Source organism: Callorhinus ursinus, unplaced genomic scaffold (assembly GCF_003265705.2).
Source record: "Callorhinus ursinus isolate GAN/ISIS: 27379988/994484 unplaced genomic scaffold, GSC_fseal_2.0 scaffold29, whole genome shotgun sequence".
NCBI classification, from domain to species: Eukaryota; Metazoa; Chordata; class Mammalia; order Carnivora; family Otariidae; genus Callorhinus; species Callorhinus ursinus.
In genome coordinates this window covers 5,215,437-5,287,525 of record NW_027397091.1, presented here as the reverse complement: position 1 = coordinate 5,287,525, position 72,089 = coordinate 5,215,437, and the positions used below count along the sequence as shown (strand labels likewise).

The following is a 72,089-nucleotide window of genomic DNA, read 5'->3' as shown; positions in this document are numbered from 1 at the left end:
AGTTAGCTGATTCTCAGAACCAGCCCTTCCAAGTCCCCTGGAATAAATAGACAAACTATTAATGACCCTGGATTAGGTATCTAATTAAATTTTTGGCAGTCAGCAAAAGAAAATCAAATCAGGTTGTTGCTATGAAGGGGCACAACAATGTTTACTCTTTGATTTTTCCCATTTTAAGAAAAGTTAAGAAAAGAATTATGACTCTTAAGAAGGAAGCTATTTTCTGTTCTATTTTGTTGTAAATATAATACAGCTGTATTTATTAGATGGGAAGAGGAACTTAAATTTTCCTAAAATTGTCTTGTTTTAATTTTCATCAGGCCATCTTTTCCAGCTACCGCTAAATGCTAATGATTTCCAAACACATTTCCCTGTGGTTCAGAATCGTATTAACTCTCTCATGTTCAACATCATCAGAAACCAGTGAACAGTTCCCACAGGCCCTCCCTCTCCTCCCTCTGTGCTCCTTTTGATAACACCAGTAGCCTCACAGCCCAAGAAAGTTTAGAGAGCCCACAGATTCCTTCCTGCTTCCTAAAACCGATTTCTAAAATCTCAGTGAGGGCGCTTTTTTGTTTGTTGTTTTTAACATTCATTTTTTAATTGTAAGAGAGACATAACAAAAGTTCCCCTTTTGAATCATTTTAAGATGCATGACTCAGTGGCCTTAATTACACCCACACGGCTGTGCAACCATCACCATTATCTTTAGCCAAAATTTTTCTGTCATCCCCAACCAGAAACTCTACACATTAAATAATAATATCCATCCCCATCCCACCCTCCCCAGGCCCTGGTAAATCTCTAATCCATTTTCTGTCCCTACAGATTTGCCTCTTGTCCATATTTCATAAAAGTGGGATCTTAGAATATTTGTCCTTTTGTGTCTGGCTTATTTTACTTAGGTTAATGTTTTTAAGGTTCATCTACGTTGTTCTATGTATCAGAACTTCATTCCTTTTATGGCTGAATAATAAATGTGGAGGTACCACATTGGACTTATCCATTCATCTGTTGATGGAGAGTTGGGTTGTTTCCACCTTTTTGGCTATTTGAATCAAGTTTTTGTGAACATTCACATACAAGTATCTGTTTTAGCCCCTGTTTTAAATTCTTTTGGGTATATACCCATGAGTGTAATTGCTGGGTCATATGAGTATATATATATATGTATATATGTAATATACACATATACATATATATATATAATATACACAAACACACATACATATAACACACATATTATATAATATATATTTTACACACATATTATATATAATATAATATATATTATACACACACAGAGAAAACATTTTCAGTATTCTAATGGGATGAATATATTTTACAGAAATAAGGAAAATGTGTAGTTATCTGCAAATATATCAAAGCATTTATGAATTTCTGGGAATTATTATTTTTAAATAATTTTAATATTTAAAAATTAACCATAGCAGACTTTTCTTGTCCTTCAGAGATAATTAAGTTAATAGAGGAATAATTGAAAGAACTACATCAAAGACTCATGAAAAAATTTGGAAGACATTTTCATTATTAATTTGATAGCTTATTGTTTTTATAGAATACAGCTGTGATGGGGAAATGGATGGATATTGGCCACAATTACGATGGTAAAACTATAGAGGGGTTTCTTGGTACAATCAAATAATATTTTATAAAAGATTGAATTCCATATCTTATCTAACTCAGTGCCCCAAGATTGAGCATACATATCTCCAATAAAAATAAATTGTGATAAAAAAATATGTGTGTGTTCTTTGGTGATTCCCAAGATAGTTCATCATATAGGAGTATGTGAATTTTAATTTGAGTACCTTGAAGACCAAAGCCCCTTTAAGACCAAACAAGTGAGTAATGTTAGAATTTCAGGCACTTGTTAGGTTAAAACACCTTGTTTAATGTCCCTACATGGTACCACATGGGTCGTTGTCTGCTCTGCCTGTGCAAGAATAAAAGAACCCTGTTGTCAGCACAAAACAGATGTATGAGCTTCACCTCCAGAAATCTCAGGCACCTTCCATGCCATCCAAGTCTGCTCCAGTTCATGCCCCTTTCCTGGGGCCGACAGTCACTTGTCCCAAGAATGCTGAAACCTTCCTCATGGCCACCATAAAGCAGCCAGGCAGGCTCATCAGGAGTTCTGACTCCTGCAGCCACCTGAAGATTTCAATAAAACATCACACCACAGGACTTGAATTATGGCATCCCAAGAGGCAGCTGAAAGAGCCAAATGATGCCACTTGGCAGCATGGGGGGTTATATTCCATTGAGGCAAACTTTAACAGTGGGGAAGAGATGTGTGAAGCCCTGCCTATGTATTCTCTTTTTTTCCTCCCTCTGAGGGACTGGTCTGAGGCATGGAATATCTTTTCTTTGGCAGTCCAGGATATCCCATGCCAGGTAGACACATCTGCTGATTACCGTGGTTCTGTACCTCCTTGTACCTCATGTCCCTTCTTTCCCTTACCCTTACTGCTCTAGATTTTCACTACCCCCAAATTAAGTATCATTGCTTTCATCCTGCCCTCAGGCTCTGTTTTCTAGGGAATCTGGGCTGAAATGGTTGGCATTGATATTCCCATTTTACAAATGAGGATAATATTAGTAAAACTCAGGGAAGTGGAACAACTTTGAAGTCACATAAATAGCAAGTGGCAGGCCAAGTCCAGCCCAAATGCTAGGTCTATAACATACTACATCTGCATCGAAGACAAATTAGTTACGTCTTGCAAAGGCAGTAAATTGACAAAGACAGGCCTAGTATGATAATGTCCTGAAACCTAGCCATCTCCAGAAAGCACAGTAAAATACAATGGTTGAACTTAAAAATGGAAATGTCATTAATACATTCCGAAAGAACATAAAACCTACTAATACATCTCAGAAGGAAAAAGAAAATAGGCTGTTATTAGGCAGAACTCCAAAACCAAACACAAGGATCTGTACTGTTCCTAGCCAAAGGATTTTAATCTTGTTACACTCTCTCGCTGGCTCCCAATCTTCCCTGTGCCAAATGGTCCATTACCAAAATTAAACTGGCAATGTTTAAGTATAGCATAAAAGCATTTTTCTATGAATGTGGACAAAATAAGAATCCAGATATATTATATTGTACTAGTTATAAACTGCAACTTCTCATTTATCACTTTTGCTATTTGTGTTTATATAATTGTTTTTAATGGGTGATACATTCATATGGGCCAAAAGGACATTCAGTTTAAAATCTCCATCTTACTCCATTCCAAGCTATCTAACTTCCCGAAGACACTGTAGTGGGTCCTTCTGGGAGGAAGAAGTTAAATTAACTGCTCAAAATCTGCTTAGTCCCTTACAGAGGACATGGAAAAGGCAGGGGACTTGGTGGACCTGCAAGTAAATAGACCCACTGATATCTTCAGGAGGAAGAGGCATTGTCTAGAAAAGGTTCTTAGCATCTAGTCCCTGGCTAAGGACAGCCTATGGGAAGCAGAGCCCTGAGTCCCTGAGGTGGCTCTCCTGGGAGAATGTCGGGTAAGCTATACCTGGGTATAAAGTAGAGATGTTTCATAATGAAATGCTCCCACTGTGGGAGGTGATTCTGTGAACCACACATAGAGAGAGCATTTCTAGATAATGGGTGTCAGCCTCCATGACTTCACACACCTCTATCTGCTTCATCTGAGCATTTTGATTGTGTGGGCCCTTTTTTTTTTAAAAAAAATTATTTTTTATTTTAGAGAAAGAGAAAGAGAGAGAGAGAGCACATGTTGGGGGGGCGTGCAGAGGGAGAGAGAGAATTCCAAGCAGATTCCTCAGTGGGTGCGGAGGCCGACTCAGGGCTGGGTCCCACGACCTGAGCTGAAATTGAGAGTCAGATGCTTAACTGGCTGAGCCATCCAGACACTTCCCGCCCCCTGCCATTCTTAATAAAGCTTGATGCTGAGAAATATCTCTGTGATTCATGGCCATCTATGGGTTACCTCACCTTCTAAAGAACTTCTATGCATACATATAATACACACTTCTATTCTTTTTTTTAAATTTTATTATGTTATATTAGTCACCATATAATACATCATTAGTTTTTGATGTGGTGATCCACGATCCATTGTTTTCGTGTAACACCCAGTGCTCCACGCAGAATGTGCCCTCCTTAATACCCATCACCGGGCTAACCCATCCCCCCACCCCCTCCCCTCTAGAACCCTCAGTTTGTTTCTCAGAGTCCATAGTCTCTCATGGTTCATCTCCCCCTCCGATTCCCCCCCGCTTCATTTTTCCCTTCCTTCTCCTAATGTCCTCCATACTATTCCTTATGTTCCACAAATAAGTGAAACCATATGATAATTGACTTTCTCTGCTTGACTTATTTCACTTAGCATAATCTCCTCCAGTCCCATCCATGTTGATGCAAAAGTTGGGTATTCATCCTTTCTGATGGCTGAGTAATAGTCCATTGTAGATATGGACCACGTCTTCTTTATCCATTCATCTGTTGAAGGGCATCTCAGCTCTTTCCACAGTTTGGCTGTTGCGGACATTGCTGCTATGAACATTGGGGTGCATATGGCCCTTCTTTTCACTACATCTGTGTCTTTGGGGTAAGTACCCAGAAGTGCAATTGCTGGGTCATAGGGTAGCTCTATTTTTAAATTTTTGAGGAACCTCCACACTTCTATTCTAACATTTTTTTTACTTCATTGGTAGTATAGGATACATACTGTTCTGTAACTTGATGTTTTTCTGTTCATTTGAAAATTCCCCCCCCCCCCGCAAAGGAAAGCAAGCAACAGACAAACAAGAAACCAAAAACAATGACAAAAGGGGAGGGGATCACTTATAATAGCAGCGAAATCTGTTTGTTGTGTGGTTTTTACATTTTCTGCATTAAGCAAGTCTTGGGGAAGAGAGTGGAGTAAACACAAGCTGTGTTGACAGGAGTGGGTGGAAACAGGTGTTTTCATACATCACTTAGGGGAGCATAAGCTGAGACAATCTCTGTGAACGACCTTCGGGCCACGGCTGTCAAAGTCACAGACACATATTCCCTTTAAGTCAGCATTTCTGCTCCTAGCGAACTACCCTACAGATGTACTTGCATATATGCAGTACATTATGGGTACAAGATTATTCATGGCAACACAGTTTAAGAAAGTAAGTTTAGAAACAATCTAAATGCCATCAACAGAAAACTGATTAAATTTGCATAATACTGAAGCTGTAAAAAAAAAGATGAGGAAGCTCTTTATACGCTGCTATAGTGTTATCTATAAACTATATTTGTGACAGCCACAGACAGCAACATTTCTTTATTGACTGCTAGGAAATTGTTGTATATATATTTCAAGGGGTTTTTGTATGTGTGCATGACCACACACGTATTTTTCTAAAATGATATCCTACTATGTGTGCTATTTTATAACCTACCTTATTTATTACATTTTCTAATATGATCAGCATTAATTTATCTTAAATAAATTTCAGGAATAAGGCATTTTCAAGTGCTTTATTTCAAGTAACATACACATATGGAAAAGCCTACAAACTGCGAGTGCATGGCTCAATGAGTTATCCCCAAATGAACAAACCCACTTCTGAACACCTACATCTCTACTTATACTCTCCTGACTTGTTCATGAATTCATAGCCTTTTTGGAATAAAATCCCATTTTAACAAATGGACGTGTTATCTGTATATTACAAACTTTGTATTTCAGAGATCGCAAAATAGTTTCCATTAGAAATATAGGGCCAGCTATGACTTTACTTTCTGACAATGAATCAACTGAAACACATTTTACAGTGGCCTTCTTACTAAAACATCACTAGATCATTTACAAATCTGAGCATGTGAAGGGTCTATGATGGGATGATACATCTGATGCTGAAACTATTTATATAAACTCACAAGGCTACAAGTGATAAAGGTTTTTAAGGAATTAAGGATCGTGATTTCCGAATATCTTTTCTATGGTTATGCTGAGCTATTATCTACCAAATTTATCATTAAATAGGCTTTCCACAAGGACATATGCAAAGATGGCAATGTGAAAGAAATGAATAAGGAAGACATTTAAATACTAAACAATGCCTTAAAAACCGGTGGTGAAAATTGTATTTCTTAAAAATTTAGTATTCTATAAATATATAAGTGTATTATTGGAAGAAAAAATCGAACATAGGAAAATTTTTTCCTGGAAGATCTCCTCAAATATAAGTAATTATATTCACAAATGTAAGTGATAATTACAAATATGTACATGGAAGTGCTCTTGTTAGCATGTTGTAATTGAAGTTTATGACTGGTGTGTTTGTCAGTGTATAGGAGAAAGCCCACAGAGTCCTTGGCTTGTCAGTGAGGTTCCAGCCCTCTCCTCGCCTGCTGAGGTGAAGTTGGACTTGTCTCCCCCAGTCTTGTTTTCTCTCCCATCCTGGAGTGAGTCTGTAATTTTACCAGCACTTGTGAAGGAAGAGAGGAGTAAGGGGCTGAATCTAGGAAAGGAAGTTATGTCTTCCAGGTACGTGTGTGCCAGAGAAAGACTTGGGAGCGACTTTGATGTATGAGGAATTGGGTGGGAGGAGAAATTAAATTTTATTTTTATTTTTATTTTTATGTTTTTAAGAAGCATTATGTGTCTTAAGTTTCCCTTTCATAAGACTTGAGAAGTACGAACAGGGTTATTTTGACATTACTTTTGGGCATGGCAGTGTGCTCTTGCTTCATACCTGAACCATGTGGTTTATAACTTTATGCAAATCATGAATGCAAAAGCTGAGATTTACTATATATGTAGCATTAACTAACAACTTTTTGCCAATTAATATTTAAATTCAGCTTATGTTTGTCATATCATCCAAGATATAGTGTATATGAAACACTATACTGTATTAATTCTTTCTCTTGGATCTTGACTGAAAGTTTGTTTGTTTAAAGATTTTATTTATTGGAGAGAGAGAGCATGAGCAGGAGGGGGCGAGGGGCATAGGGGAGAGGAAGAAGCAAACTCCCCACTGATCAGGGAGCCCAACGTGGGGCTCGATCCCAGAACCCTGAGATCATGACCTGAGCCCAAGGCAGACGCTTAACCAACTGAGCCACCCAGGGGCCCCTGACAGTTTTAAATCAACAAAATATACTCTCTTTCACAAATGAAGTTTGAAGAAGATACTGGTAATGTTCCATTTCTTCACCTTCATATGTGTGTAAATGTTTGGGTATAGTGAAAGGCTTCTATGACATTTTGGGGCTTCATTGTGGGAGGCTGTCCTGTGCATTGTAGAATATTTAGCAGCACTCCAGGTCTTTGCCCACTAGGTAGGTACCAGTAACATCCCCCCCCCCCACCAAGTGGTGACAACCGGAGTGTTTCCTGACACTGCCTACTGCCCTCTCGGGGACAAAATCACCTCCATTCTCCATTGACAACCACTATCCTAGTAATTTTCTTTCTTTTTTTTTTATATCCTAGTAATTTTCTTTTAAAAATCTCCACTACCAGAAGAGTGCTTGTTTATTCCTTCATAATAACCCACACAATTTTTACTTGAACCAGCCCCCTTTCAACCTAAGTGAAAAGTGGTGGGGTGTTTGTTGCACCTTCTCCTAGGAGGAGTGTTTTCTGTCATCCTTCCAAATCCTGGATTTGAGGTTGCTTTTATTTCTTTGTTTCTTTATTCCTTAGTTCATAGAATAGGACTTTTTATTTATTTTATTTTTTTTAATTCCAGTATAGTTAACACACAGTGTTACACTAGTTTCAGATCTGCAATATAGTGATTCAACAGTTCCATACACTACCCTGTGCTCATCGTGACAACTGCACTCCATAATCCCCATCACATGTTTAACACATCCCCTCCTCCCCTTTGGTAACCATCAGTTTGTTCTCTATAGCCAAGAGTATGATTCTTGGTTCTTTGCTCTGTTTTTCCCTTTGCTTATTTGTTTCTTAAATTCCACATATGAATGAAATCATATGGTATTTGTCTTTCTCTGACAGACTTATTTCACTTAGCACTATACTTTAGCTCCATCCATGTTGTTGCAAATGGCAAGATTTCATTCTTTTTTGTGGTTGAATAATATTCCAGTGTAAATATACCACATCTTCTTTACCCATTCATCAATGGATGGACACTTGAGCTGCTTCCATAGTTTGGCTATGGTAAATAATGCTGCTATAAATATAAGGATGCATGTATCCTTCTGAATTAGTGTTTTCATATTTTTTCTTAGTAAATACCCAGTAGAGCGACTATTAGATTATAGGTTAGTTCTATTTTTAACTTTTTGAGGAGCCTCCATACAGTTTTCCACAGGGGTTGTATCAATTTACATTCTGAAGAGGACTTTTAATCACCTTCAATGGCGTGATTGAATTCTCTCTTTTGTGTTACATAGAATAAGATCAATGGAGGAAGTCTTATACTTTCCAATTAAGCATCCAAAAATAAAACTAATTTACTATTTCAGGCCTGTTAGTATGGGAAAAACAAGCAATTTTAAGTGTTACTTAGATTTATTTCCAATTTTTATTGGTAAAAAAAGGTGAAAAAAGAAGCTGAAAACTTGACAACAGTGCATGTTTTGTATTAAATGTTTTCAAGTACATGTTGTCTTTTATATAAGTGCATTTTGAGAAAAAAAATTAATGTTGTAATTTACTAGGGTTTAGGCAGTGTCATAAATCTGTCATGGAACATATGAAAAATGTCATTTACTTATGTTGGAAAGAGGATTGTTGCCACAGCCCAGCCACCTGTACTAAATCCACACATTTAAAAACTCAAGGGTGTGCGTGAGTGCGTGGGCATGCAGCAACAGGAGCAAACAGTAACTCAACACCAGTTACACTTATATGTAACAATTCACTTAAAAGCGTATATGTCCTTTGGTTATATTTAAAACAAAAACAAAAACAAAAACAAAAACCTTTAAACAAAAGAAATTTAGTAAGTGCCTAAAAGCACAGAATTAAATCAAGTGTAGTATTTTAAGTTCATAAATATGCAAAACACATACACAGGCACTTATAATCATATATTTTAAAGTATATTAGAGTTTTTAAATTTGTGTCTTTAGTATTTAGAATATTGTTAAGGGGACACATTTTATTAAGTGGTAGGACAGTATTATTTATCAGTGTTTGCAGGGGGGGTCCAGGAGTCATCTTGTATCAGATTTTACAAGCCAAATAATAATTTTTCAGAAATTTTACCAGCTGGTGGACATCAACTTGGTAATCTGAATTCAGCCATGGTGGCAGAACGTAGAACACAGAAATTAGCAAACTCAACAAATCAGGGCTTCCCAGCCTCAGGGAGGTGGATTCTTAAACATCTACCACCACACCACTGAGCTTAGCCTAAAAGGATGTTACATAGACTCAATCTTACTATATTTATAATTTTGAAGTATTCTGTTTATTTGTTAGTAGTAAATTGTATTAGTGATGTTGTGAAATATAGACTTTTGTTTTAGTTACATTTTAATTACGTTTTCTCTTACAGAACAGACCTTGACTATTTTCTCCAGTTCCTATCAGGAACATAAAAATCACTGCCTAACAATTATTCCAAAGCACTTTATTAGGTAAGATGTAAGATATTGAATTCTTTGCCTGAGTTATCTAGTATTATAATGCTTACCTGTCTACTTTTGGATTTCAAAATTTTATATGATGACAAAGGAAGAGGAGCTTGAAATAGGGACAAAGATTAAACATTAGGAGTATAAAATTAAATTTATTAATGATGAACAGTTGTTTTCCACCTTCACCGAAATGTAAACAAAACAAAAATTTTTTTAAAAAATCATGATTGAAGTACCATGGGAAATATTTGGTTCACATATCAAGAAATATTTACTAAAATGAGATCTGTAAAGTGAATTCTTGTATGGACACACAAGAGCTAACAGGTTAGTTAACATGTTTTGCTGCCTTAGAGCAGAGCGATAAACTCAATGGACATCTTTGTTCCTTTCAGTTTCTTCTCTACAATAAAAATAAACCCTGACTTAATGTGTCAAGCACACAAATGCAGTTCCTGATTTCCCAACTTTCAAATGCCAAAAGATAACAGATACTTGTTCATAAGAACCATGGTTTGGATTTATTTTTTAAGGTTGAGAGTTGAACTTTGAGGTTCTTAGACTTTCAGGTTGTCATTTTCTCCATCTGCCCCTCTTTGTCATCTTTTCTATTCCTATGTCCATTTCAGAGGAGCATTAAAGCTCATTGTCTTCCTTGGTGTATTCTCAGCCTTCCTAGTCTGAAATACTCTAGAGCGTCCAATGATTAGTATTTTCTGAACATTATTTAAATTTTATTATTCAATGTGTTACCAGCCAATGCCTTGCACATTAAAAACAGAGACTCCTGCCTCTCTTGCTCTCACAGAATCTAGCACAAGGCATGCACACAATATCCGCTCCATGGAATTTGTTGAATGAAACGAAGACACCAGCTGCTATGCTTCAATCTCCAGGGCCTGGCGATTATTAGAGATCACCAAGCATTACAGGTTAATTTTTATACTTGGATTCATTAAGGTTTTTTCCCCGCTTTGTGTATGATTTGCTAGATTTGTGGCACACAATTGCTATAGAATAAAATTTATGCCTCCCTCTTTCCCAGTTTTCATTTAATCCTACTTTAAAATTTTCACACATATGCCAGGTTCCTGAATATCCTCTAATCAGAGAGGTATAATCAAAAAGTGAGGAGAGCAAGTAGTTACAGAAGGAAAGCTATTGTATTTAGTATCCAGTGAGGATTTTATGAAATTGGGGTAGCTCATCCTAATCACAGTTGGTTGAACCCAAAGGGGAATCATAGGGAATCATCACATAAACTGTATTAGTAACTATCAAATATACTTTCCTGATCAGTGTTATACTCAAGCAAATTTCCATTTTCACCCGCCATTTGTATTTCTTCTTCTATGGATATTTATAATCTTTTCTATTTTCCTTTTGGATTGTATGTCTTTTTCTTAATTATTAGTAGAACTTGAATTTTACGGATATGAAAACTTTGTGCATTATGTAAATTTCAGGTCATTTTGCCCGGTTTGGCTTAATTTTATTTTCACTGTGTGGCAACCTTACCAGAATCCTTTTATGGCCTCAGTGTTTCATGTGTTACTTAAAAAAGCTTTGCCCACCAGAAGATTATAAAAGTATTCTCCCAAAACTTTTTAAAGAACATTTGTTATTTTGTGCTTTTTTCATTTGAAATCTATTTGGTGTATAGATTAAGGTAGAGATATATATATTTTTCTTGATGAAGAGGAAATTGTCCTAACACTACTGGGCATTATAAGTGTACATCAATCTTCAATTCCTAAGGACAACCACCATTCCTAGAAATTGGGCTGTCTTAAGACTCCTTCTGGCCAATGGACTATGAGCTGAACTGGTATGTGTTACTACTGGACTAAGGAAGCCAAAAAAGCTCCTTCTTCTTTTTTTTTTTTTCTATTAAGATTTTATTTTCAATGGGCCCCTGGGTGGTTCAGATGGTTAGCAACTGCCTTTGGCTCAGGTCATGATCCCAGGGCACTGGGATCAAGCCCCACATCGGGCTCCCAGTTCAGCGGGAGTCTGCTTCTCCCTCTCCCTCTGCCGCTCCCCCTGCTCAGGCTCTCTCTTTCTCTCTCTCTCTCTCTGTATCTCTCTATCTCAAATGAATAAATAAAATAAAACAAAAAGATTTTATTCTCAAGTAATCTCTACAACCAACTCAGGGCTTAAACTTAAAACTCCGAGGTCAAGAACCGCATGCTCTACCAACAAAACCAGCCAGGAGCCCCAGGAAGCCAAAAAAGCTCTTGAAGCCTTTTGTTTTTCTCTTTCTCTGCTATGATCATGGAGGAGGCCTCATGTTGAGATGGAAGAGCTGTAAGATTGAAGCAGCCTATATTGTGTAGACCCTGCCCAGGCTTCAGCTTCTTTAGAGTCTCCTAGATCCAAGATGGAATTTGCATGGTAGAGACATGAGCTTTCTGAGTTAAGCCTTTGATATTTGCGGGGTTGTTTGTTACTGCAGCCTAAGTCTACCTTTTCCTGACTAATATACCACCTTTCACATACATATCCATAAACATGTAGCTTTGTTTCTTGAGTCATCACTCTGATTCATTTACCTATTTGCTTCTCCTTATACTAATTCTTCAATTTTATTGTCACTTTGCAGCATATATATATATATATATACACACACACACATATATATATTTTTACTTTATATCATATTTTAATGACTGAGGGGGCAAGATTTACATCATTGAGACTTTTAAAAAATCCTTGCCTAGTCATAAGCATTAACTTTTTAAGACAGATTTTTAGAACTCTGTATAAAAGATCTTGGCTGTACTTTGCATCATATTCCATTCGATTTACAGATTAATTTGGGAAAATTGACATCTCCACCATATGAGGCCATCCTGCTTTATACATATGTCTTGCATGTTTTTTCTTCAGCTTTTTTTTTCTGATAGTTTTTTTGCTCTTCAATAAGATCTTTGTCCATATTACATTTTAAAATTATTCTTACTGGTGTATAGGAAGAGAATTGGTGTGTGTATATTTCTCTCTTATGTAGCCTTCCTGAGATCCCTAGTTTTGAAAATAATTGGTTGATTCTCTTTCCCCTAAAGGGGGTCCTGGGATTGCTATTTCTTAGAGACTTAATCCTTCTTCTGAATTTGTTTCTAGTCACTAGCCTGGGAAAATTCAGTGTATTTCCATTCTTCATGGTTTCTCCTACCATCTGTTCTAGGAAGTGTCCTATTTAAATTCTCCCTCCACCTCTTGTTCCTGTAAGGCATTTAGCAAATCTGTTTGTGTAATTAAATTCCTGTACTATTATTACTCTATGGACTAATTTTACAGCACTACCTAGCTTATTTAATATTTCTGTATTGGTTTCACCATCCTCAATAGGAAAACTATTACATATTGTTTATTTACTTTCTTACTACATTTTTTGTAATCTGAATATAATCTCTTTACCTCTCCTTGATTATCCTTTTAATATCAAGTCCTGAGTTATCAATTTTAGCAAGGTCTTTGCTTGTTACTATGTGTTAAAAGTTTCTAAATTTATAGAGTATATGGATTGGAATATATGTTGTTATCTCACTTGGTAAATTGTTTTCTTAAATTGATTATTCAATGTGTAAAAAGCGTTCAGAGTACAAAAGATATCTTACTCATATGAGTATGTTTATATAAATCTTACCACATTTTTTTGAGTCTTTTTGGAATAAGTTTAACAAAAATCCTGTGAAGTCCCATGAGTACTTAAATACTATGGCATCAAAGCGTGTAGCTTCCCAAAGGTTTTAAAACCATTTTTCCCAATACTTTTTGCCCAAACAAGTACCTAATAGGGCAAGTCTACTCACAAAAGGTAAAAGGGGAGAGGTAGTTCCCATGCTGCTTTCTGGAAATGTCACCGCAAAATAACACCTAAGCTATTCTTCACAAAGTCATAAAAAGAAAATACTGGGTTAATCAGAATGGGTTAGATGATCCTTCAGTGACAAACAATTCCAAATTTTCAGGGTGACTTTTTGATAGATGAAAGATGGCCACAATTTATTTTGGCTGTTTCTTGTTAAGGGGTAAAGTCTAATTCCTCTTCTCTTTAATCTGGGCTGGCCTTTAGTGATCTGTTTAACCAGTAGAATGTAGTGGATGTGACAAGTGTCTTCTACCATATGCAGGAATCCAAGCAAAAACAGCCCAGCCAAACCCCTCAGCCCCCAGAACCATGAGACTTGATATTGTGGTAGTTATGTAGTAATAGCTAACCTGAATAGGTTTATCATAATGAAAATGTATTTCTTGCCTAAGTAAAATCCCCTGAGAATCCAGGGGACCATCTAGAGCAACTGTTCTCCAGGAAGCATCTTAGCAACTTAAGCTTCTTTGTGGTCTTGTGTAATTCTAGATCATGTCTTTTCTCCAAGAGTTTCATCATAGGAGCTTCCTGCTTCCTGCTTCCACTGGAGGGTCTCACATCAGTGATTAAATGTTCCAATCTTCAAGTGGTATATACACATCCTTTCTACTTGCAGACCTTTTACACTGTTGGCCTAACTTCATAGGGGATGTAGAAGTGTACTCCTTTGTGGGCTGGGAAAGAGAAGGGCGCTGGGTATACATCTACCGCATGTGATGTATCAGTGAGAAACATGCAGATCTGGGGATAGAGGAAAAACGGCATTTGGCTTTTAACTCCCTCTTCAACCCGAGAGGGAAAGGGGAAGCAGGGCTAGACCTATTGTCAACCTGACCTTAAGTCACACTCTCAAAGACTTCACCAGGGTTCCTAATGTACTTGAGGAACGGGAGTAGAGTTACTGGAGTATAGGGGATTGTGGAAATGGCAGCGTGGAAAGCTGGCAAAACTGAAGCAGTATTGTGAAGGATTTTGCGTACCAAGAAAAGCAACTTTGACTTTAATCTAGGAAAATTAGAGAATCTTAGAAGCAATATAGCATGTTGTTGCCTCCAGATAATAAGACATAAGATTTTTAATCATACCATGTGTAAGGCATTATATTTACCCCATTTAATCTTCACAGCCCTCTTATGCAGTTGGTTCTATTATTACCTGCATTTAAACAGAACCTTGGTGTGAACTAGTTTTAGCCCCACGTCACATAGGTAAGAAGTGTCAGGGCTCAGATACTGATCATTGGACAGCAATTGCCCCCTTACCTGGCTCTGTGCCATCATGCTACTCATTTGCTCCCATACATTCTTGCTATGGTCCTTCCTACTGACCTTACTCTGAAGGCCAGGAAATGTAATCCTTGAACACACGTTTTGTGTTAGAAAGAGGAAGAGCTTCAGCAATGAGTTTCCGTTGTGGCTCAGATACTCTCTCTTTTTAACTCTTCATTTTGCAAATTTTCCAGCATACACAAAAGTAGAAAAAAGCAAAAATGAACTTAGCTTCAGCACTGCTTGACGTTGTGTCACTTACGTTTATCCATCCTCTCTGCACTCCCTAAATTTTATTTCTGGAGTATTATCAAGTGAATTCTAGACACCATATTATTTCACACATAAATATTTTACTATCTGTAACCAATAAAGACTTTTTAAAAATATAGTTATAAGACCATTATCACACCCCCAACAAAATTCGTAGTTATTTCTTAATAGCAGAATCTGTTTTAAAGAATTGTTTTCTACCAATCACATATCATGTACAAAAGCTGCACCAAAAAGAATGATAGAATTCCTGTGTATGATATTTCTTTTTATAAGCAAAATAAAGTGTTTTCTATTGAGTTTATAGGATTGATTTGTATGCAGTAACAGTGATTCTTAGTAACACTTATTGCAAGGACATTTTCCAAATTTACAATAATCTGTAAATGTGAGTCTTATATTTTTATAAGGGCTGGCTCCACATAGCATGGAGCTACTACTAATTAACACCCAACTCAAGTAAGATCTTCTCTGGAGGCAAAATTAATCTTTCTCTCCTACAGGATTAGAGATTGATCTCATGTGCCCAGCAATACTGTTAGGTTTATAGCTGTCTTTGTTTTAAGCCCCGGACAGAAATCACACTTTTTCATCATGTATTTACCATATTACCTAGTCTTATGCTTTGCACAGCTAACAAATTTTTATAAAGCACACTTTGAAAAAGCTCAGTCACCTTCTAATTGTATTTCAGCCATACAAACTCAGGGTGTGGTTATCTCAAGGTACAGAAGCATCTAATGTGTATCTGGAGAGAGATTTGGAAATCATTTAGGCTACTTTCATTTTAGATCTGACACACTGTAGCCAAGAGAAGTGCGAGATCCATTTAATTGCAACTGCCAATATTCTTTTATTCACTGACTCGTTTGTTAGTACTCATGTTTTAGAAGTTCTTTATAAAATTACAATTATTAAAAAATACAACTGCAGAATCTAGTTTCACTATTATCTCCAATTAGGCAGTGATACTTCAATATACACACGCAGAGAGTATTTAAATTTTCCTCTCCCTTTCAGGAAGAGATGGCCAAGCATCCTTCTGTTTTCTCATTGTAAATAGGTTCACTCTGCAGTCCGTTTTACTTTCACTACCATTGAATAGGGGATGAATTTTTAAATTAGTGGCCGTGTTTCTCTTTAGAAATTCCCACGCGCGCCAACCCCCGTACTGGAGCCTGGGCACACGAGGTACCAGTTCTAACTTAAGAAACATTGGGTCATCTGTTTATTTTCGGGAGGGGGGAAGGGGAGGAAGGGCGTCAGAAAGAAAGGGCGGCCGTTGCCCAGGCAACCGACACCCCGGGCAACGGCGAGGCGAGGCGGGAGGGGGCGTGGCTTCGGCGAGCCCGGGCGGATAAGAGGCGGCGCTGGCCACCCGCCTCCGAAGCTGGGACTGTTCGTGCGGCCGGCCGGAGGCGGGGCGGCCCGGCACCACCTCCGACTACCTGGGAAGGCCTGGGCTGGCGGGCTAGCGAGGCCCCGGGCCCGCCGCTTCCCGTCCCCACACCCCCTGCCGAGGAGCCTCCCTCCGCGCCCCAACATGGCGGGCGGGCACTGGGGTCCGCTGCTGACGGCGCTCCTGGCCGCCCGAGTCGCGGCGGCGGCGGAGGGCGGCCCCGAGCAGGCCGCGCTACCGGAGGAGCGGAGCTGGGTGCGGCCCATGACCGCCTCCAACTGGACGCTGGTGATGGAGGGCGAGTGGATGCTGAAATTGTGAGTGTGCCCGCCCGCCCCGCACGCCACACAGCCCTTGTGGGCGCCGCCCTCCCAGAGCCGCGCGGGCGTGTGTGGGTCCTGCACTGCCCGTTGGGCTCGACCAGTGCTCGCTGGGCGACCTGAGGCGCCGGGGCCGGGCTGCTCACGCTGCGCATGCGCGCCAGGCCCTCCGCGGTGACAGCTGCGGGTGCCGAGCATCGCTCTCCCCCCCCCACCCCAGCCCCCTGCCTTGTTAGCCCCCTGCTTTGGGGAAAGAGTTTTAGGCGTGGGGTGAGCAGCTTACCAAGGGAAGGAGGGGTAAATGGAGAAAATCTGTGAAAAAATCGCGTGCTTTTGGTATAGGCGTATACGTAGAGAAGGGCTGCCATTGAATGACATTTACGTATAGTACAAATACGTAACACGGGCTAGGTAAGGTATTTGTTGAATGAGTAATTCCAGCACGGTGAAGGGCAGACCAGTTTGTGCAAAGTAGTTTGGTTTTCATTTTGAAGACCCCGGGATGTCATTGTGAAAAATAAAACAGGAAGATGGGAGTGTTTTTGAAGTTTTAGAACAAGATTGCAAACAAATGTTGATATTTGTTATCATTTTTAGAGGTAGAGATTTCTGGATAGATATCTTAATGTGCTAGTGTAATAAAGAAAAGGACATACCTAGATTGCCCCTTTTGAACAACAGAAGGTAATTGTGCGTGGTGCCTTTGCTTGAAGGAGAGGGAACAATATAGTTTTGAGTTAGGAACAGAGAAGTAGCTTAAAATAACTTCTAGGAAGAAAGTGATCATTTGGAAAAAAGCCTTGAGGTAGACAATGGGCAGATGTCTGAACAGGCTTCAGAGACCATCATGGTGGGCTTGCCGGGGGAAAATGAAGAACCTCTGGAAAAATGATCACTGAGACCTTATCTCTTTAGACTGCAGTTTCAGGTCATATACATACTTGATCACTACTATTTGCTGATTAATCTTACCTTGAGGACACAGACACAGAATTGGATCTTTCCTTTCTTTGTCCAAGACCAAATTTTGATTCTTTCAGTTTAGATCGCAAATTGCAGATGCCTATGCAGTGAAAACCTCACTTGTGAGATCAGGGCCAAAAGTGACAACTCTCTTAGCAGATTACATTGTTCAGAAAATCATTACCCCTTCAAACATGCATATACCTTTTGGTCACAAAGAAGGGGATTTTTTAGACCTCTAGGTAAAATGCCTTTGGTATCATAATGAGCAAATGAAATGATTAAAGAAATCTGTAGACATGAAAGACTTATTAAACTACTAAACCACTTTGGATGATGATGAGGAGGTCATTTTCCATTTAAGAGAGAAACTTTTAAGTAAGTGGAGACTTATTCAGGACTGTCATGTTTGTAATAATTGTAGGAATTTTAGACTGCATTTTGTCAGCTAGTACTACAGAAAGTTCTTTTTTAAAATAGATGCTTACGCAGTGGACCTTCCTAGATGTCAATTTTCTGAATAAATCTGACTTTGTGTATGTACATGATGAAGGTCAAGGCAGAAGGCCTCAACACCTTTATAGCTCCTTTTTGGAATAGCTTTTTTTTTTTTTTTTTTTTTTTAAGTAAAAGCTAAGCAAACTAAAGGTGAGCGTAAGCCACATTAAGCTCGTAAACAGCAACAGCCAACGATTCCAGTGTTTGGACATGTCGACTGTTCAAATTATACTCCTCATGAATGTACAAGTCCAGACGTGGTAACCAATTGCTTTAAACTTGCCATGCGTCCATTGCATGGAATATGTTTGGGCTGTGATACAAGATGAGATTTGTAACCCAGAAGTAAGCTGCCCTTGAGATCATTTTAGTAGAAGTTCCCTTTCCATCGAGTACACTTCAGAATAGTTCAATATGAAGGGAGGCTGTAAAGGAAAGAAGATTTAAACCATTATATCCAACTTTTTCTATATACCAGAACCGAAGTCCTGAAGAAATATTGTAGCTCTTGTCTGTTTGTAATACTCCGTCTCCTTCCTTTGACAGAAATCCAACACTTAAAAAATATAAAGTTCATTACATTCTCTACCATGATAGGCCTATAAATTTCCGAGAATTCACTCAAATAGCCAATAATTTATCAGATTTTTTTCTTGGTGTATATAACAGAGAAAAGCCAAATGTGTTAATACTCCTACCAGGTCAACCCCTTTTTCAAGTGAACTGATCGTAATGAACAGATTGTTAGGGGTCCACAGATGATGCGTTTAACTTTCCTACAGAAGCAACTTAGGAGGCTTTCTGACGGTATTAAAATTTTGACCATTACTTTGAATGACAGTTCTTTATTAGTTCTTTTGCTTATATGCAACTTCTCTTCAGGGAATTTTTTCTTTCATATCCCACTTCATACAAAGCTCCTATAGTACAATTCCTGGTCATATTGGGATTGATAGTTTAACTTATTTTTAAGGACCTAGCAGTGTTTTCTGCTCCTATTGTAAAACCTAATTTGGTATATTTTCTTTGTCTTTAAAACAGTCAATTTTTTTGGCAACTTGCAATTGAATTTTTAGTTTTTTAAAAAGATTTATTTATTTTAGAGATAGAGAGGGAGAGAGTGTGTGCATGTGGGGGAGGGGCAGAGGGAGAGAATATTTGAGCAGACTCCCCCACTGAGTGTGGAGCCCAATTCCTGGCTTGATCTCAGCACCCTGAGATCATGACCTGAGCCCAAACCAAGAGTCAGTCATTCAACCAACTGAGCCACCGAAGTGCCCCTGAATTTTCAGTTTTAAAAAAGCACTTCTCTGTTAAGGAGAAATATCAGTTAAAAATATATTTGTAGTAATTCACCATTTCAATTCTGAACCTTTTTAAAAATCTGAAAAATTATCCCATTACTATTTACATTTTCATTAATGCTTATTGTATATTCAGTTTTTCTCTTCTTGTTTGCTTTTATACATTTAACATTTATAATTTTATGCCTATTTCTGCCATGTCTCTAAAATTGGCTTACTGTGCTTTTCTCATCTTAACCTCTGATGAAAAGTTTCTCCTTTTTCAGGGTTAGAAAAGATTATATAATCTTTAAAATATCTTCTGATGTTTTCTTTTCTCTATTTTCATTGTTTTGTGCTATCCTTCATTCCATTACTTTGTAACCTTTTGCTATTTTAAACTTTTTTGGTTCCCATTGTATCCGTCCTTGAGAATACTACTTTTGTTCTTTTGACAAACAACAGCATGCATTCTATATACTTTTCTGGTGTTTTTTTTTTTTCCCCCAGAGGAAAAAGTAGCTATCCAAGCAGCTTAATTTTGACCTGCCTACTTTTAAACTGATATCCAGAGGCAAAGTATGTCTTTAGGTTAATTTACCTTTGTAAAGCGTATAGATCTTTGTAAAACACTACCTTTTCTGACTTTGTTCTTGGGCGATCATGTTTCAAAATTGAAAACAGTCACAGTGATAGAGGGAAGTCTCATTTATTTCCCTAGGACCTCTAGGTTTTAGTACTTTTTTCCCCCCAAATCCTTCTTATTCCTGAAGAGAACATCTTCAACATCATCGCCTTAGCTTGTCCCTGTCAAATATCATTTTTTTGCAATTTAACAGATTATTTTGATGTGCTGATGTGCTGATTGAATGTTTAAGAGGTAGTCATTAAATGCTTATTATGTTTCAAGTTTAGAGTTAGGGATCTGGGAAGATGAAAATGAAGGAGCTAAATTCTTTGCTTTCTAGGGACTGTCAGTCTTCTGTGCTCTGAAGGAAATAAGTAGCAGATATAGCATTCATTTATTTAGCAAACGTTTACTGAATGCTTCTTCTCTTTCAGGCATTCAGCAGTGGTTCTCATCAGGCACTACTGGCATCTTGGTTTGGACAGTTCTTTGATATGTGGGGATGGCCTGCCCATTGCTGAACCTTAAGTATTGCTGCCCCTGCCCATTCTAGTATTCATGTGACACCAAAAAAATTTAGCAATCTCCATCCCTTATGCATATTTCCAAATGTGTCTGATTGAAAACCACTGCCCTGGGTACTGTTACGGGTATATAAAAAACATACAAAAGAATAGCTCATAAGTGAACATATAAGTATTTGATTTCAGATTGTTTTCGCAAGGGCTATCCACATCACCTCCATGATCCTCATCATCTCAGTCACAGGAAACCGTTACATTGTTTATATAAAAAGTCCTCTTCTTCATCAGTGCTCTCTTATTTGATCATCCCAGCAATCAGGTGCAGAACTTTCATTCTCATTCTCATTTCCTAGAGGAGATTAAAACTGGAAGAGGTTAAAGCTTTGGCCAAGGCCAGTAGTAAGTGGTTGTCAAGGCCAGAACTAGAATGCAGGTCTGAGCTTTGCAGTTCCTGATGCAAGCCTAGAATTGTTGGGTAGTGGGGGAGCCTGGCTTATTTATGCTTAGGCTGTCAGCTGGCCAGCACCATGAGCCACCTGAAAGAAAGCCTTTTCTTTGAAGCCTGTGGAATTCAGAGGCCCACCCATAGTTTTATCATCTGTAGAATCTCCAAATGAAGAGCATTATTGCTATATCCTCATTCCTGACACTCTTCACTCAAACAGGTGCTCTGCCTTCTATGCACACAAACCACCCAGGAAAATTCTCACTTTGTCTTGTTTGTATCTATCATGGCCCTTATCACAACTTGTAATTATAAATTAATTTTTATGCTTCTACACTAGGTTTTTGTCTAATTCTTCTTCTAGACTATCAGCTTTTCAGTAGAGGATGAAAGTCTTTCTTCTTTCTATTTATCTCCAGAGTCTTGATAACAAGTACTAAGTGTTCAATAAATACTTTGACTAAGTGAATGAATGACCAGTTGTTCCTTTAATGAAGAGCTTCCTCATGTACATCACTGAAGGAAACATCTATCTGTATATATTTTCATAGGTACTAAGGATAGTCACTATCATCTCCCGTTTGTTCATTAATGTAGTAAATATTTACTGTGGCCTAGGACCTGCCAGGCTCTGTTCTAGTTAGGTACAAGTGATGCACTGGTCACTGCCTTCATGGAGTCTTCATTCTAAAGAAAGTAGTGAATTCCATTTTCTCTAGCAGGTATCATGGTTTTTGTGGAGTTATCAAGTTTTATTTTTCCTTTACATTTTTTTAAAGATTTTATTTATTTATTTGAGAGAGAATGAGAGATAGCACGAGAGGGAAGAGGGTCAGAGGGAGAAGCAGACTCCCTGCTGAGCGGGGAGCCCGATGTGGGACTCGATCCCGGGACTCCAGGATCATGACCTGAGCCCAAGGCAGTCGCTTAACCAACTGAGCCACCCAGGCGCCCCTTTCCTCTACATTTTATGACAATGTCCTAGACGTGATCTTCTAAAGAAATAAAATCAAACATAAGCCTTCCAACTCTTGGATCATTAAGAGTTTTTCCTTATTTTCCAGAGAGAGGAATAGCACTTGATGTAGATCATCTGTTGACCTTTTGATTTAGTTTCATGTATTAAGTCATAGAAAGGTGATACCTCTTTCATCCTCATTGTCACATATTCTTTTGAGCACTTTGGTCAAAGTAAGTTCTAAGTGAAAATCGACCGTATCAGTCATTGTCCATTTCTGTTCTGCAAGGATAAGAAAAGAGAATGTACAGGAGTGTGCACTCTCCCCTTGAAGAGAGTGTGTGAAATTTGAGCCAAGATAGAAGAAGAAAAATTGTCCATTATTGGGGAATAAAAATGTATTTTTAGTAAAATTTTATTTCTAGGAAATGTTTTTAAGTAACTCCTTTCTTGTACACTTAATGAAATCTCACACCAAATTCAGTTGGTTTATGCAAAGTAATCAAGGGCTTTCAACCACCTTGCATATAGCAGAAGCTAAGTACAAAATATGCATAAATATGGACATGGATGACAAAAAAATGCTTTTGAATTTTGTTTCCCAGAAGTGGTTAAAACATTGGACTGATACCAAGTTGATGTAATTTAACAGTGTTTTAGCTACCTGGAATGTATTTCAAATGTCTTTATGAAGCTTACTAACTTTATATACCACTGCTGCCTGGGAAAAACTTAAATAGAAAAGATACTATTGTATAGTTTCCATGACTATAAAGGTTCTAATTCCTCTTGGAGGCTCTTAAATGAAAGAAGGATTAATTTGAATGTAAAAGACAAAGTTATGGCAGATCAACTCTTTTAGAGTTCTTAGAAGACTGACATTATGAACTAGTCTTAAATAATATAAATGAAGATCATATTCAGTCCTTCCCGCTGATTTTTGTCATGAATGCGTGCATAAAAATTATATCTACATACATACACAGAGAGAGAGAGACAGAGTGTGTATGAGTACATGAAAGTTATGGGTTTCCTTGTTTGTATTCCTTTAGCCCCTGAAGGTATTTTCCTTTAGTAGGTTCTAAATTACTGTCTAAATCACAGTCATTTGGGTCTAAAAGAATACTAATAATTTAAAAAACTGAAACAACAGTGGACCATTTCCCACACCAGAGACTCAGAGCTGACTTCTTTCTACCACCAAAAGAACACCCTAAGTTAGTGAATGATGTTTCACTCCAACACAAATAGCTCTGAATAAATCTCAGAAATGATAGCATTCATAGTCTCCACTGGGTGGCAGCTACATAAAAAAAATGGAATATCTAAAGTGACCTCAGTGGCATTTTTATATCTTGAGATCAATGTCACCAAAATCCCAATTTATATAATAGCCTGTCTAGAGATTAGGGACTGGGATTTAAAAAAATAAAAGATGAAATGTGCATGATTTAATAATTACTGATGTAGTAAATATGTCCCTGAGTTAAATGCAAAGGCCCTGGCCTAGGGAAACAAAGCAAAAAGGATCTAGAATTTGTTTAATTGTACTGCAAGTTTTCATCCTTATTTTTGGTAATTTCTGCCTTCTGTGGTTCTCTCTTTCAGTGTTGGGTCTTACTTTCCTTGGAGGTTTTATCACATGAATACCTCCATCTGGGTTCTTGTGCTGTGTGGTCTTAGGTGACCTTAAGCAAGGTCCTTTAAACCTGCCTTGTCTGTTTGACAGTGAGGTTGTAAGGTTCAGATGAGCTCTAATGCATCATAAAAGTGTTTTGGAAACCAAGCAGTATATTACAAATGTAATTGGTATTGTTCTTAATTTGTGCCTGCTTTATATAAGTCATCTAATCTCCCAATAACCTTCTAAGGTAGCTGCTGTTACTGTCCCATTTTGCAGTTGAGGAAGCTGAGGCATGGAGCGATTACTAACCTGCCCAAAGTCACATGGTTAATTTGTGGTTGGTCTGGTTGAGTTCTTTGGCAGAATTCTTATCTAATACACTGAAATGCCCATTGAAGTACTAAATAATAAAATGTTCTCTTTTTCCCTAAAGTTTACCAACAGCTTGTCCCAGTATCATCTGCCATACGGATATTTGTAAAATATATAAAAAATGACTTTTCTCAAAGACTATAATTTTCTTTAAAGTTTGTTCATTTACTTATTCAGCACATATTTATTGAGCACTTACTGTACCAGGTATATACTTTGCCTTGGAAATGTAGAGATACAGATGTTTAAATCAGCCATGGTCAAAGATGTCAGCAGATTGTTCCTGGTCCATATCTCTGGTGTCTCAGGGATTAGATAGTGAGCTGTAATGAAAAGATTAATGACTTTTTTTAGAATTATCTTGGAATTGGCTATACCAGACCCTTTTAGAGATGGATGAACAATCATTAGGATGAATAAATGTGCTTAAGTCTGGCTGCTACTGGGGCCTGGCTGGAGAGAGAAATGCATGCCTTGCTTTGGGTAGTCCTTTCTCTCCTCGGCTGTGCCCAATCTCAATATTTGTCTCGAAGTACATGCAACCTCCCCATCATGTTGACTTTCTAACCCCCCCATACCCTTTCATAATGTGAAAGATCAAAATATTGCCCTATTTCAGAAATGTTTGTTATTGTTGGCTTTCAGGAAAGTTGGTTTGTATGCATCATTGCCTTGAGTGTTGCATGGCGCTTATACACATGCTTCTGCTCAGGTCAAGATAAAAGGGTTCGTAAGTGACGACCTGACAGCACCTTTGAGCTTTTTCTATTTTCTATAAATCTTTTTATAGAATTCAGTCATTTAACATTTTTCCCCTTTATTTCCTTTCCTAAGACATTTTTTCCTGTGTGTGTTTGTTTTACTCTTTTGGCAGACATTCTTTCCTACCTCTTTTTCTCCCCACCCCTTTCTTCTCTTAATGTAGAAATAATAGATGCCACATTTTGTAAAAATAATTCAGGAATGGAAAAAAAATGGAAAATAAATTGGGGGGAATCAACATTTTCACAGTGCTGAGCCTGCCCATCCAGAACTTGTTGGGTCTTTCCATTTAATCAAATCTTTAAGAAAAACATATTTGGTCATTATGTTGTACCTAAAACTTATGTAATGTTATATGTCAGTTATACCTCAATAAAAAAAAAACTATTCGGAAAATTTCAAACATAAACAAAAATGGTAGTATAATGAACTCCCATCAACAATCGTCCGGATTCAGTAGTTGTATCAACATATTGCCAATCGTGGTTCATCCATGTCTCCTGCCCTCTACCTGTGGGTGGCGTAATTTTCACACTATGAAATTCACCCGTTGTACATAGACCATTCAGTGGTATCAAGTCTTTTAAAAGTATCTATTACATTTATTTCCTCAGCATTTTGACTTGAGTTGAGGGTTTTGTTAAAATATAATTTAAACAGATTTAAGCAGATCTTTAAAATAATCATGTCCAGTTGATGGCATCCCAAAGTATTATTCAAAGTGTCTGGTGATGTTTTTTTCCTGGAGTATCCTATCCTATTTTGTGAGCATTGATTAATTTTATTTACTGCTTTTTTTTCTTCTGGGTATTATTAAGCAAAACAGAATGTCTCTCCATTTGTATTCATGTATTTTTGTGACGTTGTGTAAATGTTAATTTTCCTTTTAATTGTGTCCTCTGTTAGTATTTTAAAATCGATTTCCAGTGTATATTATTGTTTGTTCACAGTATTTGTTATATGTTAAGCATAGTTCTCCATAAGGCATATTTAAGTCTCCATAAGGCATATTTGATCTCAGTTTCTCCCAATTTCAAATGATATCTTCCTTTCTGCCTTCGTTTCCTTGGACTGCTGCAAATTACCACAAACTTAGTAGCTTAAAACAGTGGCAATTTATTCTCTTACAATTCTGGAGACCCAAGTTCCAAAATTACCATGTTGGCAAGGTTGGCTCTCTCTGGAGGCTCTAGGAGCATGTCTGTTCCGTGCCTTTCCAGCAGTTCTTGGCATTCCTTGGCCTGTAGCTACAGACCACCCATCTCTGACTGCATCTTCACATGGCCTTCCTCCTGTGTCTCTGTGTCACACTTTGCTCTTCTTTCTTTTATGAGAACCTACTCTAAATCCAGGATAATCTCACATCAAGATCCTTATTTTAATTATATGTGTAAAGACCCTTATTCCAAATAAGATCATATGCACAGGTATGAGGGGTTAAGACTCTTTGAGAGATGCTGTTCAATCCACTATACTTTCTAAACAGCAGTTTTCTCTGGATTCCTGTTTTAACATCTGCATGTGAAATCCTGGAGCACATTAAAGCTTTATGGCCCATTTATGATGTTTTCTAGCATCATGGGAGGCAAAGTGAGGCCATTAGCGTACTGCCAGGAGGACAGTACAGCCTTTCGGTTTGCTTCCGTCTTATCCTTCCCTGATCCATTATCCACAGAGCTGCCAGATGACTTTTCCAAAAATGTAAATCTGATCATGATTCTTAACTTTTTTTAAGGCATCAGTCATGGAGCTTGGAATAAAGTCCTAACTCCTTATACAACATTTTTAAAGGCTGTGAATGATGTTTCATCCTGTCCTGTCAATACTCTGTCTTCACACTTCCTGTTCTCTCTGCTTGGGTTAGAACATTCCTTGACCCCTCTCTGGCTGTTACTCTTACTTTAGATCTTACCACAGACGCTCCTTTCTCTGTGGGCCCTTCTGAGATCATCCAGCTTCTGAGTGTCCCATAGCATATGTTCCACATTCCCAGTCATGGCATTTGCCACATGGATTGTCATTACCCCCCCGGGCTTACCTCTTTGCATCTGTAGATGATAGAATCAACCAGGAGAACAAGACCATGTCTGTCTTATTCACAGGGGTAGCCTCAGTTTTTAGCATGGTGCTTAGATCATGTTTATTGAATGAAAAAAACAATCTAAAACAGCAGAGTTCTGGTTGAAGGCCCAAGTATTTATTTCTAACCCCTCTTCTATTTAAGTGTCTGTGGAGCAGGCTTAGCCTATAGCTTCTACTTTCTTCAGGTGGGTCAGACCTGCCACATATCTTTGGAAATGACTTGCATTTTGGGGGACCCAATAGCAATACATCTTCTGGTCTCTACCCATCAGATCTCACTTTGATGAATCTGAAACTAGTTTGACTAGTTTAAAGGCACCCTTGTAAAAATCATCCATCTTTCGTGGGACACTCAAAGCCTTTCCACCCTCAAAAATCAAAAGCTATCTGGACAGTAGTAAAATTTGAGCCCATTGTTAGAATAACACTGAAATAAGATACTTTACATATTACAATAATTTGTGAAAATCTTCTTAAACTTTAGCTATTTTTTCCCCAGGGAATTGATATTCATACATTAAATTCTAGGAGGGGGGGAATCTGCTTCTGTTTTTCTATATCAAGCAACTTTGGAAAAGCTTGCTTTTGTTTTTCCCCTTAGTTAAGAATTTATTTTTTAAATTTAAATGCTCTATTTTTCTAGTTTGTTTTATACATTTTTTTCATATGTTTACATTGACTAGCTCTTTTTCTTTTACAGTTACGCTCCTTGGTGTCCATCCTGCCAGCAGACTGACTCAGAATGGGAGACATTTGCAAAGAATGGTGAAATACTTCAGATCAGTGTGGGAAAGGTGGATGTCATTCAAGAACCAGGTACTGTACATGTTGAACATTAAATGCAAAAGTTTGTTACTTTTTATTTTGAGCTTTTTCAAGCATATAGAAAAGTTGAAAGACTAGGATATTGAGTACCCATGAACTGACCACCTAGAATCAACAGATAACATTTTAGCGTATCTGGGAATGTCTATGTATGTTTGTGTTTACATATATATGTGTATATATATTTATGTTGTTATTTTTAATTTGCTGAATCATTTGAAAGTCAGTCATAGACCCCATTATACTTACCCATCAATACTTCAGCATATTAAAATCTTTCTAATTATTTCCCATGTTTTTTATAGTTTTTTGAACCAGGATCTAGTCAAGGTTCACCAACTGAATTTAGTAGTTACAACTTTTAGTTTCCCTCGACCTAGAAGATAGTCCCCCTGTGTTTTTCATGACATTGACACTCCGAAGAGAACAGGCCAGGGATTTGCCTAGATGTTTCTTTATGGTAACATTTAATTTATTCTTGTAACTTGAATTTTGGTCTAGAAGCATGATTCAAGTTAAATGTTTATGGCAAGAGTACTTTATAGGTGATCCTGTGACTTAAATTGTATTCCAACAGAAGACACATATTATCACTATTAATGCTGTTGAGTTTAAGCACTTGGTTAAGGTGATGACGATAAACATCTCTATTTATAAAGAAAAGACCCCATTTGTGATTAGGAGATAATCTGTGGGGTGATATTTTGGGGATTTAAGATCCATGATGATCTTACCTGAATCAAATATTTCATAGTGGTTTCCAAGATGGTGAATTTCTAATTCTGTTGTTCCATCTACATTTATTAGCTGTTAATGATGTAATTTTTCAAAAGAAAGAGGAAAATAAAGGAAACTTTTAAATTCAGAAAAGATACAATTTGTATTTGTAGTTTTAAAATAACTGTGTACTCTGTAGGGATGCCTGGGTGGTTTAGTAGGTTAAGCATCTGCTTTTGGCTCATGATCCCAGCATCCTGGGATCGAGCCCCGCGTCAGGCTCCTTGCTCAGCGGGGAGCCTGCTTCTCTCTCTGCCTGCCGCTCTCCCTGCTTGTGCTTTCTCTCTCTCTCTTTTTCTCTCTCTTTCTAACAAATAAATAAATAAAATCTTAAAAAAAGTAACTGTGTATTATATATAAAATGAGAAGAAAAGTTGGGCTTTTATGATTCAAATTTCAAACTTGACTGTTTTGAAACTTTGTTATTTTTTTTCCTGTCTACATTCAATTTCTATCTACTGTATCCCTTTACAAGAGAAAAAGAAAGGCATGGAGGTGTACCAGTTACTTTTCTGTAATAACTGTGAGTGCAAAAACACAAAGTAATGCATTACCAATTACTTGGACAACAAAATGGATGGTGTCTGTTAAGATGGATGTGTTGACAAACCCTTGGAGAGAGATTTCTGTTAAAGCCATTAGTCCTCAAGTTTCTGCCTTTCTAATCATTTGAATCAAAGCCACTTCTGCCCATCTGCTATTTAGAGAAGGACAATTATACTTATTAGTTTGTGGTTTGGGCTGTTAGAATGAGTTATTCTGTTTGGACATCAAGTCATTTCAATTATATTTTTGCTGTAAACTTGTTTTTGTCTTTTAGTAGTTCGAGTCCAACAAAATCAGGTGTAAGCCTTGATAATTAGTGAGCACCAAGCACATTTTATGATGAGTTTCTTAGAAATGCAACTGGCCTATTCACATTTTAGTCATTTGGTATACCTGCCGTGAATTCACAGCACAATTTGAATGAAAAGAATTAAACAATTAGCTTTGTGATGGATTCACAGATCTGGAGGCTAACTGAATACAGTCTTTCCATCTAAAATGTAGATTTACAGCTATTTTTTCCATTGTTAATGGATTGAGTGCTTTTTTTGATAATGTAGAGAGAAATTTATTATAATGAAATATTTTAAAAACAAATTTATCATTGACTCATGCTATTTATGCAAATGTAAACTATATATATTTGAAACTTTTATCAAAAAAGAAGGAAAAAAAGTCTTTGGTCCAGTATTTTTTAGGAATAGTGAAGAAACAAAGTACAAAAAAGGAAAAATGATTGTTTTATGTATTAGAATAATTTTTAAAGTATAAGTTCTAGAAGTCTTTTAAATAATAAAAATTTAAAAACTGTAATTCATAAATACAAATTATGAGACAAAATTCCACACACACGACTGAGTGGCCTAAAGAATATTTCACTTCAGATTATACTATTTTATTTTATACTTTATTTCAAATTATAAATATGATGCTGTCAATCTTTTAAAAGGATTTTAGAATAATGTACTTATTCAACAAACGTTTGCGGTTCTACCATGTACCAGGTCTTGTTCTAGATAGCAATGATAGAGATAAATGATACAAGCGAGTAAGGAAGATAAAGACCTGGCTCCCCATTGAGCTTACATTTTAGTGAAGGAGAGAAATAGTGACAAGAGTAAAATGGAAAACACTGTCTGGTGGCCGTAAGGACTATGAAGAAGAAGAAAGCAGGACAAAAATGTAGAAAATGGTGGGAGCCACTATTTTCAATAGGATGTCCAGGGGACGACTGTTCGACTAGATGCCTTGACAAACTGAGAGAGTGAATTCCCAGAGGCTGTAGGAACAGTCCAGGCAGAGCAAGCGGCATGTGCAGGCAGGGGTATACTCGGCTGATTTGAGGAGCTGTGTGACAGCCAGTGGGGTACTCAAGAGCAACAGAGCGAGAGAGTCCGCTAGGAACCACACCATGGGGGTCTGATTGGCCATGACAAAGAATTTGGATTTTAGTGTAATAGGAAGGGAGCTACTGGAAGGTTATGAGCAAGGGAGTGACATGATATGGCTTATATTCTAAAAGGATTGCTTTGACTGCTACGTGAAAGCTTATCTTTAGGAGGTTGGAAGTGCAAGCAAGAAAAGAGGTTAATGCAGTAGTCCTGCATGGAGGCTATGGTGGCTCGGACTGGTAGCAGCAGTGCTGAGGGACTGGATTTGAGATATTGCATTTGGCTGGAATATCCAAAAGGATTTCCTGATAGATTGGCTGTAGCATTTGATGGAAAGAAAGAAGGTGGAGAAGACCGAAGGAAGAGCACATCTGGAACAAAGTTGAAGTTCAAGATGTTCAGTAGGAAACCAAATAGAGCCGAGCTGGAGATGTACATCTGAGGATCATACCTGTAGATGGTATTTGAAAGGAGGGGAGGAATTGAGATCACCTAGGGAGGGTGTGCCAGAGAAGTGTTTTGAGGATCGAAAACCGGAGCACTCTAACATTCCGAGGGAAAGATTTGGTTCCAACAGAGGGAAGAGAGAAGCAGGTGAGGTAGGAAGGAGGTGGAGGGCTAAGGGTCCTGGAAGCCAAATGAACAATATGGTACTAACTCCCTGGCAAGCCTCCGGGGCGGCTTGTCCCTATTCTTGAAAGCTCTTTAGGTATTTACTGCACTTTTACAAAATCTAACAGCCTGAATGAGCAGTGGGAAATAATTGAAATAATACTACTTTTCCTCAAATTGAGTATTTTACTGGATACTGGATATTTCTGTGTACAGATTTATATTTGGTTACAGATCTCCATTCATATATTCTTTCATTAGGGCTGCCTTGCCAGGAGTGCTAATGAGGCATAATTTCATTTCTTTTCCCTGCAAGTAAAATTTAAAAAAGAAGTGAAAGCAAGAGTTTTTGAAGTGCTTCTGCATAATCTTTCGTTATGCCTGTAACTCTTCCACAAGAGATTTTCTTAGGTATTTTGAACAGAAAATAAGTTTTCAGAATTATAAAGATTAGGGATTATACATTGTATTTTACAGCTGAGATGTAGAAGTCAAGGAAAGGAAAGGCCTTAGATTCTATTACATGGCATTGCCTGCTTAATACTGCATAGACCATGTGATGTATCAGTTGCATGTTCTTTGGGAAATTAAATGCAATGAGCATGCACTTGAACCTTCTGTTCCATGCAGATGAGCTTAGTTGTCAAGGACAAGAAAACAGCAGCTGCTCATAGAGTACCCATGGGTGATGGCTAGTTCACTAGACTAGAGGTAAACCAGACTCCTACCACAGCCAAGAATAAGCATTGTGTTTAAACCACTAATTAGTTGCAAAAGCCAACTTAGTTTACTGTGCTTCAGTTAGTGTTCATATTTTAATTTTATAATTGTAAAAATTAGTCTTTTGTATTATACTGACAACTTTCTTTCAGTCTCAAAGGTAAGGTTAGTTCTACTTTTTTTTTTTTCATTGCTTTCCTTCTGCTACTGTTTTGGTGATAATGACTAACATTTAGTTAAGCATTTACTTCAGCCTATAGTTGTGTTAGGCACTTACATACATTTTAGCTTCATTCAACCTTAGGAAGAACTGTTTATCTCTATATTACTTAGAAAACTGAGGCTCAGAGAGGTTAAGTAACATGCCCAAAGTGACACAGCTAATAATGGTAGAACCAAAGCTAACGGCTATCCCCATTTTTTAGGTATTGAACTTAAATCATTTCTGTTGTGTTTTTGCATATCAAAATATAGTTCCCTGGTATAACTTTTTCTTTCTCTAATCTTTTAATTCTTTTCTTTCTTTTGATATACATGTTTAAGATAAGCTTAATAATAAGAAATTAAATTTTGTCCTGCATTTTGCCCTTTTTAATGTTGCAGTCTTCATTTTAAAGTAAAGTTCCCCATAAAGTAAAAAAGACATGCAGAAATGTTGGGAGACCTTGTGGTCAAACTTTATCTCTTTCAGTTAAAATTTAACAGTGCACTTGTTTCTTCTACACTTTCTGAGGTTTCTTGCAGTGAATCATGATGCCAACCTTTGTAATGAGTTGCTGCCCTGCTGTTGTAATCCTTTGTTAAGATCACGCTTGCCTTGTTTTTAGACCTTGAAGCCCACAACCTCAGATGAAGCTTATCTGTTCCAAGTTGGTCATGTTTTAACTTTTCAGGTAATGAGAGGCTCCCTTGATATTTGATAGCATCAGTATTAAAGGTTAGAAGACATTTTTGGAGCAATGACATGAAACCCAAAGCTTTCTGACATTTGTTAGCCTCTCAGAAATGACATTTATTTGAGGTAAGTTTCCTGTGGTGTCATATCTTCAAGGACTTAGTAGTGTGTCATGATCTAAGGGCTACTTTGGTTGTTCTTGATTTTGTTGTTAATTGTCCTGAAGACATTCTCAGTGACAGTGTATTATTCCAGACATCAAACTGAACTCATATCTGTGTTAGATGCTGTGATCTTATTATTAGTATCCTGCATGGGTTGTCATTTGAAGAAATACTGACAAACATAAATGTCAGCAGTTTTGAGGTGTTACAATTTATTACTAATCTTTATTTTAAATGAACTTTAATTGGTGGTCTTGTAAATTGGTACAATAGTTATGGAAAAAGCACAGCAATTCATATCAAGAGCCATAAAGTTCTCCTACCCTTTATTCTAACAGTTTTGGGGATGAGCGTCCTTTTAGTCTGAACCAGAAAGGTAAAGAAAACTCTCAGAAACTCATCTATCACTGTGTTGTTTTCCTTATTTCCTCTGTATTCATTTTTTTTTCATGGGCACATTTATTTGTAAAGATACATTATCCAAAATAATGTATGATTTCCAAAGCACGTAACACTAAATTAGTTTATTGCATCTTACTTTATTCTAACTTTGAATCAGAGATTTAAATATAGAACATATTTGCTAGCATGTATTTAGTACTTATTCTATGTCAAATACTATATTCTATGTGCTTTATAAATATAAAATCACTTAATACTGAAAAATACTGAGATAGATATTGTGATGCCCATTTATGAGAAAACCGATGGTTTAAATTTACTGTCCCAGATTAAAAACTAATAAGATGCAGAAGTGGGGTTTGACTTCAGGGAAGCTGGCCTGTGAATCTGGAAATACTGTTATATATACTGTGTAAGTTCATATGTTTTATGAAATATTTTTTATATTTATTTACTTTTTAATCTATTGCCATGGCCAGTGATGACCAAGAACATACGAAGGATTTTTATTTTTTTTAAAAATATTTTATTATTTATTTGAGAGCTTGACTGGGGAGAGGGGCAAAGGGAGAGGGAGAAAATCCAGCAGACTCCACACTGAGTGCATAGCCAGACATGGGGCTCAATCTCACAACCCTGAGATCACAACCTAAGCCAAAACCAAGAGTCAGATGCTTAACTGACTGTGCCACCCAGGCACCCCTGTGCATTCCATTTTAAAAGACCATGTAAATAAAGCATAATTCCCTAACACTGTGACTGTCCTTATATAAGATTTGAGGTAGTCATAAAAATCTGTAGCTAGGAAAGAAGTGAGATATGAAGCTTTGTAATAAGCAAAACATATAATAATTTTCAAGCCTTTAAGATTACCAGTACTTTTTCCCTTGGCTGTTTGGACTTGGAACTCTACTAAAATATGTCTTTGTTCCTTGGTAGAGTGGAGTTCCAAGCCTGTTAGAGGTTAGAATGTCCTGTAGACAGAGATGCTTATTCCAATCCTCAGCTGACTTCTCAGGTCACTTTTGTTTCTGTTCTTGTCAGTACAACCTTTAAAAAAATGTACAATCATAGATGTATGAAGTTTATGTTTCTTTTTGTAACATTGACTTTTACTGCCTTCAGAATACTGTGTTTGCTTTTAAGTGCCATATGGGTGTTTTAGAGTTACTTGCTTGGATATGAGTCTTCTTTGGGAAGACTCATCATCATTAGTCAATAAATTATTTTGCTGAGTATGGATTTAGTTTATAAAATCAGTAGAAGCAAATATCCCTTGTTATTAAAAATACACCTTCAGTATTTCAAACTGCAAGTCATCACAGAGATGTAAAATTTGAGCCACTTTATTTAACTAGGGATTTGATTTTGTCCAGATTGTTCTTCAGTGGGAAAGGCAGAAATGATGAGAAATGTGAAAATGATATCAGGCAGGCCAGGAGGATCCTTTAGCTTTCCTTCTCTTTGCCAGAACTGGCTTTACTCACTCTTGGTGCCCACATATATATTATTTAGTTAATAATAAAGAGCAGGGATCTGTTCTTTACTCCTAGCGTCATGCAGGTTTTTGTTGCATGCCGTTTTCCTTGATGTCATCCATCTCTGTTTCTGGTCATGATTATTTGATTAAATTCTCTCCCTCTGCCACTAGATTGTAACTTCTGTGAAAACAAAGACTGTGTGTTTTTGCTCATCTATGTGTCTTGAGCCATTATCACAGTCCCTGGAACAAAGAAGTTGCTTAGTAAATATTTGATGAGTGACTAAGGGTTTTATTTATCTTTATCCTCGCATGTACCTAGCATAGCACTTGATATTGGTTATTGTTCAGTAAATGTTTGCTGAGACAAATTGAAAAAAAAAATCTGTTTAAAGTACATAGACTTCCTTGACAGAAATTACAAATTTTATAAATGTGAAAAGATTATACATGATCTTATTTCATATTCTTTATTCTTTTTAAACCTATAACATATAATGATATCTATAATTTACTGAGTCCTTAGTATGTGCTAAGCACTTAATACACCAATCTAATCTCACTTCAGAACAATTCAGTCAGGCTTTAATATACCCATTTTACAGAAAGGTTAAGTAATTTATTTAAGGTGACAAAGCTAGTGACTGGAGAATTTAGTATTTAACCCAGGTTGCATGACTCTACAACCTGTCCTTTCAGCCACCATACTATTCCAAGCATTGCATAAACCAGAAAACTTTAGTGTAATACATCAAAGATAAGCAAATTGTATGTCACTGACCAGAAAGTGGTAGGTAAATAAAAATGGATAAAAATATGATTTCTTTAAGTAAAAAGAAAAAAGGTAAATGTGATTAAATAGTTGGAACAATTTTAATAATGTGGCTATGAAAACAAGCTCAAGGCTGCTAGTTCTTACAACGTAAGTCAGGTGCTTGGGGTAGTTTGAGTTTGACTTGTAACTTTTTTGTTTATGCCTCTTATAGGATTGAGTGGCCGCTTCTTTGTCACTACTCTCCCAGCATTTTTTCAGTAAGTTTAAATAATTTTCTGATTAGAACTTAGAAACATTAGAAAAGATTCAAAAGCAGTACATGTGTATCAGGAATTCTAAGTTGTTTTCCATAACCATTGCTTATTCAGCTTAATGTTTGAAGAGGGAAAGACTGGTGTGCACTGAATGATAGCTGGTAGAAGAGAGGGGTGCTCAGACCACAGCAGGGGAAAGGCACCTAATGTCAGACAGTGAGTAGGAGGGGGTGGGCGGTGTCAAAGAAGATTTCTCCGATAATATGAAAGGTAGGAATTGGGTTAAGCAGACAAGGTGGAGAAGGCCTTTCCAGATACAGGAGATATCATGGAAAGCCTGGGAGAAAATGAGATACCTTCTGAGGACTGTAACTGGTTCTGACCCATAGGGTGCAGTTGGATCATCTTGGGTGATAAGGCTAGAGAGGCTCAGGTAGTGATAGGGGAAGGGAAAGGGGAAGATGCTTAGGAGGTGGGATCATTGGGACATGGTGACTAGTTAGCGATAAGGAAGCAAGAGCCTGTGAGGACTACCAATGGGCCATGTAGAACTCATAAAAGCTTTTGAGGAGCCATTAGAATAAGATGAAGTTTGGAAGATAGAGGCCAGAATGGAGAAGACAGTGTGAAATGCCTGTTAATTCCAAATGGAGAAGTTCAGGTAATAGTTTGATTTCAGGATCTAAAGCTCAGAAGAAAGATCTAGACTGGAGACATGTATTGGAGATTCCTCAGCATTGAGGTCGACAAACATTGCAATGTGTCTTGGGAGAACACAAACAATGGGACGAGAAGTAGTTCAAGGATAGAACCTGGGGTGGACCAACATTAGGACATCTGCAAGGGAGGGCAGGGAGTGAGGAACTGAACAGGGGTGGCCAGAGTAGTAAAAAAAAGCCAAGGAAGCTCATGTCATAAAAGCCAATGGAAAGGAGGAAGCAAGGGATGGTCAGTAGTGGACAGTGCCGATGACAGACAGGGAAAAATGACAGAAAAGTGCTCTATGTATATGGCATTGAAGAGTCATTGGAGACCCACAATAGGAGCAATTTCTATGGAGTTGAGGAAGCAGAACCACCAATCACATGAGTGCTGAATGAGTAATACATGGGGAGAAAATGGCCAGTGCAGACTCTTCCCTCAGGAAGGGGACTGTGGCAAGAAAGTCAGAGAAAGACTGAGGGGCCTGTGTTTGTTAATTTTTTTTTGTGGGGGGGCGGGGGTTGAATGACATAAGTTTGGAAAGCTGGATACAAGTTTTTAAAGCTTGATAACAATTCCTGTTTTGCCATTGTAAGAGAAAAAATTGAAATAATTGGTAGCAAAAATGATAAAAATAACTTGGTAGATTAGACACTGCCAAGAACTTTGCTTATGGTCCCAAATTGTGCAGCGATAAAATAGAATGTGTAATGCTTGCTGTTTTGGAATTTCTAATCTGTAATTAATATTTATCCCTAACTATAATTTTTTTCTTCATTTGAGTCAAGTTAAAATTCAAAGTGGAGTTCAAATGTAAAACCAGTATTTATTTTGATTTTTATTATCTGTAACACTTGTTATTTTAAGAGATTTATTTTCTGTTTGTTTTTCTAATTTATAGTGCAAAGGATGGGATATTCCGCCGTTACCGTGGCCCAGGAGTCTATGAAGACCTGCAGAATTATATCTTGGAGAAAAAATGGCAATCAGTGGAGCCTCTGACTGGCTGGAAATCCCCAGCTTCTCTGACGTAACTTGTTATTTTTCTTATATCAAGGTGTTATTTATAAAGCAGGAGGTATTAAGTTAAACAGCCCATAAACCCTGCAAGTCTACATTTTTCTTCATATTCAGTTCTGATTACCCTGACTACACATGACCATACTTGGCCAATGTTGTGTTTCTAGTTTTATGACCCACATGTTTCAACCAGTTGTTAGCATACTGGGAATTAAGTATTGCAAATTCACGTGGGTTACAAAAGCCTTTCCTCTGACTGTTGCACTGAGCCATATCAACTCTTTTCTCTTTACAAAATATGATATTGAATATCATTTGCTGTTCTTTCTTCTGTTTATTGATAAGATAGAAGAGTTAACACTTTCTTGAATTATAGTTTATGAAGGAATTGCTATTGTATCTATGTGGAAAACAAAACCTATGGTGTCTTTAGCTGCCTAGTGGAACACAGATGGGGGTAACTTTTGTCCATAATGTCAAACTGTATAATTCTTGGTGAAGTAAATTAAGGCCCTAACTTTTTCCACAGTTGTTTTAACTTTGAATGAATTGTCATAATTGTAGTTAAGTTTATGTTAGTATATATAAGAATAAGGAATATCCCTGTTGAAATAGAATCAAATTATGCAATATTTCAGGAATAAATCATCCAGTAGCATTTATATACTACCTAGGAAATACAGAGCTTGCTCTAAAAGCAGTTCACTGGGGTGCCTGGGTGGCTCATTCGGTTAAACTTCTGCCTTCGGCTCATGTCATGATCCCGGAGTCCTGGATCGAACCCCGCCTTGGGCTCCATGCTCAGCAGGGAGTCGGCTTCTTCTCCCTCTGCCCCTCACCCCACTTGTGCTCTCTCTCTCAAATGAATAAAATCTTAAAAAAATAAAAGCCCCTCACCTCTGGCGTTTCATTTTACAAATATTTGAGCACTGATTTTATGCCAGATGCTGTTCTAGGTGCTAGATATTAAACAGTGAGCAAGGCAGAGCTGCTGTCTTTAGGTAACTTAAAGTAAGACAGATTAAGAAAAAAAAAAAACTAGGGATATAAAGAATCTTAATCTGGATAGCTACCTTTAAAAACAAACAAATATTTACTAAGACAGGACTAACTGGGGGGTCATGGGCCTCCATCGGATGAGAGGTAGAGCGGCAGAGAGAGCCGAAGGATAGAATGACCTAGCTGGGTAAAGAGCATGGAGAGAGTATTCCCAACAATGGGTACAGCACGACCATAGCCCACCATCTGGAAAGAGCTCATGGTACTGAGGAGCAGAAAGATGGCCAAGGTTGAGCACAGAGAAAGGGAGGGGGAACAGTATACACTAAGAAAGAGAGGCAGGGAGGAGCCAGATCATACAGGTCTGCAGCCTCGGTTTGGAACTTGGATGTATCAGTGCGTACAATTGGAAGATGGCTCTTAGGGCGCCTGGGTGGCTCAGTCGGTTAAGCGGCTGCCTTCGGCTCAGGTCATGATCCCAGAATCCTGGGATCGAGCCCCACATCAGGCTCCCTGCTCAGCGGAGAGCCTGCTTCTCCCTCTCCCTCTGCCTGCCTCTCTGCCTACTTGTACTCTGTCTCTATCTCTGTCAAATAAATAAATAAAATCTTAAAAAAAAAAAAAGATGATGGCTCTTAGGAGGAGAGGTTGGAGAGGTGATGGATGAGGTGAGACAGCAGTCTGTTGCAGTGTCCAGCCTAAGGGTAGCAGTAGTGCCTAACAGGGTGGCAGAAGTGGGCATTGAGAGAATTTGAAATATGCTTTGAAGGTCGATTTGGCTCACATGCAGGAGAGGGAAGATTCACAGAAAATCTCCTGGGTTTCTGTTTTAAGTACTTGGTGGGTCTTGGTGTCAGTTACAGATTTGAACAACGGAAAAGCAAGGGCTCAGTGTTGGACATGGTGAGTTTGAGATGCAAACTTCCTTCTAGAGCTGTCAGGTTGGATATATGGAGATGGGTCTCCATGGAGAATTCAGGAACACAAATACAAAGCACGTAGATGGTATTTAAACCTTAGAAGGGAAGGAATCACCTAGAGAGAGGGGAAAAAGTGGAAAGTGTTTGGGACTGAGACAAGAGACACCCCAAAATTTAGAAGATGGGTAGGGAAGGACTCAACAAAAGGAAACTGAAAATGGGTACCAGTGAGGCAGGAGGACCATCAGGGGTATGCAGTTTCCTGGAAGCTAAGCAAAGGAGGGAAGTAGTCACTTGTGTCCCATGTTACCAAGGGGTGAAGGAAGATTGAGTCTGAGACATGGATGTTGGATGAAGCAATGCAAGGTCATCATGGCCTTATCACAAATAGTGCTAGTACAGTAGTGAGGACAGAGGCCAGATTTGAATGGTTAAAGGTACGGTGAGGAAGAAGAAATAGTAAGCATAGACTACTCTTTGGAGAAGTTTGTGAAGCTGGAGAACCCTGTGAAGTCCAAGAATGCACTTTTTAAAAGATAAGAGAGGGTAGAACATGTTTTCATGCAGAAGAAAATGATCCCACAGAAAGGGAGAAATTGCTAATGCAGGAAGAGGGATGGCAGAAAGAACCAAGTCATTAACAAGACCAAAGGGATGGGATCCATGGCACAAGTGGAGGAATTAGGCTATGGTAGGGCAGATCTACTCTCTCTGTCATAACAGGAGGAGGTGGATCAGGTGTACAGCAGGCTCAGATTTGGTGGTGGGAAGATAAGAGTGATCACATAATGGCTTCTGATTTTGCAGTGACGTACAAGGAGTATTTGTTAGCTGAGCATGCATGGGAAGGGGAGGGTGTGGAAGGTCTGAAGAGAGGGAAAAGACATGAGCTATCATCTTGGGTAGAGCCTAAAACAGTGCAGTATTGAGTGCTCCCTGAGGTTTGTGACTGGGAAGGGAGAGCAATCAGCTGGTCATGTGGTTTTCCCTGGAGACATGCAGTTACCCAGGGTAGAGGTTTTTGCCAGGTATGTACAATGGAGGGAGAAAGGCCCAGGGGTTTGAATATGTTTATAACAGAAGAATTGAAATGAAGACTATGGAATCTAAGCTTTATGTGAATGGAAGTGAATCCAGGAGAGAGGACAACATACTGCAAAAAGTGGAAGGGCAGATCCCTGTGACCTGAGGTGTTTTGTTTTGTTTTGTTTTGTTTTGTTTTGTTTTGTTTTTAATTTTTTTATTGTTATGTTAATCACCATATATTACATCATTAGTTTTTGATGCAGTGTTCCATGATTCATTGTTTGTTCATAACACCCAGTGCTCCATGCAGAACGTGCCCTCCTCAATACCCATCACCAGGCTAACCCATCCCCCCACCCCCCTACCCTCTAGAACCCTCAGTTTGTTTTTCAGAGTCCATCATCTCTCATGGTTCGTCTCCCCCTCTGACATACTCCCCTTTTCTTCCTCTCCTGTTATCTTCTTCTTTTTCTTTTTTCTTAAAATATGTTGCGTTATTTGTTTCAGAAGTACAGATCTGTGATTCAACAGTCTTGCACAATTCACAGCGCTCACCGTAGCACATACCCTCCCCAATGTCTATCACCCAGCCATCCCATCCCTTAAAGTAGGCTTCACGCCCAGCATGGAGCCCAACACAGAGCTTGAGATCAAGAGCCAGATGCTTAACCAACTGAGCCGCCCAGGCCCCCCTTGTTTTTTCAGAGTATACATCACCAGTGGTTCTCTTTCTCTTCAATTATTCATTTTTCTTTTAGGATGTCTGGAATGGCTGGTCTTTTTAGCATCTCTGGCAAGATATGGGTGAGTAATCTTAAATATACTTTTTTGTGATTATCTTTGCAGAGAGGTTTTTAAAGAGTAAAAATGTAGCTTCTAAACAATAGGAAAGTAAACACTTACAAATACTTTTATAATGTCACTTTTCTTCTTAAGCCACACAACTGCTCTCATGTGGAGTCCCCAGTAGAATTGTGTCCCTGTGTAGGAGGGCATAAATTGAACAAAGACCTGTGTCATATTTTCTTGGATCAGTGATGGATTCCTTTATTAAAGCTGAAAGGGCTTATGTGGTTTTACTTCATCTTATTTTCCCATTGTCAGAATCTCCCTATAGGTCAAAGATTATCTAAGCCTGAAAGTGATACTGTGTGTCAGGGATCCGCAAACTATAGCGTGGGGGCAGGCCACCTGTTTTTATAAGTAAAGTTTTATTGGAACACAACCATGGTCATTCATTACCTATTATCTAGAACTACTTTCATGCTACAGTGGTAGAGTTGAGAAGCTGTGACTGAGACCATGTGGCCCACAAGCCTAAGATATTTACTCTCTGGCCCTTTAAGAAAGTTTGAGCGCCCCTACTATAAGCAATTTTATCGTTCCACTGAGTCATTTCAGTGAGTTAGAACTGTTACTTACGTTAAAATGTTGAACAGTTATATAATCTTGAATGTGTTACATAATCTTTTACTTCCCTTTATGTGTAGGGTGGGCTAAATTCTGCCAAATTTAACAAACTTGCTGTGGAATTAAATATATATCCTTAAAGTATTTCAAAAAATCTTTAGAAGTGAGTCCTTACATTTTTCTTTTCAAGGCTATGATTTTACGTCATGATGTCATATTTGGAACTTAATATTCAAGGAGTTCATGAAGAATCTTCTTCTGTTTCTCATGCACATTGATATATGTTTAGGGAAATTTAAGAACAATCTTTTGTGTCCTAGTTTTTCAGTTATATTTTATTTTCTGCCTTGTGAGATGGAATACTAACATCAGAATTTCTTCACAACAGAAACTAAGTTTGTCACTTGGATTCAGTACTTCTTAAAGTTTGTTAACTGTTTTTTTTGGCACTTGTGTATGATATTAAACAATAACTGGGATTTTCCCTCTCTCCAGATCGTATGAGTTTTATATTTCTTAACACTGATGAGAAGTTTATTGAGGGTTTGAGAATTATGAATTGCCAATTGGGAATTGAGAGTAAGGATTTTGCCTTTTGCAGTATGTTGACACTAAGGGTTGACAGAGTCATATATTCTGATAGCCATCGGAGAACCTTGTAGCCTTATAATGTCTAATTCAACAGGATAGTCATAATAGATGGATGTCAGGAATCATAAGAGCAAGATCTTGGCATAGAACCTACAATAAGTGCAAATCAAGAGATGAATTGGTTTAGTGGTTTAAGAAGAGCTTAGATGGAAGGTGGTCATGACTTTCACGCATTGTTAAAGAGGTGTATTTTCAAATATAGTATCTGGGGAGAAAAATAATTGCTTTGACTTCATATAACGGCATTTTGTGCTTCAATAAACAGGAGTTTAGATAAGGAGTTACAGTTTTTCATTTTTATCATGCAAATAACTACAATGTGTGGCATTGTCATGTCAAGGCCAGGAGTGGGTGTTTTATCTTTATACGCACAGTGCTCCAGCCATGGGCAGCATGAACAGATCTGTGTGTATGCATCAGACTACAAAGAAAGGGCAACTTGGAGAATAGAATATGATCCATTTCTGAATAACCAATGAAGATGTTCTGCCCTTTTTTTTTTAAGATTTTATTTATTTATTTGAGAGAGAGTGAGAGAGAGAGAGCATGAATGGGGGGAGAGACAGAGGGAGAAGTGAGAAGCAGACTCCCCACTGAGCAGGGACAAGACTCAGGCTTTGATCCCAGGACTCTGGGATCATGACCTGAGCCAAAGGCAGATGCTTAACCAACTGAGCCACCCAGATACCCCAATGAAAATGTTCTTCTTAGTGACTGAAAAGTAGAGTATATATGATATTTACATATTATGTATACTTAGAATGTCTTTCCAGATATCTAAACAGGGAACAAAAGAAGATAGTTTTATGGGATAAATTGTTAAAATTTGACACACAATTACATTTTACATTCTGTAGAGTCACTTTTATCTAATACTAATACCATATTTTTTTTCTTTTTGGTCAATTTTGCCTGGAATGTTTTTCCACTTTTAGCCTTTTTCTTGCTGTTATGTTTTAAATGCGTCTTGTAAAAAGCATATAGCAACAAGTAATCCTTTTAAATGGTAAATTTAGTCCATTTATATTTATTGGCATCACTAATGTATTTGCATTGTGTGTGTGTGTGTGTGTGTGTGTGTGTGTGTGTGTGTGTGTGTATGTATGTAGGCAGGGGATAATATGACTAAAAGAACATAAGTGGGAGGTTTGTAGATTATTTTGATCTCTCCATGTATGTGTATTCATTACTTTAAAAATTTGTGAGAGAAATCTGGTATCACCCTCTGTATCAGCATCTAGGTTCCCCAAGCCTCTTGACAACTTTTGTAGTTTCTTCTTTTCTTAGAAACAAGTTTTCAGCCTTCCATGAAATCTCTGGGAAGGGCTCTCACAACCTGTTTCTATAATCTAACCCTTGTCCTCTTACAGAGGACATAATTTCCAGCCTATTGAGACCCAATCCTTGGCTATCTGTCAGGTTTCCACTTCAACTTTGAGGTGCAGTCTTGCCTGGTTGCACCTGAAGAACCACTTAATGAGCAAGTCCTCCTAGCTGACTACCCAGCTCACTCAGCTTATTTAGCCAGCCCTTCTCCCTTGTCCAGGATCCTTTCCTCAATGTTGAATGTATAATTGTGGGGAACATAATCTGTTTATAACTCATGTCTAAACAATATAAAACTATAGTGCAAACATATTAACAGTGAACAAAAGGAACATAGTATGTGGTGAGAGAGAGAGAGAGGGAAAGAACATGGCTAGAACTAAGTGAGTGTAAGGTCTCCAAGAAAGATCAAACAAGGGAAGGAGGAAAGACACAGAGTGGCTAATGTCAGTGAGGTGAGGTTATTGATGTCCATCCACAATCTCTTTTATCCTACTGTGATGTCGTGGATACATAGACAGATAGAAGTCAGTGTTTCTTCATCAACAGTCTGCCCTGGATGAGTGGCTGGTTAGGTATAATACTTCTATAGGAAAAACTGCATGTTATTAAGTGAGGGAAAAGATAACAAAACAGTGTGTGTAATGTTATGTTCGTGTGGAATTTTTATGTGTATACCAGAAAATGCCTGGAAGGAGATTAATCAGATGTCAGCAATAGCTATCTCTGATACTGAAATTATGGCTGATTTTTAGAAAATCTCTTATCTTTCTCTGTATTAATTTTTTTTCTGTAATGAAAAAGACAAAGTAAAAACAAGAACAGTATCTATAACATAAGCCTACTGAACTAGTCCTTAAAATCTTTGAGTTTCTGCTTTAGGAATGAAGGCAGCTTGCTGGATCTGGCATTCTGGAAATAAAAGCTTGTCCTCAGGATGTCAGAATTGCTCGGTGAGGAGACACCCACACAGCTGAGCTCCCATGAACTCAGGGGTTTTGTTGTGTTCTGCATTTGGCTTTCTTAACTCTACACCAACCTCCCATATGTTCTTGCTTGACTAAATCCTTGAGGTGAAGAAGTTCCTTGAATAGTGTTATAAGCCAGATCCTGTGAGCCTCCTGCTGTCACCTGGAATCCAAGGGATCCTTAGTAGGTAATTTGTATCACAGTATGGGGGAAGAGTGGATAATCTCAAATGTTCTATCCATCACTAAAATTCAGATTGTCTTTTCAATCCAGTCATGATGGTATCCACCGATGTATTTTAATTTTTATATAAGCTCATAGAAGTCATTGCCACTCTAGCTATAACACCCATCCTCATATATAGCCTTGACATTTGCCTACCCCATAAGAGTCACGGGCGCCTGGAAGATGTACAACTCAAGGAGTTCCTCAAAGAGTGGATAGACATCTTCTAGCTACAGAATTGGCACTGATTTTATATTTATAGTAGCAATATAAAATGTCTTTGAAATTCAGCTTAAAAGAAGTTATGCAACTTAATGAGAAATGTTAATAATCTAAAGAATAGTACAAGGTGAGGTTCATGCCATGGAAGCAATGCACAGGAGATTGAACTTGGGAAGCACTGTCCCTGAGTCAGGTGCCACAGTCAGGGTTCGGGATCCTGGGGCTGACATGTTGTCTGTGGCCCATGTATGGAGAGACTTTCCAGCCTTCCTGTCTTCTCATCTCTTTTCACAGTTGATGACAGTGGTGTAGGGAGGTATTATCTTTCTCTCTTCCAGAGAGACAACTCATTGTTCTCTACCCTGTGTGTGTATCTCTGAGTCCATGAGTTTCCTCTGCCATAAACTGTTGTCACTAGAACACTTTGAGTGCTTAGTGTAGAACCTGGCACCTAGTCAGTACTCGCCAGCTGTTTCTTGTTAGTTGTATTCATTGATCATTGTTGTCATCATTATTTTACTTTTTACCTCTCACTAGTCAATAAGGAATGCTTTCTCTTTTTATGCAGTTATTTTTTTAATCCAGGCTGATAGCAGGATTAAAATAAGGTTCTATGGCAGTTGTACAAAGAGTATTTTTGCTAACTAGGTTTAGCATCTGAATGCATTTCAATGTTATTTGATTTGATTTGGTGAATTTGTACTGCTCACTGAGCTAATACAGTATGTAACTTCCCTCACCTCAGTGACACTGTCGTTATGCAAGGATGCAGGCAATAAGGTAGGCTGCAATCCTTGGGAGGACAGTCTGTATGATGGAGAAGATTTAAGGCTTTATAAATACCTCACAATGAGAATTTAAGGCCATGAGTGTTTAGACTGGAGAATAACAAGAGAGTATTTTTTTCAAAGTGGGAATACTTTTTTAAAAATTTTAATTCCAGTAAATAACAGTGTTATACTAGTTTGAGTGTACAATATAGTGACCCAACAATTCTATACATTACTGAGTACTCATTGTGACAAGTGTTCTCTTAATCTCCCTCACCTATTTCATCCATCCCCTCACCCAACTCTGCTCTGTTAACCGTTATTCTCTACAGTTAAGAGTCTATTTTTTGGTTTGTCTCTTTTTTTCTGGTTGTTTTGTTTCTTAAATTCTTCATGAGTGAAATCATATGATATTTGTCTTTGATTAACTTATTTCACCTAGCACTATACACTCTAGATCCATTCACCTTGTTGCAAATAGCAAGATTTCATTTTTTATGGCTGGGTAATATTCCATTGTGCATATACACCACATCTTCTTTATCCATTCATCTGTCGATGAGCACTTAGGTTTCTTCCATAATTTGGCTATTGTCAATAATGCTGCAATAAACATAGGGTGTATATATCTTTTCCAATTAGTGTTTTCATATTCTTTGGGTAAATACCCCATAGTGAAATTACCGGATCACATGGTAATTCCATTTTTAACTTTTTGAGGACCCTCCATAGTGTTTTTCACACTGACTGCACCAGTTTGCATTCCCACCAACAGTGCATGAGGGTTCCTTTTCCTCCACATCTACACCAACACTTAACAAGAATATATTTTAAAACTCCCCAAACGTCGCCCTGTGTTTTAGATAGTGGTATGTCTCCTCTTACTGTTTTGAGTTTTTTTTTTCCTTGTAAAATGATCTAGAACCATATTACAGTGAGATGGTGTACACCCACAAAATACCTCTCTTAATGCCTATAAGAGGCTGCAAGGTTGTGTTTTGTTGCAAGTGTTGAAAGGGTAAAACATTGAAGGTGAACTGAACCCTTGGCCATTACTAGAGAAAGTCTTTCTGAGCTGCTCCCACACAGGGAAGATGTTTTGAGGATTCTGATCTGTGTTTGAAAGGGATATTGGGTTTGTCCCAAAACTCCTCAGAGTATATCCTGTGACATTGGTGGGATCTAAATCCAGAGGGTTCTCTGTCATTCAGGGCCTACCCAGCTCTGACTGAGACTATGCAGCACTGGGCTCGCTAAGTGGGTGCCCTTGGGCAGCATTGAATCTGACCTGCTGTAGTTCAGTCCCCAGAGAGAGTACTTTTCTTTCTCTCTGGAGAGAAAGGGCTCTACCTTATCCAGGGATGCTTTGGCCTTGCTCCATTCCTTAAATCCATCTGACCACTGGGTAGAATGTTCTTCTCATTTATTCTACTGTAGTGGTGTCTTCATTTAGTCTCTCACTCAAATCTGTATGTAGCCAAAAACTAGCTCTAACTCCATTATCTATTACACTAGTACTGTAGAAGTTGTCAGGCCCATTAGGTGATATTTTTGTGCATTTTTAGGAAACAGAGTAAGATGCTTCCTTATAATGAGCACATATAATATTGAACAAGGATCAGTATTTTCCACAAGTGAAAACTGTCACTTTGCCTGACAGTTAAAGAAACAGAAACACAGGAATCTAAAACTGAGTTAGATCAGTTTGAATCAGTTATTACTTGAAAGCATACATACGGCAAGACTTCAAGTACCTAATGCCACAAACCCCAACGCTCTTAAGGTGTTCTAAAACCATTGTGAACTCAAAGTAAACAGATAAAGATTTATGTCTGCAGTTGTGAAAACACAACTTGGTTAATAAGGCTTTAGTATTAATCAACTAAAAGACCACAAGATGGCAGGATTTCTCTAAAAGGCTCAAATAAATCCTTTAAAGAGTAAGCTGAAAAAAAAAATAAATGCATATGTGTTAGGGTTTCCAAAAAAACAAACAAACTGTACTTTTCATCATGTATGAATAATAAATGCTTTATTATCAAATTAGTATTGATAATAACAGCTAACATTTATTGGAAAATAAATAAATAAATAAATAAATAAATAGTTGATAGAGAAAATTGAAGCGGAGCTTGCTACAATAAGAGGATATTTTGAATGCACTAAGAAGTGTGTGACCCAAAATGCAATGATTCAAAGTCATATAACTTATTGAATTCCAGAAAATAACTTAGAAAATTTCTTACGGGTTACTTTAATAATTTATTTTGCAGAAAGGGTGTAAGAGACTATGCAGAAGGACTTATAACTGGACATTATTCATTCCAGCCATATGGATGGATATTATTTATAAAACAAGTTCCAGAATACACACCTCTCTGGGTCGACACAAAGCCAGACTGGCTTTCCATATCTTCTAATTCTTTGGCACATTTCGGAGTTTAATCCTGATGGTGGCACTGAGTCATCAAGTAAAGCATAAACTATGAACACATAGAGTTTTCTGAAGTGGAGAACTGTATGATACATTTTAGAACTTACATTGAACGGAGTTTGAATGAAGCAACCTGTTGATATCCCAAATACCTCTTTGCCTACTGGGCTGCAGAACATTAGATTACTCTTAATAAATAATTGCCCCGGCTAAAGATAAAATGATGACCAATGCCATAACAGAGGATGGATGATAGTTTTACAAATCATGAGTTGTTTGCATCTCCTATGAATAATTGAAGGATATGCTAGTATCTTTTTTTAATTCAATAAATATTTTTCGAACACTTTGCATATATAAGTATGTAAAATATTTGCTGAGTCTTTGGATCTATCTCTTCTACTGAATAAGAAATTGGAGAGAGGAGATCTCAGATTATTCTAGACCATTAACAAGCTTTTTTATTTGTTGGTTTATCATTCAGAATTAAGCCAGAATAAAAGATAGTGTTTAATTGAATTGACATTTATAAACTGAGAAACCAATGGGAGATACTCGAGTAATTTGGATTTTGAGAAATATTAAAATAGAAACTAGGAGTCATTTTCATCCACCTCATCAGTTCTAAGCAAATCATTCAGTTGTTATCTCTGCTTGCTGGTGGCACTTAGCTTGGAATGATTTCATCATGTGCCCATAAATGCTTGGATTATAGTGAATGACTGGTTTTGGAGCTGTAAGGGCCTAACACAGATGATCACTAAGCCATCATGGTGAAGCTTGGCTGCTGCATGTCCACATTTAAGTGGGCCTTGACTCCAAACTGGTAGGTTCATACCTGTATGACTTAGCATGTAAACAATTTTTAGCAAAAATGGTTATCTCTTCACTCATTTTTTAAATGTTTGATATCAAAGCTAGTCCCAGGGAACAGTAAGCATGAAGGGATGAGGGCTTTACTCAAAGACTGATGGAATCTCATTTATTCATAATGAATTAACTAGAAAAACTTTCTTCTGTCTAATATTTTCAGTTTTATGGTGATTTGGGCAAGTTATTGAGGATGGGTAGAGTAGAGTAATGGTCTGATTAGGAAAAGGAAATGGTACATTTTATTTTAATTAATTACTTCATTCATTCAAAGAGAGAAGGAGTAGGGGTGAAGGGGGGCAGAGGGAGAGGGAGAGAGAATCATAAGCAGGCTCCATGCCTAGCACAGAGCCTGGAACAGGGCTCCATCTCACAATCCTGAGATTGTGACCTAAACCAAAATCAAGAGTCGGATGCTTAACCGAGTCACCCAGGCACCCCAGTATGGGACATTTTTAATGATTGATGTCTATAAGTAGTAATTTAGTTCCACTTAAAAATTGACAAAGGCCTGGGGCACCTGGGTGGCTCAGTCGTTAAGCGGCTGCCTTCGGCTCAGGTCATGATCCCAGAGTCCTGGGATCGAGTCCCACACTGGGCTCCCTGCTCAGCAGGAAGCCTGCTTCTCCCTCTCCCACTCCCCCTGCTTGTGTTCCTGCTCTCTCTGTCTCTGTCAAATAAATAAATAAAATCTTTAAAAAAAAAACTGACAAAGGCCCAGGAAGTTTAATTTTTTATGGATGCCACATGATGAGTAAAAATTGAGGTGTGTGGAATTATAGGGGAGAATGACCCAAAAGAGTCTGTCATGATGAAAGAAGGGGCTAGAAAAACAATTCTGCCAGAGTTCTACCAGATCATGAACAAAGAAATATAACTCTCACTTGATATGACCTTTATTATTACTCTCTGATTTTCAGTGTTGTAAAATTTGACTTGTCCTTGAAGAATCACATAAATGCAGATTGGGTGAACTTTGTGGGAACTCATACATGTAGAAACAGTTTGCAGACTTGAGTTCTAGCTAGAGAGGGAGATTCAAACATGTTTGGTAATAAGTAAATATTTTATTTTTTTCTTCTGATTACAGCATCTTCACAACTATTTCACAGTGACCCTTGGAATTCCTGCTTGGTGTTCTTATGTCTTTTTCGTCATGGCCACCTTGATTTTTGGCCTTTTCATGGGTCTGGTAAGAGATAATGCCATTTCCCCCCTTTCTTTAAAGCCACATGGGTTTTATGCAAAACTAGAAAGCAGCCAAGAAAGAAAAGATGCATAAACAAGTATCGTTTTGTGTATAATCTAAGCAGTTACTTTTTTGATACTACTTTCAGTGGTAATTTGAGATATAATGGAAAGTTTATTAAATTATTATCTCCTAATCCTAACCTTAAATATTCTGAAGATGGGTGCTACCTAGAATATAGGTAGTAATGAAAGAATTGGAGACCTTACATGAATTCATAGTCAGTTTCTAAGACAACCAAGTCAGCTGTGATTTCACACATTGCCTACTTGATTGGAACACTGTGGTGATAAGGCCAAACCTGTGAATTTGTTCCTTGAGTGAACAAGATTTTTTCTTGTTCACAACCTCCAACTGAACCTCTAATTCTGACCTGCTGCCTATACATACACTCTGGTTATCCCAAGGTGGATTTTGTGAGATATTGTAGATAAAAAAACACAGTCATTATTATGGAAAAAAAAAAAGATGCAAAGCACATTACTATGTCTTCTTTAGGTATGAAAATTAGTACCTAGTAGGTATCTGTGTGTTTTCTCCCTAGATGTTTTAGGTAAGAATTGAAATAATAAATTTATTTACTTAACTACATAAGCAACTATAAGTGTTTTGGCAATGTTTTACTCTTTTACATAATTTTTAAATCTTTCTTTTCATACTCACACTTGATCAGTTTGATTAAGCTTTAAACTCTAATTAAGAAGTTCTTAAAAGCCATTGTGCTGTGTATTAATCACAAAGCTTCTAAACACTGTATGATAGGAATAATTGATGATTACTAAAAATTTATATAAAAAGGACAGATGTTGAGGTTAGATTATCTTAAAGTCTGTCCTTAGATTGTATAATGCATTTCAGCTCTTTAGTAAGTCCTTTTTAAAAATAAGCTTAAGTGCTTGCTCTGGCAGCACATATCCTAAAAATAAGCTTAAAATGTCAGCAATTGCTTTTATATATATTGATAAATAACTTGCTATGACAAAGCCATACTCCAGGAAGCCAAGGAGGCTTGATTTTATTTTGCTGCAAACATGCTTACTTCATGCTATGGCTTGTATTTGAGATCTGACCACTGGCGTTAATTCCACAGATGGGGCTGGAACTCAGATATGTCATTCATTAGGTCGCCTTAATCTTATTGCTAACCAACATGGCCCTGATGGTCTGGCCTAAAAGATTTGACTTGGGTATAAATTTGACTGGATGTAAATATGCTTTTCCCATCTACTATCTAGTGTTGATCTTTCTAGCGGTATATTTTAGAGCCACATGAGTGTGAGGCTTTTGTAGGGGGAATACCATGAGATCCTGGGTGGTTCTCAAGTGGAGTTATGGAGAATGTAGGTTGAGTGTGAGCCTATTGAAAGACCACTGGAAACTCTACTCAGCATAAAGAGTTTCTGAATTTTATCTTTGATGTTAATGTTAAGTTCAAAAAATCAGGCCAGGCCTGCCTATGCCCTAAGTTTATTTGGAAACTTAGATTCAAATAATTGGTCCAGGAAGATTATTAAGGTTTGGACTGAAGGAAGAAGAGAGTGGATTCTAGATTGTTCAAGTGATTAAATGATATAGAATATTATTCCTTTATAAGAAGTTGGGAGGAGAACTTTATTTAACAAAAGAATAATACATTTTCTGGTAATACATTTCCATAAATACCAAACACATATCTCTGATTCCTTTTCTACAACCATAATATGTATTTAAAAAAAAAAAAGTACACAACAGCTAGAATTTTTGCCTTCAAGGAGGTCTGCAGCTGTGCATTCCATGTTCTGTGGTACCTTTGCCATTAACTGAGGGCTGAAAGCAGAGCCCAGGCCTGCAGTCCTGTGTCCCTGGAAGTTCTTCCCTCTATGAATCTTTCTAGATTCATACATATATAAGATTCAACTTACACAGTGGCTAGGAGGAACACGATATTTTCCATTGAAGTGATTTCCTGGTCAAATTACTGTTCCCCATCAGCCTAATGATTATGTTTCTTACTTTTTCCTAATTTTAAAAGATGGTAAGTCAAAACAAGGCTGCTAGTTTAGATTTTTGTTTGTTTTCTTGATTGACTTTGTGATGACCGAATTACGTTAGTAAACGTTATTTTTCACCTGTAAACAAAGGGCTCAACCTCTAATTCTATATAGTATTTTCCGCCAGCGCAGGAGTTTTTCAGTTCTGAGTGATCTATACACTTGGTATTCACTGGAGGATCCTGCTGGGCTTCTGGGGGAGGGCCCTGTTGCACCGATACTCAGGTGTCTTTACCTTTGTGGAGTTGCACCACTCCTGGCCCGACTCATTGGAAGCTGCTTCACATTGCTCCATGTGACTTTTGTTCCCTGAAGCCTTTTTGCACCACTTTAAGGGATGAAACAAAAGTAAAAAATGGCAGCAGAGCCCTGATCTCCAGCCCCGGAGCTGAACGATCATGGCTCCCTCTCTCCAGCGCACCCTCAGGGAAAGGTAGTCAGTCCCTTTTGTGTGCGCCAAACCCCGCAGACTCCTGCCCTGCACACCTGCACCAGTCCTCCCAGCTGTGGAGGAGTGTCTCCTGGAGGCCCCGCCACTCTCTGGGGCCCTGCTCTGGAGCGTTTGCCCGATGGTGCACACCCACTCCGCTCCTCCCTGGGGAAGGAGCCAGATCTCCCAGCGGTTGTCGCTTGCAGGTCCCCTGCTTGGTGAGCAGTTGCCCCAGTCATGCTGCAGTTTGTGATGTATGGCAACACCTAGCTGAGAGGCCATTCCCGGGCTCGCTAATTGTAGCTGCCTTCCCATGCCTGGGAACTCTGCTGCACTCAGGCAACCCTGTTCGTTCGGTCACCCCGGGGATCCCGAGACCACACTGTCCCACCTAGGATTCTGCCCTGCTTTGCTACCTGAGCATCTTTCAGAGAGGGACATCCCTTAGAGGAGCAGACTTCTAAAAGTTCTGATTTTGTGCTTCACTGCTATATTACTTTCTGGTAGCCGGCTTATGGAGGCTGCCTCCCCTTGTGATTTATTTTCTGATAATATCCCCTCAGATTCACTCCTCTGCACCTCTTACCTTGCAAAAAAGTGGTCACTTCTCTATTTATAGAGTTGCAGCAGTTCCTTTCTTAGATCTCATGTTGAATTCACAGGTGTTCAAAATGAGTTGATAGATAACCTAGCTGAATTCAAGGGACCAGATGAAACACAGGTCCCCTACTCTTCTGCCATCTTCCCTAGGGACTATCACATGAAAATGAAATTTTTCAACCTCAGTCTTTTCAGATGGAAATGTTTTCCTCTTTACTGTTCAAATCAATTTAGTGGATTGGAACTTGTTCCTCTTCAACCCACAGAGCTTCATGCATCCCATTGCCCTACCACAGGCGTCTCCCCAGCCTGGCATTCAGGCTTTCTCTGGATCCAGGAGCCCCCATGGTCCAGTTTGGTGTAGCTTAGAGGAGCCAGGCAGCTGGTGCTACCCGTCCACTCGGGACTATGCCAAGTGGATGGGTAAATGCTGCTTCAAGTGGCCATTCTTGATCCTTCCCAAAACTATAACTGGTTGTCATATTTGTTATCTCGTAAATATCTGTCAAAGTGCTTTATTCATTTTTCTTATGGAATTCATGTTCCATATTGCTTTATAATTAAACTGCCATTTTTTCCCTTTTTTTGAACTCCTCCCCGCAGAGGTTAACATGATACCTTGAACCTAATGAACCAAATTTTGAGTAAAGTAATAAATGAATATACAGATTGTTAATAATTCTGAACACAAAGTAGGGTACTCATTTGATGTTTATGAAATTGAATCAAAAGTACTATGACTTCTTTAGGTTCTTTAAAATTTTAGAGCACCTTTAAAACACTAATGTATGAAGTAGTATTACTATTTTATTTTTATTTATTTATTTTTAAAGATTTTATTTATTTATTTATTTGACACAGAAAGAGATAGCAAGAGAGGGAACACAAGCAGGGGGAGTGGGAGAGGGAGAAGCAGGCTTCCCGCTGAGCGGGGAGCCCGATACGGAGCTCGATCCCAGAACCCTGGGATCATGACCTGAGCCGAAGGCAGACGCTTAAGGACTGAGCCACCCAGGCGCCCCAGTAGTATTACTATTTTAAAGCCTGGGCAGTTATTCAAAGTAAAGGCAAAGTCCGAGAGTTAGCTGGGTACAAGAAGTGGATTGCCCTTCTAAGTGGGCAGCTTCTCCCTGGGTGGACATTTGCATTGTGGGGTGCTGTAGGGGAACGTGTGAAGAATGACTGCAGCTTATTCCCGGTCAGTGAACTGTGCCCTTTATGACACAAACTGTAGCTTCATGATCCATGCCAGTCTGGGCGTGGAACAGGGACTGGGACGAACCTGCCCCTAAGGAGCTTGTAGTTTATGAAGGGAGAGGGATGTTTATAGGGTAAATAGAAAGTGGTTCATGCTGCAGTAAGGTTGAAGATGAAGCCAAGGCAATTACCGTCTAAAATAGGGTTTAGTTCATATCATTAATGACTTTTCTCACAGTTTATTCCTGTAGAAATTTCTTATGTTACTCTTAAGAATTCTAGACCCTGACATCGTCTTTTACTCAGTAATTGGTTACCCATTGGTGAGAGGCAGCGATATGCAGACTAATTTTGTTTGGCCAGAGGAGTGTTTTTAAAAAGGCCATTGTAGACTTGACTCAGAGTATCTATTTTCTTATACCTGCTTGATTTACCTGTTTTTAATGGGTCTCCATAGACATTTGACTTTGTGACCCCTGACTCCTGTTAAGTATTTGTAATTTTTTCCTACATTGTTACATTTGAAAAATAGGAGATCTTAATTGTATCCATGTCTTTTTTGAGGACTTTTGACCAACTGCTAATTAATTGTCTGTGAATATCTGGTTATAGAACCAAGGCCTACATTTGAGGTTCTTTGTTAATAAATGTCATATCTGGTCACAGTAAAATCACTTTTTTCTCTCCAGGTCCTGGTGGTAATATCAGAATGTTTCTATATACCACTTCCAAGGCATTTATCTGAACGTACTGGTAAGTATGATAAAGTCATGTGATAGAGTATTTTTGGAATTCTGTGGTGTGCCCTTTTGTGCTCAAAGAAGATACTAGATTCTTTCCCCCCAGTTCACTAGGTGGCTAAACCATCACCACTTACCAAATTCTTTGAAATATGTTCTCTAAATCAGATTTGAACAAAAGTTCTTTTTTTCCCCTTAAATTAGGGAATACTTCATTTTGGCAATTATTTTTTCCCTTTAAGTGTATGCCCTTCATCAGTTAGTTGATACCTTTTCTTTCATTCAAACTGGAATGAAGGAGGGCAACTCATATTTATTGAGTCTCAACTGTGTATCATTAACTATCCTAAGTCCTGTAAGAACAGTCTCCCCAAATCCTTGCACTGTCCCACACCATTTGTAGGATTCAACAGCCCTGGATTTGCATGCTTTTATTCCTAGTTTTGAGACTTTGCATGAAGACTTTTATGAGACTTTAAAATTGTTGCATTTTATGTGGGAGTTTAAGTAAACTTCTATTTCTTTCGAGTTCTTGACGTTTTCAAGGCTTGGAGACTTCCTTAGATAATTAGAAAATATATTATGTTCCTTAGAATTCTTAAAAATCACAGAAACCCAGTTTAAAGTAACTTAGGAAAAAAAGGAAAATTTATTTATTTATTTTAAAGATTTTATTTATTTATTTGAGAGAGAGAATGAGATAGAGAGAGAGCATGAGAAGGGGGGAGGGTCCAAGGGAGACGCAGACTCCCCGCTGAACAGGGAGCCCGATGCGGGACTCAATCCCGGGACTCCAGGATCATGACCTGAGCCGAAGGCAGTCGCTTAACCAACTGAGCCACCCAGGCTCCCAAAAAGGAAAATTTAAATTAACTCACATAACTGGAAGAACCAGGGATATTCTGGCTTCAAGCACAGCCCAAGCGATTTTAGGTTTCTGCTTCTCTGTGGCTGATTTGGGGGCTGTCAACAGCCCTAACTCACATATTGTCAGTTGAACAATTCCTGTAGAAAGAGAGAAGGCTTTTCCTCTTGACTCTGGCCAAATGCTCCTGGGAAGTCCTGTGATTGGCTTGGTTTAAGTCACATTTCTCAACCCATCACCTGACCAGTAAGTGAGTGGGTCGCTGAGTGTTCTGTAAGGTACCAAATATAAAGCATGAAAGAACCTTTGCCCTCCCTGGCCCTGTGCTCTCCCAAAGTCTGCAGGGTCAGTGAAATCTCCCAAGAGGAACAGGGAAGCCCCGGATGGAGCTAGGGGCCGTGTGATAACATAGCTTCAGATTGGAGAAAACTGTCACATTCCCCCCCCCCCCCCCCCCTTCATTTCATGGCTAGACACACTCGACTGCCTGCTGAATAATCAGTTTATTGAGAGGCTGTTCCCTTCTGCTCCCTCCACAGAGCAGACTCGGAGGTCAGAGGAGGCCCACAAAGCTGAACAGCCGCAGGATGCAGAGGAGGAAAAAGACGATTCAAATGAAGAAGAAAACAAGGACAGCCTTGTAGATGAGGAAGAGGAGAAGGAAGACCTTGGCGATGAGGATGAAGCAGAGGAGGATGAGGAGGAGGACAGCCCGGCTGCTCGTGTGGACGAGGAGAGGAGTGACGCCCAGGACCAAGGGCCCCTGAGAGAGGTCCAGGAGCAGGGAGGAGCCGAGCCTGGAGAAGACGTGCCTGCGCAGCCCAGCCCAGCGCCCTCAGAGGCGGCAGAAGACACACTGAGGCAGCGCAGAAGTCAGCACGCCGATAAGGGCCCACAGGTCTAATGACAGTATTTCCGAGAATTCAGGCCAAAGGAGTAGTCAGCTTCCTTCTGGTCTGCAGTGTAAATCAAATCCTCATTTTTTTCTGAATGAGCAAGCTTTTCTTAAAAAACGATCTCTAGTCATGTAGTCTCTGGCATGAAGCCTCATGTATGTTAATGAGAGTGTTTCAGACATGACAATCAGGAAACAGAAAAACAAACAGGGTGTTAGGATCCGTTTGGGGACTTGGCATGGGCACACATTCATTGGCTTGAGGCTAGAGTTTTGACCAGAGAAAGCACCCCGCAGGCGCCATAAAACACAAGCCAAGCCACACGACAACATCCGCACAGTGCATGGGAGGTCTTGCAGAAGTCTTCTTGTGTTAAGTATTTGTTTTTGTCAAACTGTAAGAGACATCAGCCACTACGTACGGTACAGAGACACTTTTTCAGAGAGAGAAATTGAGAGGGCCCTGGTTATTGTGGTAGAAAAGAGCTTGGACGTCATCCCAACTCTCTAAATCTCCTTTGTTAGGATTTATTTCTTACCTTTAGTATTTCCAGCTTTCCCAGCACGGGCCTACAGGCGCCCCACACTCTTCACAATACTTCCTCAGTGAGAGGCCTCCGACAGCGGCCGCTTCACATCAGCCGCCTTCGTTCTGACTGAAGGGTTTACATAATCCAGAACCAAAGCCCACGGAGCTGTGACTGCCAAGCATCTTGAATGAAATGTTGTAACCTTTGGAGATTCAAAAGGAAGTAGGGATTTTACAGGAGAGGTTTTTGTTATTGTTGTTTGCCAAAATGTAGTCATTTTTTTTTTTCCAAAAGGTTCCTTTAGCAATATTCTTTTTGAAGCCAGAAGTGCCCTAAGTGTTGCCAGTGCAAGGTTGTCTTGTGAAGAAAACTTGAATACTTTGTTGTTTTGCTTCCATCTCAAGGGGTTCTCTGGCTCTTGAACCACTTTAATATTAAGTGCAAAACCATTTCTGGTTTTCTTTCAGTGATGTGCTTTTGGTGAAAGAATTAATGAAAGTGAATATCTGGAAATGAAAGATTTGGTTTCCTTTCCTTCTTCCTTAATCTTGTAAAGAATTTTATCCCTGTAAATCTCTCAATACTCAATCTACTAAAAGTACCCAGGGGGCCCAATTTCTTTTAAAGAATCCATCCATCTACTTCTGCCTTACCTGATTTATGTCTTCCAATAAATTCATAAAATTAGATTCCAAGCTTATGAAAGATGTCTGAAGTTGATCCTACACCCTTTGGGTACTGACAGAAAAACAAGTAATACACGTTTATGAAATTCGAAAAGTTTCTGTCATCTTTATAAAGAAATATGCAATATACTCCTGTCTGGCTGTTTTGATAACCCTTACCTTGTATTAACTTTGAACACAGTCTCCTTAGAGGAGGGGGAGGTGCTGAGATCCTCTACCCTTGAGTGGTTGGATGGGCCTGTTGCAAGCCTCACACAAAGGGAGTTTTTATTCTGACAGAATCCAATTTTTAGAGATGGTTATTTCTCATCTTTCTAACTCAGTTACCTGACAGTCTCATCCCCCCTGTACTGTGAGGTTCATGAGGAGTCGCCAATAGTCTTTCTCTTCAGACGGCAACAGCACCTTGAGTTTGAGGCCATCACAGAACTGACAGACTGGGAAAACCTTGACTTTGGCTCATTTCCTGCCCCTCCTGCCATGTACGTCTTCTAACACATCCTCAGTGCAAGCACCATGGTTCTGATGATGGCAGCTCCCTCTCCCTTATCCTAGGAAGCTTTTCTGGATCATTGCTGAGCGGGGCCTGCCCTTCTGTCACTGGATTTCTTTCTCTTATAATCAGCTGAAACAAAATTTTCAAAGATCAGTAAGTTTAAGTTCAGAGGTATGGAATAAGAAAGGTTCCATAGTTTGGCTTTTCTGTATAATACGTCCCCCCTTTTACACTCCTCCTATTAAAACTTTTTTTTTTTTTAAAGTGGAGTGTTTGACCAGAAGGGAAGGAATGAAGAAATAAAGTCCACTTTCGCTTTTTATAAATGTAAGGCCAATTTCCAATTGGACTCCAGATAACACCTAATTATATAACAAGAGAAATGTATGTTCTTTCTCAACAATACTTAAAAAAAAAAATTGGAGGAAGAGGGGAAACCAGTTTGGAGAAGAAGATTCATTGAGAGTTGAAGCCTCTGTGGCTATAGGAACCATTTTTTTTTTTAACATCCTGGCAAAAGGTAGGGTTTTTACTAAATGGCCTGATAAGTACACATCTAATTTAATTTCTTTCCACTTGAGGCCTTTATAGGTTTTCAGTATTTACTGAATATAAAACTAAGGGGTGAAAAAGTCAATCTAAAATAATTTGAAATTAGATTAACATTTCAGTAGGTTTTTATGGATTTTTTCTGGAGATAATCTGTTTAATCCAGAAGTCAAATGTGTGGAAACATGATTTTGATTTAAAAAATAAAAAATAATCATGCTTCCTATGTTGCAACATCAGTTATCTAATTACAGAGTAGTATTTTCTGTAAATCAAAATTAGGAAAATTAAAAGTGACTGTAGATTTGAGAATGGGGGTGCAGTGCGTTATATGTGAGTAGTTTCTCTGATGAGAGGGATAAAGTCTGAAACTTCTAGCTACTTTTTTTTTAGTTTCGTTTATCATTCATCTCTTGCTAGATCTGCTCTACCACCCCAACTTGCTTAGAGATCTCCTATTGGAGCTACAGATAGGCAATCCCACTTCTTTCTTTCTCTTTGAAGTCTAAGCACAGAATGGGGTGAGAGGCAGGACTCATTCACTTCACAGGTCCCCGAACCTCATGGGTGCGTACTTAAAACCTCTTCTGGTGTGTGAGCCCTGTTAGCCACAGGCTTCTTTAACTACAAAAAGAAATCCAGAATAACGACTGTAATACAAAATAAACAAGTGTTAGCCAGGTTGGCTTTTGACAGTGGAGAAGGCCAAATTTTGACTTTTTTTTTATGGCCAAAATCCTTGTTGCTAACTACGGCATTGCTACGTGATTTGAGGGTGTGTAAGCCTGCAGAACCGGCATCCTGTAACACCTTTGGGGAAGGATGATAAAAACACCTTCTAGCTGAGCACTTAGCCTTTATAACTTTTACAACCAAGTCTTTAAGAGTGGAGCCTGTATGCTGCTTTCCAGGATGGCAAACATTAAAGAGTCCAGCAAAAAAAAAAAAAGATAGAAACAATAGGGTCCACCTAAGATTTCAGTATAAAATGTTCAATTGGCATGAAGTGAGAGAAAGAAGGGAAAGATTGGTGCTTTTGCTAATGTGTATCAACTTATCTCTGTCCAGCTCAGTATTGAAGTGTTATTTCTACCAGTATTATAAATGTATAACGGCCCCATCCCATCAAATACAACATTTTGAAAAGTATTCATGTGAATCTTTTGTGCCAACAGAAAAGTTCCTTCTTGTTCAGTATCTTTATCTCAGTCCTATGTTTTGATCCTCTTCAGAAGATCAGTTTCTCTTGAAAAACCAAATGATGAACCTTGTTGGGGCAGCTTTTTGAGCGGCTTTTCTGAACCAGGAGATTTAGTTAGAAGGCCTTTGGTGGTTTCAGACCAGGACATGGCCTTCAGATGGCTTCTCGGTCAAGTTTCATGGGAACTGCGCCCCTGTATATGTGTGACTCAGATCATTTTCACATGTTTCTGATGTAGTTTCATGTATTTGTTACTAAATAGCTTCTTTGTGCAAATGCAGTTTTTATGCTAAAAATACTGTTTATTTGTATTGTAATACATTATAAATTTGTTTATATTTTTTGTAATAGTCTTAATTATTTCGCTCAGTGATATTTAATTATTTTTCTCTTCATCATGTTCTTTCCTTCCTCAGATAGCATCTGCAGCATCTGGAATGGGAAATCAAGATATGAGTCTCAAGCATCACAAAATTGTATATAATCTTTGATCATATGTTTTTATTTTATTGTGAACTTCTATTTGTGTCCAAACCTAATGATAGTGCTAAGTAAAGTCAAAACAAGTGTATTGCTTTTCATAAAAGTATTTTCACAAAAGTCATTTGCCTAGGCAGTGAAAAGTACTGCTTTGTTAAAAAAATAATTTTCCTGTGCCCATCCTCTATCCAATCTGTTTGCTCCCCCATCTTTCTTTCTTTTTCTTCCTTTTCTTTCTTTCTTTCTTTCTTTCTTTCTTTCTTTCTTTCTTTCTTTCTTTCTTTCTTTCTTTCCTTTCTTTCCTTCCTTCCTTCCTTCCTTCCTTCCTTCCTTCCTTCCTTTCTTTCTTCTTTCTTTTTCTCTTTCTTTTCTTTTCCTTCTTTCCTTTATTTCTTTTCTTTCTTTTCCTTCTTTCCTTCTTTCTTTCCTTCCTTCCTTCCTTCCTTCCTTCCTTCCTTCCTTCCTCCCTCCCTCCCTCCCTCCCTCCCTCCCTCCCTCCCTTCCTTTCCCTTCCTCCCTCCCTCCCTCCCTCCCTCCCTTCCTCTCTTTGACTTGGTGAAATGCAAATCAAGTGCCTTTTAGCTACTCCAGAAGGTGCATCAAACCAAGAACAAGTGCAAAGATCCAAGACTTCCTCTTTGTTATAGCCATTGTGTTGCCTATAGAAACTCATTTCACTCACTTCTCAGGTTTCCCTTGGTCCTGAGGTCTGGAGGTGGTCAGGGCTGGCACAGATGGCAAAGGATGCTGCTAATCCTTCAAGATGCTGTGGACTGATCTGGTCCCCTAGGGCATTCAGAAGACTCTGGTCTACACCTAATCCTTCCTATCACCGTAGCGTTGGAAAGGTACAAAGGAGATGAGGTGACTCTCTTAAACCCCCTAAGGGACTGAACCATGAATATTGGATATTTCACTTTGGAAAGATGGTAGAAGGAAATGTAGGAAGAAGAAAATGATTAAACTTCCATACCACCAAGTCATTCCCTCAGAGAAACTGGCTCAGTAGGCTCATTTGTCTATATAGAAAAGAATATCCATTATGTACTGTCTCAGCCTATGTGACCTTGGTCATGCATCCTTGGTGGGAGCAAAACTTGCAGCTTTTGAAGTCAAAAACACTGAATTGCAAAATGCAATCCACTGCTTTGCCCCAATCTTGAAGACTCTGGAGCATATTTCAAAATAATAAGAATTCTTTCTTAGGACATGCAAATTTCTCAAGATTGATAACCCTATTAGGTAGTCTAGGCTGTGTTAACAGACTCCCAAATCTCAGAGGCTTTTAAGAAAAAGAATTTCTGCTTCGCTTAGGTCAGGTTAGCCATCCCAGATAACAGCTCTGCTTCATGCAGATTTTTCTGGGACCCAAGTGAAGAAAGGTTTTGCTGTCTAACATGGTGGCTTTGAAGGTGCCTATGGCCATTTTCATCCCACCAGTCTGAAGGGAAAAGAATATGGAAGAGTGTTTCTGGGAGATTTTAAAGCCAGGTTGCAAAGAGGCACAGACGCGCATTTCTTCTTTTCTTATTCCTACGAGAGGACCTAGACACAGGGTCACACCTAACCAAATGGGAGGCTCAGATATGTCATCTTGCCATGTGCTTGAGAACAAAGCGAGATTAGAGAGCTGGCCTCTCTGCCACAGGCAATTTATTCTACCTACCTGTGCCACCTGCGTGTCTCACAAAGAGTAACACCCGAGAAATGTCAGCCATGTGAATGTGCAAGTGGCAGGAGAGGGAGGAATGCACGTGGCTTCGTGCTACTTGGCTTCCTTCTGGACTTTGCTATATTTGATCTTCAAGATACCAGGCTTTTCAAACGATGAGTGGGGTGTTCTCAGAGAGTGTATATTTTATTTGGGAAGATGGACATGAATAAGTGGGACAAGAATTACAAAGGGAAAAGTTAAGAGATGCTATATAGGTTTATAAAAATGGAACCTGATCTAGGTGAGAGTTTAAGTGGTACACGGAACCAGGAAGCATGATGAGGGGTTGCTGAGGCAGGGATGGATTTGAGACCCCTCTGAGACATGCACACAATGCTTAAGCTGCACATGTAGAAAAATAGGACCAGCATTTATCTCAATGGGAGGATCTTTGCTGAGCCATCAAGATGGATTCTGGGTCTCGGTTTTCCTTTTGTATGAGGGAGTGATAGAGAAACAGTTTCTTATTCATCTTTGCATGAACTGTTTCTCCCATTTTGATATCTTTAATATCCAATCAGTAATTTATAAACTCCATAAATCTCCCTGAATGGGATTCTAGTTAATAGACATCGGGTTAATCATGTTAACCTAAAAATTATACTTTAGAAAATTGATACTATTAAGATTCTTTGTGTTCTGTTGTTACTGGCGGGGCATATCATTCCTAAAATTACTTCTTATTAGTTACTCTGGTAGAACACATAGGATAGATCAAGAACACATTTGTGTTCCAGAGGGATAACCTGCAAGACTCACAAAATTACAATTGTCACTCTATGGGATTGTCTTCAAATTCTAGCTCTCTGTGCAATCAATTCTAAGCATGAGTCTCAATCCAATAAATAGCGTTAAAAACCCATTAAAAATGGGTTGGCTATTAACTTTTAATTAGTTTACTGATAGCAAATTTTGTAGAGAGTATTCTAAAACTTTTCAAATCCTTGACACTCCATAGATGGGAACCAGCTGTGGGCAAAGTCATATGATTATAGTGTGGCATCAAGTCATGTGGCCCTCCTACAGAGCCTTTATTCTATTGACACTGAAAAAGTAAGAATTACCTCCTAACAGAAAATTGTCCTATTAAATGGCATGGAATAGGGTGACTTTTTTTTTCCCTTAGATTTATTTATTTATTTTTTTTTAGAGAGAGAGGGAGTTGGGGGGAGAGACAGAGGGAGAAAATCCTCAAATAGGCTCCCCACCGAGCAGGGAGCCTGATATGGGGCTGGATTCCAGGATCCTGAGATTGTAACCTGAGCCAAAACCAAGAGCTGGACACTCAACTGAATGAGCCACTCGTGCCCCGCCACCAATACTTTCTCTTCTGTCTTTTTAATATATATGGATGGTATTGGCATTTGTTTTAAAATGGCAGTTCTGCTCTTATGTTACAAAGACAGGCCCCTTGTCCTATGAGTATAACACAGTCCCAGTGACAGGCTAAAGTAGTGGCCTCAAGAAACAGTGAAGCCCATCACTATTCTTGAGCAGGGAGAACTGCTTCATTCATAATCTGCAAGCAAAGTAATGATAGAAGCAAACCCATATCAAGAGAGATCTTAGTGTACATTGTTCCAAAAAGGGTTAAGTTGTCGTCTTTTACCAGGCTGATAATGTGACTCTCCAAGGAGTTTAGCATTTCTAAGACTTATTTGACAAGCAATGTTGTAGAACAGAAAATTTGAAAACCCTCCCACTATAAAAATTCAAAATGTTGGCTAAAATATAACTGACCTCTTTTTAAAGGCAGAGCTGACCACAAAAGAAAGAATTCACGGGGCCCCAAAGCCATGAGATAAATAAAGTGACATGGTAGCAGGACTGTCTGGGTGGGGGGTGATGGTGGTGATGTAACCACAGGGCATGGACTTTACTGGCCACATAGGTCTAGGGTATAAGGTCTTGACTATAGCAAGGCTGGAAGTTGGAACTGAAACTGAGTAAACTTCCCAGCTACATCCTCAGTGGAAAAAACAATCTGCTCACTAGCACGGGGAAACTGCTGTAAACCTTATCTGTCTCAACCTGGTCTATGTGTTCCAAACTAGACTTGTCTGAGAAAGTATAACCACAGACCTAACGTTTACATATCGAAGTTTGAATTTACACTAGTTTCATAGTCTCAAAAGTCCCCAAACCAAGAGATTCTAATAAAAAGGCTAATGGGGGAAGGGAGCATATGAGCAAAAGCAGGCACTAAACTAAGTGCTCTTGGAAACACCCTCAACCTGGCCGTCAGATTCTCATAGATAAAGCCTGCTGAAGATGATCTTACAATCCAAAATTACAAATTACACTAGGAAACTATTAATCAGCAGAATTAGATTTGCCCTAATCCTTGAAATCATATCAGATAAAAACTTTAAACTTTTAAAAACGATTAAAAAAAATAAAAGAAGGAACATAAAACACAAAAGAATAAGGCACTTTTCCCCCCCAGAATAATGTATTTTAGGGGCACATGGCTGGCTCAATCAGTTAAGCCTCTGATTCCTGGTTTTGGCTCAGATCATGATCTCAGGGTTGTGAGATCGAGCCCGGTGTCTGGCTCTGCAATCAGCGCTAAGTCTGCTTGGGATTCTCTCTCCCTCTCCCTCTGCCCCCGACCCCCCGCTTGCTCTTTTTCTCTAAAATAAATAAAATCTTTAAAAAAAAATGTTTTAGGTTCATCTGTGCCACATGTATCAGTAGTTCAATCCTTTTTACTGATATATAGTATCTCGTATGAATATGTAACACATCGTTTATCCATATAGAGTGTTTCCGGTTTGGGCTGGCCCTTTGAATTTTCTGCTTATGAGGCATTCCCAGAACTACTTTCTCATACCCTTTGGTAGAACTGCTGGAGTGAATGTTAGAAATTTATTCCTCAGGATTTTCCAAGATTTGTTCTCATGTCACCAGCAAGCAATGTATATCACCCTTGTAGGGAGCAGATGCTTGAGAAAACAGAGGCTGGTTCAGGTCTTCCTGGGTTGAATTCCAGGTCCACCATTTGCCAGTGGTGTGAACTTGAGCAAGTTACCTAACTTCTCTGTACCTCATCTTTACAGTGGGGTGGTAAGGGACTTCTACATCCATTAATGAAATTCTAGACAATTTTAACCAACCCTCCTAAATAGGACAACTAGAAAAGCTACTCTAAAATATATATTTATTATATATTTATATATATGTGTGTGTATATGTTGATATTAATATATTATAAATTTTAGACACCACACACACACACACACACACACACACACACAGAGTGCTTGAAGGCATCAGCGTTTACAAGACTGAGAAGGATTACCAGGCCAGAATCTAGGGGAGATGGAAAGGTAGAAATGCCATGCTGGTGTTCAGGGCTGCTTTTCTGGGGGCATTTGCTGTTTCTAGGAGCAGGGGTAGAGAGTGTGCTGAAAGGCTGAGTGTTGCTTTTGACAACTTTGGCTGGCTGTGGGAACAGGGATTGGCTGAGGGTGGGAGGGCCTATGAAACTCCTTGTTTGGGTTGGATCTCTGAAAGAACTCACACTAGAAATCAGGATGAACCAGGAGTAGGCAGGCCCCACAGCTCAGCTCTGATCTGCCCAGCTCCTGAAAACAGGAGGAGGTGAACCTGGAAGCAAGTGCTAATGCTGGGAGGAAGTAATTTGGTAATGATTGAGTTATTCTCAAGTTAACTGGGGGGTTCTCTTGCCTCTTTTACTTTGCTGCAAGGTGGGATTCCATAGTCTAAATAAATCCTGGGCTTATATAGCCTTGTCTTTGTGGATTGTTGCATCCAAAAGACCATCATCGAGCAATCAAAAATAAACATTGATTTCCTTATATTCCTTTCACTATCTGCCTCTTTTAGGCCCCAAAGCAATCCCTTCCCCAAGCCAGCACTACCTGCCTCTTTTATTCTTTATATATGCCTGAAAAATTATCCATGGTATCCCCAAAATGTGGGCATTAATTGCTGCCTTTCCCTCTTACCTACTGCCTCTCCATTATTGCCCTTTCTGGAGTAGGACCCTTCCTCCACAGATCCTTTCCAATACAGGTAACCCATCTTGGCTCACAAGTTTCTTTCACTGCACAGTTAGGCCACAGAACTCTAGGAAAGTAGCAAATACCAAAATGACATTGCCAGAACTCTCCTTGATTGGGAGGAGACGTGGGAGGGAGGCCATGAATGCCCATGTGTCAAAAGAAATTGGGCCTATGTGCCTATGACACTTTCCATCTGTTGCCCCCAACTTCTCTAGTTTATTCTGGGCAGATCAGACCCCTGTCAGGTGTCTCTGACAGGAGGAACTGTCAGGCTCAGCTGCCTCTGCCAAAACTAATCATTGTCCTTTCCACAAACATTGGAGGCAGAGAATGGGAAAACTCCCTGACGGCCAACATGTCAGATGTAGTATTTAACAGCCCCCCGAGAATCTCCCTTCCTCTCCTCCAGTTCCCCTTTCTCATATAATGAAATATTTTTCATCTAATAGACACCTTGAGGTAGAGACTACCATGAGATGTTTCACAACAGAAGCAACTATTGGCTATGTCCAGTCCTCTGAGTTTGACTAGGCAGGCTAAGAGTGATCCCTACATGGACTCACCCCTGCTGGGTTCTTTCAAATCTCCTTTCACTTTGCAAGTAGGAAACCTACTTGCAATTTGGTGCCCAGTCTGCAAGAAGAGCTGTCTCTCAGGGTCCCTGATTAGGATTTGGATCCTATTCAGCTCAAACCTAGGAAGAATTGAATAAGATGGAGTGTCCTTGCTATAACTTCTAGTTTCCTATATCTGCTCAACGCTTCTGGTGCCAGCCCCATTAGGTGATTCTGAAGGCCATTACAATTCATTCTTTATCCTCCTCCACCTAGGCCTGCTTCACCAGTAGTGAGAATTCATGAGCCTCTTGCTTTGGGATTAAAACCCAGCAAACCAAGGCTCACTCACCTACTTGCTCCAACCAGTAGATTTGCCAAGCCTCATTCCATCATTCCTGGCGCCGTCCACTTTAGGAATTCTTCCAGCCTCTTACTTCTAATGGGCACATCCTCTCAAAACCATCCATAACATTAATGGCGGCTTTTTAAAGCTCTGACTTTGTAAATCATCCCTGGTGGAGGATGGTAGATGCTAGCATCTCTATTTTTGTGTCTGTGCATCTTTGTATCATTTTGGTGGATGATCAAATCAACTCATGGTTTTTTATTTGGCCCTTTCTTGGCATGGCATTTCCCATAAATTTCTCAAGTTTCTGGGAGCTGTTATTCTGTTCCATTGGTTCCAAACTTCCATGGCAGCAGCCAGATCCCCCTGGAATGAGTCTGTTCACCAACAGTGGAGCAGGGCAGGTTTTGACTGCTCCAAGCAGGACTGAAGTAGGCCTTCTTTTTCTATTGAGAAAGGAATATAATTTCTTAAGAAGTTAGATGGCCATTGAATCTGTCTTAAAACCAATGTCCAGTTTGCAATTTCACAAGGGAAGTTTTTTGTTTGTTTTTTTGTTTTGTTTTGTTTTAAGACAATCTCAATTTAATTCATTATATTTGCTTCACAAATTGGATTTCCAAACTGGAGCTATTTTCCCTTCTTCCCCTCCCAACTGCAGTTTTCATTTCAGCAAAGCCTCAACCACATTGCTGTGCTCTCTGGAGTTACTTCAAAAACCCACTCTTCAGTTCCCTCTCCTTTATTTCATTGTTCCAAGAGTCCGGCTTTCGTACCAAAATGCACCATTGACTCAGGTGATAATTTAAATTAAGGTGCAGTTGGATATCACATCACAAAATCCAAAGACTTGGAGATTCACTCCAAAAATGTAACCCAGCTAAATTTAGTGACTCTACATGGTTCAGTCTTTCCAGCCAATGCAACGCAGCCCAGGAACCAGAAACATAAATAATTCTATCTCTGGAAAAATACTAAGGAGAGTCCAATTCATTATCCATAATATTTTTTAAAAGCCCCACTCCATCTCTTTGTTTTGACTACTCTTCACCTTCTACCCCTTTGCACATTCTCTTCCCCACAAACCTCTCCCTGGACTCCTTTCATATAAACTCTTGCTTTTTAACTCCTCTTTCCCTTTTCCTTCCACATCTCTTTTTTTTTTCTTTTTTCACAAATCTCATTTTTTTCTCTTTTTATCTCTTATTTTCCTTTGGCCCCCTCTCTTCACCTGACTGCTTTGAATTTGTATAACATCTAGGGGGAAAGAGGAAGACAAAGGAAAAAATGGGATATAGCTAAGCTGTTCCTTGCTGAGGGGAAATCATCAAGTACTCATAAATTAATACATTGTCCCTGTCACATTACAGTGAGATAATAAGTTACAGCTGATATAATTTGTTCCTCTACAGACCATATTTTCACCCACCACCTCCCCCCCTACCCCCCACTTTTTTCTCTCTGGGTTTGACACTTTGAGTCTTCAATCTCAAACTAGAAATAAAACAATTGTTCTTTCTTCCCCAACATTTACTTATAGCAATTTTCACATTTGAGTGAAAGATGTTTTAATGAGTTCCAAGTTAGTGGTATTAATTCAATTCAGTTCTTTTCATTTGCTCAGAAGTAAATTAAGCTGTAGAAAAAGAGAATCTCACATTTGCTGCCTCTAGCATGGGAAAAATTTTGCCTCTGCCTCTCTCCTTCCCTCCCCGTCACCACCATCATAATTTCCCAGCAAAGAGCGTGCAATGCCAATGTTTGCTTGTTTGTTTTTCTGTATGCAATTTAATTTTATATGTAAAAACCTCTCCAGAGGGCTACATAGTTCTCAGCATGACACCATTGTCAACTCAAGGAAACAGGCTCTCCATCAAAGGAAGTGTTATTAATTAGTTTTCTTTTAGCAAAATAACGCCAAAAGGAAATTAGAATTTATTGTGAAAGCTTGCAAAAACTTCTCTAATTTAGGTAAAATTCAACAGACTTCTATTATTGACCTAACTCAATGAGCATGGAAAGATGGGGATTTCTCATAAGTTTCTAAAACATAAATCACTTCATCGTATGAAGAAAAGGAAGGCAATTAGACTAAAAGACTGGGATATATTTCCATTTACAGTAACGGCCACGAAATAGTACCTTCTCACATCTGATTCCTGAACCAACTCAGTAGTCCCTGATACACACTTAACTAGGAGATTTACACATACATTTCATATGGGCATAACAATTTCAAAATCCTCAAAAATCATTCTCATAATTTACCTTTAAATTTAAAAATATTATCATCTTAACGATGAAAAGTTAATACTTCAGGCTTTTCTGTTATAAAACCTAATTGGAGGGGGCGCCTGCCAGTGTGATGCAGTTGGTTAAGCATCCAGCTCCTGGTTTCAGCTCAGGTCATGATTGATCTCAGCGTCGTGATCTCAGGGTCATGAGATGGAGCCCGTCTCAGGCTGTGTGCTCAGCATGGAGTCGACTTGAGATTCTCTCCTTTTCCCTCTTCCTCTGTCCTGCCCACTTGTTCTCTCACTCTCTCTCAAAATAAATCTTTCAAAAAAATAAAACTTAATTGGAAGTTATTACTTTACAGTTTTCCCGGATATTTAATACCTATTATAGCAGATACTGTCTTTGAAATATGTTTTGTGAGAATTCTGAGTGTAACTCGGGAGGTTTTAATTAAATGGTGTACCTACCATGTGTTCTGTAGAAGCAGCCTGTAAAAAAGTGGTATGGGCACTATCTGTGGAATCAGAACCTTTAAGTTCTAGCTGCGACTCCCTCCTTATGTGATATTATGCAAATCATTTAACAATTCTGGGTGAGGATTCAGACTACACAGCTTATTGTCTACATTTATATGACTGTATTATTCTATTGTCTTCATCAATTTCACTTTACTACTCCTGGAAACACTTGCACAGGAAGTTAAAAGTTACAAATAACTTCATGCTATTTCCAGAAACTTTCTAAAAGGCCCATCAGACTTTTCAGTAGAAGGCATCAGATGGTACGTTACAAGTCTTTTTGGCTTACTGTGTTCACTGACCCCGAACTACTGTATTCCGATTCTTACCCAGTTCCAACCAAGCCTGCCTTCACTCATAAGAAAAAACTACCTTAAACAGGACTTCCAAATTTCAATTAATAGCCCAAGTTCATCCTTCCCCCACCGAGATGTCACTAACGATCCGCTGGGGTAGTGCTCTGCCTTACCGGAGTAAGCAATGAACTCAACTTTGTCTTATCAAGAGGTTGTTTTAGTGATGTTCTGGACATGGGCCCCAGCATGCTTGATTTACTAAATGATATTGTTGGACTATATCAGAGGCTCTCAACTGTGGCTTTATACTAGAATTATTTGGCTCCTCAATACCACAGTCACCAGAACACTGCCCTAGATAAATTCTTTCACAGTCTTCGTACCAGGTGGGCTCCATGGGGATCCATCTTGTACAGTTGTACAGGGCCCCATGCTTAGAAGGGCCCAAAGCTCAGTTTAAATGTCACCTTGTTGGGGTGCCTGGGTGGAGCGCCTGACTCTTGGTTTCTGCTCAGGTCCTGAGATCGAGCCCCAAGAGCAGCTCTGTGCTCAGAGCTGAGTCTGCTTGTCCCTCCCCCTCCTCTTCTGCCCTCCCCCAGTTTGCACACCCACTCTCTCTCTGAAATAAATAAAAATCTTTAAATGTCATACTGCTGCTGTTTTGAAATTCTTAATAATGTATGAATCTGTGGCCCTGCAAATTATGTAGCTGGCCTGCCTTTGGGAGATAAAGCACAAGCATTTTAAACCTCTTCGAGTGATTTTAACATGAAGTGGGTTAAGGAGCACAAGGCTAGGGTTTCTCTTTGGACCAAAAACAATAATAATACGATAGTTGGCATTTATTGAGTGATTGTATAAAGTGCTTTACATGCACTCATTAATCTAAGAGATTAGATATGAACAGAAAGTATTCGTTTACAGCTTATGCTCTCAATCATAATTATGTCTGCAAGGAATTGACTCATGAAGCAAATATCTATTAAACACATCTATATCCATTTCCTACAGCTGCTGTAACAAATTACTACACATTTACTGGCTTAAAACAACACAAATTTATTCTCTTACAGTTCTGGAAGTTAAAAGTTCAAAATGGGTCTCAAAGAGCTAAAATCAAGGTGTCGGCCAGATGCTTCCTTCTGCAGGCTCCAGGAGAGGATCCATTTCCCTGACTCTTCCAGCTTCTAGAAG

At 38.7% G+C, this 72,089-nt stretch overlaps 1 protein-coding gene across 1 annotated transcript; it reads left to right on the top strand.

Annotated features, from left to right (window-relative positions):
• Positions 1-16,339: 16,339 nt before the first annotated feature.
• On the top strand, positions 16,340-61,066 carry TMX4 (thioredoxin related transmembrane protein 4). The gene is made up of 8 exons (XM_025876053.2): positions 16,340-16,723; positions 27,566-27,681; positions 35,664-35,709; positions 37,310-37,438; positions 41,132-41,177; positions 50,341-50,442; positions 55,446-55,509; positions 56,901-61,066. Exons 1-8 carry the CDS (start codon positions 16,551-16,553, stop codon positions 57,263-57,265), a joined length of 1,041 nt encoding a protein of 346 aa, XP_025731838.1. The 5' UTR covers positions 16,340-16,550; the 3' UTR covers positions 57,266-61,066.
• Positions 61,067-72,089: the final 11,023 nt, after the last annotated feature.

What these genes read in the sequence shown, in the direction of transcription:
- TMX4 (XM_025876053.2), top strand. Translation starts at nt 16,551, where the DNA reads ATGGCGGGCGGGCACTGGGGTCCGCTGCTGACGGCGCTCCTGGCCGCC. An exon ending in GGCGAGTGGATGCTGAAATT is followed by an intron (nt 16,724 to 27,565) that starts GTGAGTGTGCCC and finishes TTTCTTTTACAG; the next exon opens with TTACGCTCCTTGGTGTCCAT. An exon ending in AAATCCCCAGCTTCTCTGAC is followed by an intron (nt 37,439 to 41,131) that starts GTAACTTGTTAT and finishes TTTTTCTTTTAG; the next exon opens with GATGTCTGGAATGGCTGGTC.